General features: G+C 44.9%; 1 protein-coding gene across 1 annotated transcript; it reads right to left on the reverse strand.

Moving 5' to 3' along the window:
* Positions 1-10,803: 10,803 nt before the first annotated feature.
* On the reverse strand, positions 10,804-41,838 carry XPNPEP1 (X-prolyl aminopeptidase 1). Its single transcript, XM_062496043.1, has 21 exons — positions 41,805-41,838; positions 40,110-40,205; positions 37,328-37,458; positions 31,731-31,794; positions 29,917-30,021; positions 29,548-29,640; positions 28,487-28,630; positions 28,029-28,124; positions 25,717-25,798; positions 24,543-24,753; positions 21,773-21,862; positions 20,425-20,475; positions 19,246-19,304; positions 18,490-18,567; positions 17,907-17,978; positions 16,228-16,288; positions 15,325-15,394; positions 13,992-14,165; positions 13,072-13,148; positions 12,307-12,405; positions 10,804-11,258 (listed from the first exon to the last, which is right to left on the reverse strand). The coding sequence occupies exons 3-21, from the start codon at positions 37,442-37,444 to the stop codon at positions 11,130-11,132; spliced, it is 1,872 nt and encodes a 623-aa protein (XP_062352027.1). The 5' UTR covers positions 37,445-37,458; positions 40,110-40,205; positions 41,805-41,838; the 3' UTR covers positions 10,804-11,129.
* Positions 41,839-71,923: the final 30,085 nt, after the last annotated feature.

The raw sequence follows: 71,923 nt of genomic DNA on the forward strand, positions 1-71,923 counted from the left end.
GCAAGTTCAGCACATTGCAGTGTATTGCACAAAGAAGCCATAAGCTCTTTTCTGCAATGCATCCAACCCTGGGACAAAGATCTATTTGATCCATATCCCTTTGAGGTCCACCAAAATTCTCCCATTATTTTGGAAGAGGTTTGAGTTGCACCCAAAGACTAATTCCTAGAGTCACCTAGCTTTTGATAAGGTCTAGCATATAAAGATGTGAGGTATTTGTTCCTGCTTTGCAGATTTAAGATGTGTCTGTTGTATAAATAACAGGGACATCCACACCTGTAATTCCTAACTGCCAGGGGTAGGAGGGAAGGGCTGGAAGGGATGAGAGCAGTGGCTGGATATGTCTCTCCACCCAAATGGCAGACAGCTCACCATCCCCTGGCCCTGCCAACCAGCTAATGAAGCTCTATTTTGGCACCTAGGTAAAGGTCAAACTTTCCAAAATCACTACTGTAGCTCTTGAAGGACAATTTTCCCACACACATGAAGGAAGAGAATATACCTGAAGCAAAATTAGGATATAGACATGTGAAGTGTGAAACTGAAGGCTTATGGTACCATAATGGTGCCTCAAACTCCATTAACAAGTTGATTTCTTTCCCAGAAGGGTTCAGTCCTGTTTCTTACCTAGGGAAAGCAACAGGGGGTGGGAGTTCATAGTACTTAATTCAGACTTCCTTGAGAAACCCCTCTCTTTTTCTCCTGACAGGAAGCGAGGGCAGGCAAGGTCTGCAACTTCTTCTAGCACAGGTGGATAAATTAGTACCCAGGTACAATTATCACAGATATTTGTGAGCTTTGGGACTTAAAAGTGTTAAATTTGACTCTGCCTAATTTTGGTAGACAGTTTGTGTGCAGGGATACACTCATCCTGTCCAGAAAAAAAACAAAGCCAAGAGCACATCAGGACAACCCAGCCTTAGCACAGCCATGGCAGGCAAAATTAGTGGGTGGTGCACAATATTAATTCAGCTCCTTACCCATGTGTGCCAGGATGCTGCCTTTAATTAAATTAGCATAAGCTATCTCCTTGACATTCTGATTTAATGTTATAGACTCAAGGTTTTATCCCAGCAAATGCATAAAATGTGAATGCATCCCAGGGTCATTTTTTTCATGTTTCTCTATACATTCGCTGTTTTTATTTTCTTAATGACCCAGTTTGTCTTTGCCAGCTGGAATGCGTGTGTTACAGAGCAAGACAAGGTTTGTTCCTCAGAAGTGGAGGGCAAATCACTACAGTGGTTTCTTTATTGCAGCCAGGGTGGAGGGGCAGATGGGATGGAGGAGACTTATGGCTGCCACCTTCCCAAAAGTCATCCTGAGCCTGAGGCACAAGCAGCAACTGAGACCAGCTTGTGCTGGGCTTGAATCTACTGCTGCCCCATTCACCAGGGCAGAGCTCACACAGGCCCCTTGACCATTCTCCAGCAAATAATGAGGGCTATGGAAAGGCTCCTCTCCTTGGGCTGTTTCCTCTTTTAAGAGCACTTTGGCACTGTCAAGTCCTGTGAAAATGTCACAGGTAGCTGAGAGTCATGTTCAATCTGCAATATACACAGCAGGGCTAGGTCACTCCTTCCTCCTGCAAGGAGATCCCCACACTCTGTTTGGGTAGGATTTGTTTCAGGCCCCTCGTGCATGAAGTCTCTGGACCACAGTGTCCCACCTGGCCAGGCTTATGTCCAGCTCACTGCCCAGCACCCGCCTGGATGCATTTCTGCCACTCAGGTCCCAATCCAAACCCCATTCTGGATCCCTCTTTGGTATCAGTTCTTTTCTTTCAGGCTGTTCCCTCTCCCTGTGTGCAGGAGGTTTGCTCTGGGGTGGTGAACCCAGGAGAACCAAGGAACTGAACTCTGGTTCGTCAGAACACGATGTGTTGCTTCCACACAGCCTTCACATTTGCATGTTACTGAATTAATCGCTTTAAATTAATGCTTGCTGGTTTCTCATTTCAAGAAATGCACTGAATGCAAAACAGTGTCATCCTAAAAGGGACTATTTCTAGCTCTACAGCAGATTAAAACTAAATTAGATGAAGTTTCAAAACTGGCAAAACCATGTATTTGCTGTGCAATTTGTAATGCTGGCAGACTGTTACTAATGGTGGGATGGCTTATATTAAAAATTCTATGTTTATGAAATACACTTTTAAGTGCTTGGCTGTAGCAGCAGAACATTCCCTTGCTTTGTTCTTTAAGGGTAAAGGGAACCTGCTCTACTCAGGATCATTGCCAGGTAGGTTGTGACTCTGCTGCCTATCTGGTGCCATTGCATGTCTTGATTCAGCAGCTGCAATTTTTCTGAATTTTTACAGTTTTTCCATCCCATGTTGAGAACTCTTTCCTCCTGCTGCAGGTCTGTGTCCCTGATGTTTCACCCTACAAAGAATATCTGAGCTGTGATTGAGTGATGTCCATTTCCACACAGACAACTGGATAAATGGAGCTGGAACACCTTCTAGACAGACCCCTCTGTTCTAGTGTTTGTACTTTTCTCTTGCAGAAAAGCCTCCTACTTTTTCACATTTATCCAAATCTTGCACAACAGCCTGTGGTCACACATGTGGCATGAATAATTTCATGTCTTCAGGCTCAAGATGGGTCTCCCAACCATTCTTAAGATGGCTTGCACTGCCCAGGAGATAAAACACAGGCAGGAGAGTATGGGTGAGCCCTGCCCTGGAGCTTGTCTTCCATCCCAGAACAGGAGCAGCAGGACATAGCAGGCCACGTTGATATAACTGGGAATGCTCCTGGACAAGGCTGTTCCCTGGGGACTGCCCACGTTTGGACAGTGCCAACACCCTTTCCTAGAGCGTTGAATTCACATTAGCTCCACTTTTAGTTAAATGCACTGTGCCATCCTCCCCAAGACAGCAGCAGAGAGCTCAGGGTGCTCAGCTGGTGATTAAAGCGAGATCCATGCGATTCTACAGCTATGCCTGGTAGGATTCAAGGCTTATTTCTACTGAGAGCTGATACTAAAAAGCAACATTAACTTATGGTTGTCAGTTTTTACTGCCAGTTACCATTCCTGCTCTCCACCCTGGTGTCGGGGTTCAGACTGCTCCCTCTTTAATGCTGGCACCTCCCTGGTGCTCAGCTGGGGCTGCTTGCAGAATCCAGAGCTGATAAGATATTACAGCCATTGCTTCAGGAGCAGGAGAGAGCATGCAAAAAAGCTGTCTCTACTGATATTTCACAAAGAAAAATTGAGTCCCACTGAGCCTCCTTGTAGCTGTGCAGCACCTTAAATATAAAATGGGTTTGCAAAGGTGAGCAAAGGTGAGGGAGCTGGGTATCTCTCCATCAGGCTGCTCATGTTCCCACAATGCTTTCAGAGGAGCTTTTGAGGGAGATGTTGTATTGCAGCCTGGCTACATAAGGGGCTAGATGCCTCAAAATAGCCACAGTCTCACTTGTTGCTTCCTGCCCAGGAAGAACTTTGTATTGCTGACTCTACCTATTGTGGGGCAAACACAAGTTCACCCCTCAGGGTGGTATGGAAACACAAGACTTCGTTCCTGTGGTAATAATAAAAGCAGTGCAACTTTCTTTAAAGAGTTCACTTGTGAAGAGGGGCTATTTTGTAATCAATGGCCCAGACACCAGCCTCCCATCACCTCCACTCTGCAGCAGAAGCAAGGCAAACGTCATGGGACATCTCCATCCCATCCCATCCCATCCCATCCCATCCCATCCCATCCCATCCCATCCCATCCCATCCCCTGCACTGCCAGGTGTGCAGGGACCCACAGCCTTCAGCAAGGGAAATGCACAGACACCAATGCCCAGGGTTATTTGTGTTGCCAAGCAGAAACCTTTGGCCTTACTCCCCTGTGCAAAACCCAGACAGTAACAGCACCTGCTGCCTCTGCCCCAGGTGGAGAGCCCTTTTGAAATACCTTACCATAACCTAGGCTATAATCAAGAGGTTTGACAAAACACTGCTGCCATCGCTCAGCTGTGGGCAGCAGAGGTGGGATGCAGTTTGCTCCCAGGTCTGTGCTGGCACATGGTGCTGGCTGCCCACAGATGCCACAGCAGCTCTCACCACCAGCAGGGATCCCCAAACAGCTGCTGGCCACCAGCCCCGTGCAGCCAGCTGCTCACCTGGACAGCTGCACCTTGTGTAAACACCAGGTCACAGCCCAGAGAGGATGAACCCACACTTGGATGTCTGTCCAGCAGTTTTTCAGCAAAATGTTTTACCTCAGGGGATTTCTTTATGCTTTTGTGTTTCTTATCGGAAAAATTCAAGTTCTTCAAAATTCAGCCTGCACAGGAGTTTAGGGCCAGCTTTCATCAGGTTTATGTCAAAAAGTATTTTAACACTCTTTCCAAAAATGCCAGACTGCTTTGTTCCAACAAATTCTAAATGGAAAACCTCTAACTAACATTTTTTCCATTCCTCTGAAAACTAATCCAATCTTTTCAGTTTAGTTAGAATAGCCAGTATTTACAAAACATCTTTATAATAATTAAAATTAAGATATTTGATGGATGTGACTCTTTCAGCTCAATCATTTTTTCCATGGCTTTTTTGTAAGCAAAATTTTCATGATCTTATAATCTCATCCCAGAACAGAATAGACCTACAAAATGTTTTCAAGAGGCAGAAAAAAGGAAGGACTTTTTTCCTTTATCCCTTATTCTGACCAACCCTGAAACTGCTACAGTGTTGAGTTCTCAAAGGCACTCAGCCTCCTGAAGGGAGAAAGAGAATGTGAATTTCATGGTTGGCGTTACTTAATAAAATAAAAACATTTTTGCCCACATACTTTGCAAATAAGGCAGAATTCTTCCCAGACACTTCCCTGACCAAGCAGCACTGGAAACCTGTGATCTGATTATCCTCATTCGAGCAAACTGACTGTCAGGCTTTGTGCCCCAGCAGGAAGTTGAGCTGTTAACAAGTCAGGTATTCACAGCACAGATGTCAACAATTTGGAGTATTTAATCACAGCACACTTCAATGTGTCCTCAGCTCAGACGAGCAGCTCGTGCCAAGGGTGTGTATGGAACTGGTCTGGGTCTAATATCGTTACATCATTACATATATCCCTGGTTTTGTACCAAAAAAAAAAAAAAACATCTCTAACCAACAAGTGCTGGATTAGCCCATCCCCAGCCAAGGCCATCTCCTGTATATCTACTGAGGCTGAGCTCTGTGTGGGCTTAAAAAAGCCCTGGGTGGGGATGAGGAAGATTTGCTTTTTCTGACTAATGGCATGGCATACTTTTACTTGCAAATGGCCTCTCAGATATGAAATTTCACAAATATTATGAAAAGGTCTTTTCTGAGTGCCCAGAGACAGTGCACAAGCCAATGCTGTAGCACTGAGATGATAAAAGCACACCCTGAAGGAATGAATAATTGAAGCCCAGCCCTAAATATTAATAGAATACAAGGAGAAGAGGATACATCCCTCAACTTTGCACTTACCAAGCTGGCTGTTTAGATTTGAAGCACAGATATTCTCACAACCACTCTAAGCTCCTTAAATCCCTTCTTGGAAGACCACAGTGCTCCAAACTAATGCTACCTTTGTCTGAAACTCCCCAGCTCGTTTTGTATTCAGACCTCAAGAGGAATGTGGTAGTGTTTATTGGAAGACGTGTTCCAGAAGCAGATGGAAGCAAAGGACACTGTCTGTTCCCACAGAGGGGAGAGCAATATTTGTGCAGGAGAAAGGATGCACAGAGGTGAGTGGGGACTTCCTCCAGCTCCTGATATGCCCAGCCAGGGGAGCCTGACATGATGCTGGGGTGGCAGTGGGATATCAGAGGCACACGGTAGGCACCTTTCCACTGGGTAATGTTCTGCTTTGGGAGATGTTTACAATGTGTTGTCCCCAGCCTGGTTCCTAAACAGGATCAGCCCAATGCAGGTTTGTGCATGGCAGTCACAAGCTCTGAGTGCTGCAAGAAAGGGCTCACAACCAAGCATGCACATGGGAGGCCACTCACCTTCAGGCTCTGTGGGCAAAACCCTGCCCTGACACCAGGCACAAGAGTGAGCCATCCATCAGCAGGGACATGAAAAATGGATGGAAATGGATTTTTTTTTAATTCAAATGCCATCTGAGCATGGAGGTTGCTGTGCACATGGTGTCTCATGGGAGCAGGGCAACACTGCTCTCCAGCAGCCCATTGCAGTGGGCAGCCCTGATGAACCAATTCCCCTGCAACCTTCACAAGCCCTCAGGCCAGTAAAATACAAGCAATTTAAATTAAAGTTTTAAAAAACATATTTCTCTCTGTCTGTTGAAATGTCTTAGGCTGATGTCTGCTGGCACTAAAATAGCCTTAAGTAGCTTCTGGCTGTAAATCAGAGCCATCTTAGACATCAGAGCAGCCACACTCTCTGACCACCTCACACAAGACTGGAGGGGGAGCTCCCATCCCTGTGGCTTAAACCAGGGGGAAACTCCTAAAAGGTGGTGCAACACAGTGATGGGACAGCCAGGGAACAGGCAGGATAACTTGGCACACCCAGATGTCCAGACTGGATGTGCCAAACCAGCACATCCCCCTACCAGTGTGAAGCTGTCCCAAGGCTGCCAACCCCCTCCTCCTGCAGCAACTCAGAAAAACCCGAAGAAACAGGAGGGGTTTTGTGGGGTCAGGGAGTATTACAGCCCTGCTTCTTTACCATGTGAATCCACATCAGACAGACATGACTCTGCTGCCTCACAGAAGCAAACAAATCTATTGGCATCCACCACTTCCCAAATTTAGAATGATTTTTAACAAGCTGGAAGCAACAAAATAAACAACACTTGATCTGCAAGCTCCCTGCTCTTGACAGCGTCCCCAGAGGTGGTGGAAAGCTGAGGAGATAGCTCCTTGCTTTAATTGGTACATTAAAATTCTTCCAGGCCACTACACAACTGTTAATAGGCAACTTAATTAAGCACTAACACAGTTCATATTTCTACCCTCCAGAGGCTCTTGTTTCATTTTTTTCTCTTATTACATCCAAAGCCATGGGGAGTTTTGTCCTAATCATGTAAAACAAGCTGAGGGCAGTGACACCATGCAAGTTATTTAACTCCTGATCTCCAGACACCATTGCCAGATGTCCAGGCCTGCAGTTTCTTCTCCAAAAACCAAGCCAGAGGACTCCAGGCACAAGGTGTGAATTGCTGCAAGTCAACAAAAATAAATGTTAACAATACTTAGCACCAGCAGCCAAGTGGCCCCATTGAGTGCCAAAAGGAGATGGTGTTGAACAAAGACAGGTCCCCTGCAGGCATCAGGTGACAGCAAGCAGGTGAGGCTTTTATCCATTGCCTGAATGACCAAGGAGCCTGATTCACCACACCATGAATATCTTCCAAAATGCTCCATGCTGTCCTGTGCCTCATAGCACCCAAAGGAGATTCCTGAGGAAGAGAAGTGGCAAAGGAAAGAGACAGCATCTCAGGTTCCCCAGGAGAGTTCTGATATTCAGCTGCTCCCACCACCTGGCTCTCACTGTCACCTGCTGAAGGAAGCACAGGAACAAGTACCAATGCCCCACAACACACCCCAGCCCCTCAGTGTTTCAGGGTAACTATTTCCCTGGGTGCAGCCTGCACATCAGGCTGGTTTGAGGGGTTTGCTGAGGAGGCCATCAGTGACTGTGTCCTCAAAAGGTTTCTTCCTTCCAATGCTGGGCTGGGGTAAATCAAAACTTGCTCCAACAGCTGCTGTGGGAAGTGACCAGTTTACTAGTCATGCAAACAATACTGGGGTTTCCATTACAGGTGAGTTATGAGCCATTTAAGTTCCAAAACAACTGAATTTTACTGCTACCAAATACACTTAAGGTAATACACACAGACTGAGGAAGAAGGGGTGACTGGGGAAGCCAAGCAGTCACCTGGCCTATGGGGGGAAGGAGCACATGGTCCTTGTGATGAATGAATATTAATCCCTTTGTTCAAGGAGAAATGGTTTATTTGCCTCAAAAGCCTTGTAGACCAACAGGCACATTGCCAGTACATGCACCATGATTCCTGATGGAACTGTGAAGCTCAGGTGGCTTTTCCTTCACTGGTAAATAAGGTCTGTCTCCCGCTGTAAGATTTTTAGTCCAAGGGAACAAAGAATTCCAGAGCCCCTAAGGACAGCGGATAGTATAGTTGGAGATTTCCAGTACAAACATTAACAAACAGCTGGGAAGGGGACAGAGAGGGGAGTGCTCTGGTGACATAATGCAGAGTGGCCACATGGACCTTTAGTATGCTTTGCATTTGTTGAAGTCGTGTCCAGGGATAGAAACAGGATCACATGGTGGTTGTGAGGTGCAACCACCAAGCTCCTGGGTTGGTGCAGGGATAGGACTGAATGGGCTGAACCCACAAGCACCCGTGTGAGAGATGCTATCTCACAGCACAGAAATGTGCTTTGCAGCATGATCTAAAGCTACAAGATGCCCACTGGGTTAAAAGTACTGCAAAACAAATTGGTTTGAAAAGACACCATTAAATATGTTGTTGTTGAATATGCCCCTTCCTTCCTTCCTGCTTTCCCACAACAACAAAAGTCTCTATGGATTTTTTTTCAGAATTAAATAATTTTTTTCACTTGAATAACATAATTTTGTGGCTATTTCTGTGGATGGTTCATACAAAAATAAGACCTAAACCTGGCATCGATTTACATTCAATTTTTTCCTTGTTTCTCTCTTCCTAAACTTTTTCCTTTCAGCAGGAAAGGGGAAGGGATAGACCACTCAGGGAAAGCAGGCACTAATGGAATAAATCAAAACCTGAAAAAATAAAAAGAGAGAATCCAAGTTTAATTTTCATCAGAAACCTAAAGCTCAGACAGGACAGGATAAAAAATGTAGTTGTGTTTTCAAGGGGTGAACAAGGAGAGAGATAAACGCCTTAGTTAGGAATGTGTGCCAGCAGCCCTGCCCTACCAAACACCACGTACCCTTGCTGAGGTGCCAAACCCAAGAAAGGGACAAAGACCTCCAAGCTGTGACCTGGTGTCAGATTCCCTGCAATGAAAGCCCATAGGGTTGTGTGGCCTGGGGTGAGCTGGGGAGTGAATGGTGGGAGGGATGTGCTGAGACTCCCAGGACTGGTGCCTAGAGGAGAAGACAAGCATGGATTGCTCCCCCTCTGGCCCTGCGCAGTGGAGGAGACTTTGGGATGGGAATGAGCCACGAATTTCTGTGATCTGTGTGGGAATGGTCCCAGGGTAGCATCTGGCTGTGAGGAGGATATCGAGGTGAAGAAAAGGCCTAAGAACGCTGTTCAAACCTACAGAAATTATTTTGGTGTTGTGCTCCCCCTTCACACCAGTGTCCAAGCCAGCCACACTGGCTTTAGGCTACAGGGATAAAAGCATCCCTGGCTTCTGTGTTTCTCTGGTAGAAATCCTCTGTTGCCTTCCTGCGGGAAACACCTGCTGGGTCAGTGCCAGGAGATCCGGGATGCTAAATCATCCTGGGAACACCTGGGTGAGCAGTGCAGCCCCCCTCCCCCCCCAGAGGCTTGCAGAGACTGCTGGAGCTCCCAGCACTGCCCTGCAGAGCAGCTGCACAGCACTGGGGGAGGCTGCAGTGCTGCATTCCGGGCTCTGCCTCACTGAACACATGCACGGATTCTCCCGGGAAAGACCTGCCTTGGCACAGCACAGTCTGTGTAGAGACCCCTCGCTCGTCCTTTGATCCTGTACCCACAGGGAAAACAGGCTCCTTCGGCAGGAAGCTTGTGCCTGTTCTAAGTGACAGCACATCCTCATGAGACACTTGGGAGGGGTAGAGGTGTGAGCTGGGTTTCTGCAGGCACAGCTGAGCTGAAAGCTGATGCTTCCAGCGGGTGGTGAGAAACCACTTGAATATTTAAATACATGTACCTGTCTGCAGTGGCTGGGGGGTGAAAATGACCTTTTAAAGCACTTACTGCACTTCTGGTTTATCACCTCCTTGGAAAAAAACAGCTAAGAGGCCAGGAACTTTGTTCCTCCTCCCAATCCTTTTTCATTTGACTGCATGATACTGCATCTGGCTTCCAGGACTTGAGAGAAATACTAATTTCATACCATTTAGCAGAGATTAGTATTTCCCTTAGAAATTCGGAGTGGGGAGGTGGGGGGGGGGAAGAGAGGGAAAGAAAATTATGTACGCAAACATTTCCATTTGCTCATAAAATTTCCTTGAAATGTCAGGAACTGGATTTGCTGTTTCCCGATCGCTCCTTTAATACCGGCAGGGGAAGCGCTCGGCCCGCAGTACCGCGCTCGGCCACCAGGTGTCCCTGCGGCCCGGCCGCGCAGTTCGTCCTTTGTCCATTGTGGGCATATTTATTTATTTTAATTTACCAGTTGCTTTGTGTCCAGGAAGAGCTGCAATTCCATGATACTGCCCACGCATCCTGCACTGCCACGGGCTATACAAGCACTCAGTAAGACATAACAATAGACAGAAGTACTGGGCCGGGCATTCTGCACGCACAAACCTCTGCCGAGTTGTCTCTAGCGTCCTGTCTCCAGGTCCTGTCACAAATCAGATCTGACTGCTGCTGCCAGCTCTCTCCATAACCTCTGCCCAGCGCCTGGGACCAGGCAGTCCTAAACATATTTGTTCCCTGTCTGAATTAGATGTACACATAAGGGTGGAAGGATGAGGTTGCTGTCCTTCGTCACGCTGCCAAACCCAACATATCGCTGACGGTAAAAGACAGATGGAGCCAACAGCGGATTGGAATCTTTTATTCAGTAATCAGTCCTGCTGTGTGGGTAACATCTTAGCAACTGGAACCCACGTATGCAAAAATACTGAGTTTTCACAGTGAAAAAACAGACAGTATAAAATATTCCAGTATTGCCTCTTAGAACCATTATTGAAATAAGACCCCTGTTTCAAAGGCAACATGCCTATTTATTTAGTTTGTTTTCTGTGCTCAACCCCTCCCCCCAAAACACTTCTTCAGACAATAACCCTCCTCAGCCCCACATTACCCGCACGTGTTGTGGGGCAAGAAACACTACATGAAATCCTTTCCCCGATTTCCAAATGCTTATTGAAGAACATCCTCCCAGTGGTGCCAAGGTCCAGGAAGACACAGATGGTCAGAACATGGAGCTGTCCTGGTGCTCTACACACCACAGACAGGGGTGGTGCTACTGACCTCGGGCCAGAGGCTCCGTCTCCCGGAGGAGCCACCGAAGAGCTTCGTGCCGGCCTTGCCTCTCCAGCTCTGCTCCAACCACTTCCCTGCACTTCTGATGGTACTCGTTCACCCAGTTACACTGGAGAAAGGGAGGGGTAGGACATTCAGCATTAACACAGAAGAGAGTTCGTGACCTTACAAGTTATGTACAGCCAAAAACATTTGTAGGCCCTTGTGCTCTTTGGGTCTGAGCTATTAGGCTGGGCTGAAATCCTGTCCTGAGTAGACAGATCTCTATTATATGGAAGTGACTTGTGAATTTGATGAGGACAGGAACTGAAGCAATTCGTCCTGGGTTTTCAGAGAAGTCAAGGGTCAATACAGCTGACAAGTAAAGTCTCTGCAAATCACTGCCTCCAGCAAGTCTGAATAGCTACCTTGGCACAGCTTAATAAATAGCTTTGCAAAATTATAACTGGACGATGCACTCCTGAGGCACAAGCTGCCCTATTGATCTGAACAGGAAACCCTAGGGCAGATCTTGGTACCTTTCTCAACCCTATTCAGCAAATGGAAATGCAAAACAGGGTTATTATTTCAAAAATGAGGATGTGCTGAGGTAAAATAAGGAGGATGGTAGAAAAACAGGATAAAATATGTTATGGAGAAGTGGGAGACTTAAACAGAAAGCTCAGAGTATGAAGCTGTCCAGCAAATAAATCCTGCTGAACAGGTATCAGAGAACTCTCCTCAGAGTTAATATGTACTGAGCAATGGAGTGTGCCTGAATGGGACTGGTCACAAGCAGATGCAGACACCAAGACAAGACAGTCATCACTGTAGTCCTTGGGGAGACAGCACAGTAAGACAGACATTTGCCAGAAGCAAATTAAGGCAGGAGTAGGAAAAGAGATGATAGCAGTAAGTATCATATTAAGGGAGCTACCAAAACAACATTAATTGGTGAGATCCTCACTGTCTTCATCGTATAACATAGATAGGAAGGACGTCTGAAAAGTTTGTTTAGCTCACCCCCTCACTTAAAAGTGGGTCAAGCTTAAAAATAAGTCAGAGTCCTCAGGATTGATCTCTGGATCTATGACATGGAACATAGGCCAGTCATTCCTGAAAACAGAAAAGAATAAGCTGGTTCTGCAAAGAAAGTTACACAAACCTGTTTTACTTACCTCCTTTTCTGTCAGCAAATTAACATCAATCATTTTCGTCTGGATTGGAACCAAGGTTAAGGGTTCAAAGGTCAGGCTCCCTCTGTTTTTGAAATTGTACTGCAGCAGAAAGACAAATGGATTGTACAGTTCTAGAAATAACTCCACCCAGATCACACTTACTCCTTGCTTATGTCATCACTACAGAATAACCAAGGTAACATTCAGATGAGAGGGTAGCAACTTAGAGTAGTATTTTTCTTACAGCTCAAGCAAAGAATCTCAATATAAACCTTACTTCTTTCAGTGGTGCCTTTCTAAAGGTTAAAATTGTGCATGACTTCAGCTTGATGACTATATGATCATTTTAAGTCCAGCATTTCTAAAAGCACAACTCAGCCAGACTAGCAACTGTAATGTCAAAACCTGTCTGTAGTTTTGTTTCTACTGCCACTGAGAGCTCCCTACCAGAGAGGAAAATCCCAACTTGAGATCAACCAGCTCAACAGCAATGATTCCAAAGGGCTGGACTGACAGAAAACAATTTAAAACAACTCTCACACATACTTTTCAACCCATGGAAACTCTGCAGAAGCAAAACTGTCTTCTGTGCTCCCATTATCAAGGGAGACTTAAAAACAGTGTTCATCAATAAGGGGTTTTGGAGACCAGGAATCTTGAGTAGGATTTAACTGTCTGCAGCATGGTCCCACCTCAAGTTCCAGTACTTTAAGTTTTATAACCAGCAAGCCATGGAGAAACGTGCATCCTGAGCAGGTCATTCACCTTGGTTTCAGCAGGGATCACGAGGACAACATTTTCTATTCTGATCCCAAAGGACCCATCTTCATAATAGCCAGGCTCTGCAGAAACAGACAGTAATTAACTAAGCCACACTGCTGAACTCTGCAAGTACTTATTCCCCATGGCCAAACTTCCCCTCTATGTCTTTAGTCCACTGAAGTCACTAAGCAATCTTGACATCAGGCAGCCACAGAGGCAAACAAATTTCTGATGCTACTAATTCTACACAGAAGCCCCGAGCAAGGTGATAGCAGAAGTTCTCAAAGAGAGAAGAAACAAGACAGACAGCCCTCAAGCTTCAGAATCTCCTTGGAATTCAAGAGAGAGCACAGAATACTTGTGTTCAAATACCAGAAACTCAGAAAATATTAATGTCTTCATGAAAGGCAGAGGGGTAACCCCTTCCTCAAAACAGTCTTTTTAGAGATTGTTCCCCTGACTTCCTGAGAGGACTTTGCAGCCCTGAAGGAATGTAAGTCTCTCAGCAAACTCCAGCAGGCTGTTAATTTACTACTAAAGAAAAAGGCATGCAAAGATTTAACAGCTGCCTCAAATAGCCCATAGCAAAGACAAGATTAGCTCCTGAAAGCTTGGTGTCCACCTTGTACTGCAGCCAGTTCTTCCACAGTATGCCAGAGCCAGCTGGTCAGCAAAGCTCTTCTGAGTTGAGAGCAGGAAGCAGTCCTGCAGCACCCCACTGCAAAGGTGCTTCGTGGAAGGTGAAATGCTAAAGTGAGGGTCTTCACCTAGAAAGCCTAATGATAACTAAAACAAGCTGAGAAGGCAGACCCAGAACTTTTGATCCAGCCTCTCCTTTACATCACTGTCACATTTATCCCCTCTGCATCCTAACGAGCTTAGTCCCTCCCCAGTGACCAGAGAGAGTGACCAGTGCTAAATACCATCAGAGACAATCATGCCAGCCTCCAAGGGCTCGTCTGCAAAGGTTTTGTAGCTAATGCCACAAGGACCCTCATGTACATTTAGGAAAGAGCCAACTCCATGTCCTGTCCCATGCAGGTAATCCAAGCCACAGTCCCACAAGGCAGAGCGGGCAAAGGAGTCTAGAAGGTGACCTGTAGACATAAAAGGAGAAAGAATTCAACCAAGTCAGGTTCCCTCAGAGACACTGATAATCACACTGAAGGTTCAAATCTGGAACACATGCAAAAAAAAAAAAAAAACCAAGCAAAAAACAAACCTACCACCACCCCCTCAAAAAGCCTCATCACCCACAAAGAAAGCAAGTCATTGGATGGCTAGAAGTTATAGAGCAGATTTGGCAATTCTGACATTCAATCCCTTTCTCAGCTAAAGAGCCCTTCTCTCCTCTATTACACAGGTCTTCAAGGGATGGCTGTAACAGAAACATTGTACTGCTGCTTGCTCTTCTGACATTTTCAGGAAAGAATCTAATAGTTAAAAAGACCCACAGAGAATACAGTACCTGTCTTAAAAGGAGCTGCACTTATTGAATGAAAATAAGAGACCTGCCAATTGTGTTTGGTGGGCTAATCAGCCAGGATTCTTGCCTGGAAGGCCACTCATCTCACAGTTTCAGCCAGAGGGCACAGAATTTCTGTTGCCTGCATGTGAATACCAAACCCGTGTATCCAAGTTCAGATACCCTTCAATTTGTGTTTCTCAAAGCACTGTGCAGTTGCTTTTAACTTGTCTCCCCAAGAATGCAAACTGAGGAAATCTCTAAAAAGAGCTGGTTTTGTGTAAGGTGTGACCAGGTAGAAAATAACTGTAACAAATTTACCAAAGGTGGATGATATGTCACAACTTCTCCTGCACAAAATAAAAACAGCTCCTTTGTGTGTCATTTTCCCATGTATTTTCCCACTGATACAAGAGATTCCACAGTAATTGGAAGAGAATTAGCCAGTCCTTCTGAAGCTGGAAAGTGACCTCCTGCTTTGATAGGGCCATTAGTAAAGAATAAAGACAACCTCCAAGCACAAGTGTTAGAGTACCACTGACTGATGCAAGCTGGTATCACCCTAGAGCCAGAGCACTTCCAACATCCTGCAGATTCCCCCCACTCAGAATTTTCAGCACTGGTTGATGCTGAGTTAGAAGGCATCAGAAATCCAGAGTCCAAACTGTTGTGATGGAAACAGACAGTTACATCAACATCTGCCTGATCTGCCTAGACCCATCACTCATAATGTTGTTCTCAGAAAACAAATGGTTCTTCAGAGATCAAAACACTCCAGCTCACCAACCTACCTTTGGTTCCATTTGGGAAGATGGCAGCACTCACAGCTATATGTCCCTTCAGGACATATGTGAAGCACTCCTGTCAAAGAAATGTGTGCCGTAAGTAAAGAGGGAAAGGAAAAGCTTTGTATTCCCCAAGAAGGGAAAGAAAGGCTGCATCTTGTAGCAAACTGCAGAGGATGTGAAAAAACTTGGTCGTGCTGTCCTGTGGCTGGTAATGCCAAAGTAAACCACGAGCAGGGGGAGTTAAATCACTCTGAAGATCCCTCTCCAGTAATTTTAGAGAGACTACCAGAAACTCAGACTGCAGGTTTAGCAGCAGCACTCACCTGATCTACATGACTGATTTTATTTGTGGCTGTACTTCTACTTCCCGGGCATACCCTACAGCGTATTTTGTCACTAAGCCAACTATAAAAATGAAATTAGTTTTAGCTGAGACTAATAGAAAGATAAAGAAGCAATTTAAAATAAACAAAACTACATTGCTAAATTTCCAACACAGACCTTTTTAGGTAAGTCTGAGACTGATTTTTTATATTGTACACCAGGCACAATCTGACTGGAGCCTTGCATCAAACACCGAGTTTTGTATTAAATTAGACCCCCCGGCTCACTTATTGTACAAACCAGTAATGTTTATCCTCAGTCTGCCAATTTTCTTATTTCTTAGAGGAAACGTGTCATTTTGCAGATGAGAGCTGTGCATTTTAAGATAGAATGGTGTCAATTCTGTAATACAGTTTATAGTTTGGAAGTCTGAAGTACAACAGTCTCCTTTTCAGTCCTTTTCCAAATGCTGCCACATACTGGTAAATAAATGGTAACTCAATAGAGAACTTTGCATAGCAGTAGAGCACATTACTAATTTAAGTATCTAACAATAAGGGTCAGATCACAAACCACACATACCTTCTCATAGGCTGATGGTGTGCCAAAATGCATTGTCCTGGTCACATCTGTTGTACCATCTCTTCAGAGGCAAACAAAGATATAGGAACCAAAGGGATGGGGGAAAAAGATCAAAGTGAGAACGCACCGGAAACCCAGTCATACTGCAGCAAACCAACCAAGCTCATAAATGGATAAAGTCATCTGCTCAGTGCTACACAAGACTGATGATGTAAGCACTCCTAATCTCAAAAATTCCTGAATGAAGTGCCCCAGATGTAGCAATAATGATTTACAATTCAAACTGTTATCTTTCAATCATAAGCATCCCAAAGCTCTTCCCAAATTAGAATCCAAACTGCTCATAATAACGATGCTAATTTGAGGTTTAGCAACAGGTACCTGTCCATTGAGAACATGCCAAATTTAGCCTATCTGTATGGAAGGCAATCCATTAACAGCTTTTAAACACATACTTTTGCAAAATGATAGCTACCAGCTCAGAAAAGGGAAGTGTAAAGGGGAATAGTATCCCTTTCATCCTCAGGATGTCTTGTGCTAAGATTTCTACAAATCATCCTGCATTTGAATAGGGTTAATGCAATACACCAGAAACTGTGTCTAAGTTCCTTCTGCAAACAGCATTTTGAGCCTGCTGTCAAAAACACAATGGCTCTTGAAATAATGAGTTCCCTTTGAAATGCTCACTCCTGTCCCTGTGCTCTTCCCCAGCACACACAGGCAGTGGTCACAAAGAACTCACGGTTTAACTTCTCAGCAGGGACAAGCAAAGCATCCCTGTCACAATGCTGTGCTAAGTGCCATTGATGTCCAGCTTACATTGTATCCAAAGGGCTGCTTTTCATAGTGGCACTAAGGAAATCATCAATTAGGCCATCAGAGGGGAGGAAAAAAGATCTCCTTGTAAAAATCTTATCAAAGGATGTCTGTATGGCTCTTTTTCAAAGCTCTTCCTGCCTGACATAACAAAAAGGCACAGCTCTAAAGACAAAGCTCATCTCAAAGGAACAGCCAGGCTTGTCCTGCATACTCCTGAACAAGCCACTTCTCATCTATTTACACTGGTTAAAAACATCACTTCTTTCATTTTCCATGGAGTCAAGAGTTCCACAGTAAAGGAATTGAAGCCACTGCCTGGCACTATCAAAACAGCACTGAGTGAGTTTTCAGACATGATGCCTTCCCAAAAACATACCCAAGACTCAAGTGGCCACTGGGATGAGGAACCCTGACTCTGAATCTCTCTGAAAAGGCAGAGAGCACCACAGGGCAGTGCTCTGCTGCTTCTTCACCCCACCTTGTTCTGACCTCAGTATCAGTCAAATCTGCCCACAGGGCAGATCCTGGCAGAGTAGGTGCCTCACCCAGCTGTGCAGGCTGCTGAGTAGGCAGCACAAGGCTAAACCAGGGCAGTGAGGCCTGATCCCTGTTCCTGCAACTTAAAACCAAAACCACCAGCTAAAGCACAGCTCCAATCACACCGTGGATGGATGGGACTCAGATGGGAACTGTACTTTGATATCTTGTCCCTGAGCCCAACAAGGCCCTGTCAGCAGCCCTGATCTGCTGTCTACTCAAAACTCCACATTGCCTTGCTTGCCAAGGCAAATGTGAGCTGACCCTGCAGGGGTCATGGGGAAAAAACAAACATGGCAGTTCAGCACCATTCACCCACTCACTTGTACTGTGCTCCTGAGTCCAGGAGGTAGATCTCGTTCACTGACAGCGTTCTGTTGGTCTCAGGAACTGGCCTGTTCAGTTAAATACAGAAGATTTTTGTTCCACAGTTTTAAGGTCTCCAGCCCACATCTGCAGTCCAGAAACCATATTAAGTGCAAGCTTGGATTTGTCAGCACTGATTTCTGGTGGCAGTGATGGAAATCCCACACACTGAGCCAGGGATCATACTGAGGAGAGGATTTGTATACAGCAACTAGCACTACAGAACAGAGCTTTGCTGCTTCCAACAAAACCCTCAACATCTGTTTCTGGATGTATTTCAGAACAGTTGTGGCACTTCATACTCATCCTTCCCAGACTTCCAGCCCTGAAACAGCCCTTTTCTATGGCCCTGAGAAGATCAGCATCATAATACATGCATGCTGCCAGCAGGGAAAGATCTTTACTTAGTAAGTGTGGAGTAAAGAAAGATAGCAAGCAGTATCTCCCTGGAGTACTCTGTTGTGACTCCATGAAGAGGTGAGACAGCTCATTCCAACTATGTTTGCTGAAGGTTGAAAGGAGAAGCTGTGTTTCTCTTACTTGTAGTGAATGATGGCTCCATTTGGACCTGTGCTTGATATGGTAGCAAAACTCAATTCGACAAAGTCTTTCTGCTGACTGAAAGAAAAGATTGTGATCACTACAGCACAAGTGAGAGGAGCACACCAAGCACCTAGGGCCCCTGGGGTGTCCCATCCTCAATTTCACATCACCTCAGCCTTCCCCTTGGCCTTGAAAGCCACCTGGACAAGCAAATTTGGGTAGAAGAAACATACAATTTGAAGCCCTCTGCTCCCAACCATGTGGAAACCTGTTTTCCAGATCTACTCTCTCCTTAGAACTACCCAAATCACCCGTGAAAGGATGTGCTGAACAATTTCTACCTTGTTACTTTTTTACTCAAAGGCATTTTAGAGGTCCTGCTGATGTACATACGAGAGTAATTCCCAAAATAAATGGCGTTCCTTCTCTATCAGAAGAGGATGAAATCTAACTTTTACATACATTTTTCTGTGGTAAGGAACCAACTGTCTTGTATTTAAGTGTCCTAACCTGCAGTACTCCTCATTGCTATCTCAAAAGCAAAGTGGACAGGATCCAGTGGGCTGGGACTTGTATCTCCCAAGAGACCCAATTCTTCCCAACTTTTTGAAGTTTTCAAAGAAATCCATTAATAAAGGTTTGTCCTCAGATAAAATATATCTGCAAGTGAGATGCATTTCTAAAGAAAAAAATAAAAACAATGGATAGAAAATGCCATCCAGAAAACCTCCTCAGAGTAGATTTACTTTTTACCTGCGGAACTCCTCTGCTTTGTCTGCAGCAAGTATTTCTGTTACTGTTCCCTTTGGAACCTGGTGGACAAGGACATGGGTTGAATTAGTGCAGCAACAAGTAAAGAAAATGCTGTATGCTTAAACACTGGGTCTTGTCTGTGCCTTATGAAACCCTGGAAGTGGTTTCTTTCCAGATTTTCTGCCCTCATTCCTCAGTAATGACAAACACAAACCCAGTAACATTGTGTAGGGCATTTGAGAAGATGAAAGTGGAGACAGTCACAGCAGGATTGCTGAACGCTGACCAGGGAGCAGTTAGTGCAGTACTAACTTCACTGAGATGTGCAGAGGCAACATCTCTTCACAGTCAAGTGACACTAAGCTTAAACAGTTCTCTTTAACAGCCCATGCTGGTAGAAATTCTATGCTTTTAACTTAGGAATGGAAGCATTTGCAGGGGGAAAAAAAAAAACAAAAAAAAAAGTGTGTTAAATTTTACTTTAGGCATTTGATAAATTCAAACCTGTGACACAACTTCCCCTGGCCTGGAAAACAGGTGAAGCAGGGCAAGAGCTAGGTTTCATAACCCCTGAGGCTGACTTCCTGAGGTACTCAGACATGCAAAAAGGCACATTCTGGAAGTCATCAAGACTTCTCCATAAATAAAGTCAACAGACTCAGACATGCAGTGGCACAGCTTAGTAAGTTGCTGTGTAACACTTGGCACTCTGCACATCCACTGTGTACTTCTAACCCACTGAATACACAAGTAATTTGTTTTTATCCCATTTTTTACTGCACCTCCCATTCATAAATGCCAAATTTGTTCATACTGGCATCACTGATTATCATAAGAATAATTCCGAAGTATTGTATGAGGCTGAATATTATTTCATTATTTACACTACCAGACCTGCACAGGACAGCATTAACACTACAGTAAGCCTGCTCAGGTCATTTCTCACTTGTTTGAGCTCTGGTCTATGTAAAATGAATGGGAGAATGTTTTCCAAAAAATTAATTCAGCCTTGGATAAAAGCATGTTTGAAATCCTTACAAAAAACCCCAAACCACCAGATAACTCCCAACTGTTTCCCCACTTTTAGTAAAGGCACTATAAAGACTAACAAAAAGTTTATGTCAGTGAAGAATTTTACAGAGAAATAGAACCTCCAAGCTCAAAAAAATTATACAATACCTCCTTTTCCAGCCAGCTAAAGAGCTCACACAGGGCAACAGCATCTTTAATCTGTGTTAAAATAGGCACAAGAAAAGGGAATTGAGAAGGATCAAGACTTATCAAGCCTCAGCATAAACAGGCTTTGATGCAAAAGAATTCCACCTGTAAGTTTCAGAAACACAAACCAAGACACAATCCACGACATATTTTCAGGTTTTGCACCCTGTAATTAATATAAACACTGGAAATGTATCTGCAGAGTTAAATGAATGTTAATAATTACTGCTAGGACATATCTTCCTGTGTGAAGTCTAGCTTTACCCCACACAACACTTACAAGACTATTTTGTTTCAACAGCCAAGATCTTGTATCTCAGATTGCAGAAGGCAACCACACAGCACATCTGGTGATGTGACAGGGGAACATGTCCTTTGGGCACATGGCCACCACACAGTCTCTGTCACACAGCTCCTGGCTCTCTTGTCTTATGACCCCCATTTTTGCTCCTTTTATTTTTTTCTGCATGCTTGCAGAATGTAGAGGCAAGAAGCAGGACATGTGTATAAGAACAAGGCACAGTTTTATCCTCAGGTGGCAGGTGACAAAGTGCCTCTTCTCAGTACAACTATTTTTACTTCCCTTAACTAACAGGGAGAGAAAAGCATTGAAATAGGAAGTAGTGGTTCCCAAGAAGATGTAGAAAATATTTGACTAACCCAAAACTGCCAGCCCTGCTTCAATTGGCACATTTCTCTTATTGTGAAAACTGCTGCTTGAAAACTAACAGGAGATAAACAAGAGAAAAGTTCAGCCCCACCATGAACCTGTTTCACAGGCAGATTCTTTGCTTGAAAATATGAAGCTTCCTGGGAAACCAGCCTCATTTCTAGTGTCATGATGATAAGACTAAGAGAGTGCTTTGAGGACACTGGCTGCTTCTGAACATCTTGGCCTGCATTTTGCACCATGTGTTGAAGAATTTCTGTGTTCTTTAGGCTGTGTTTATTCAAATGATAACAGTTTGAAAACTCCACTGACAAAGACAACAGAACTAGCAAAGGGGAAAGAACATCCCTTCAAGGGCCCACACTGCAAACAACACTTCTCAAGTCTGCATAGTCTTCCCACAGAGCAAGGCTGTTTCTTCACACTATTGCAAATGTTGCTCTTCAAGGGAATGCAAAACAAGCAAAAAACCTGCTTCAGCAGTAGATGTCTGACAGAAGATCTTTTTTATCCTGTCATCCAAAATCTTATTTGCTTTTTATCCAGAACATTAAAACTGAAAGGAAAATGTTATTTCTTTCTCAAAAGGTAAAGCAAACCTGTTGCCATGTGCAAGGAGACACTCAAGGCTTCACTTACATGTGCTCTTCTCATGCCTTCCGTTTCCGCTGCGTTCTTCACAGCTTTTGCAATGCAGATGGGGGTATATGGGGTGAGGTATCGGTAAGCCTGCAGCAGAAGGACAGGGATTACTTGTGGATTAGTCAGACTACACAATCCTACAGATTTAATAACTCGGCCTGGCCACAGTTTGTGCTTTGGCAGCCGCTCACAACCTTCAGCACTGTGAGATGCTGGTTGCCAATAGTCAGCTAAGTGTACTGGGGAATAGAGAGGAGAATCAGTGCCTGACTGAAGGAAAAACAGCCATAGGGAAATCCAAAGAACTAAACAAGACCTTGTCATGAAGCAGAGTGAAGACCTGGATATCCTGAATACCATATATCTATATCAATGTCTGAGCCATAGATTCCTGTTGCTGATGGACACTGAAGGCCCAGAGGCCAATGAGAAACACTAATCCCTGAAGCTGTGGTAGAACTTAGGCTGTGGAAACAGACCTAAAAGCCACCTTGACTTGTTACCTGACAGTCACCCTCAAGTAGCAGGGAGCAAAGGGCATCCAGCACAGGTACCAAGTACTAATCACCACCACTGTTAATGGTCAGCAGTTCTGACAAACACATCAAGGCCTGAGGAAACATGAAAGGCCTTTGCAATGCTCACCTTTACACACTGCCAGTTATATCAGTGGTTTGAGACAAAGCTTTTCTGTGCTTGGATGGAGTTCTCCATTAAGAACTAGTAACTGATCCCTTACTACTGCACACTTCCTCAAACACCAGCTGTCTTTAGATTAGTAGGAATGCTTGGTTGGTTTCAGCACATATTCAGAAATTCACCAGCTGGAGTGACTTGCCCAAATCTCATCACACTCGGCATCAAAAGAAGGAAAAAGAACCAAGTATTTTGCCCAGTTCTCTGCTCTACCCATTATATATCAGGAAATGGGGTAAGCACCTACAGATGCACAGCCCAAGCAACAAGTTGTTTCCTACTTTAAATGCATCAGCATACAAATAAACATAATTTAAATTCAAGGAAAGGCCCAGCAGATCCTCTGCAAAGACTAAATTCACATAAATCTTACAGGCTTATAATTTCCAAATTCTTAAAAACAGCAAAACAATAACACTGCATAAAGCAGAAACTAAATTACAGAAGAAGACACAAGAGAGTCAGAAAAGTCCTTTTATCAGTCAGGATAAATAGATTCTTAGGTTGGCTTGCTCTTTATAGATACTGGTAAGTACTATTAATCTTCTGTGAAAAGTATATTTACATGCAGCTGTAAACAAATCTATAAAGGGTTTGCAGATCTGTGTTTAATAATGGAATGGATTTTTGCCAGTGTCAATATTTGGCTCTGATGGACACAGACAGTAGATGTGACTTCCAGCACTGGTGTTCTTCACACCAGCTGATCAACTGGCCTGGAGTGCTTTGAAGTGGTGGAGAGCCAGGGAGGAACTAGAGAAACTCTGGCTCTTTCAGTGACTCTCTAAGTGGCTTTTAATCAAGACATTTCAGTCCTCCTTGCCTGCTTTCTAATTGCACAGAGCTCCTCGAGGCAGAGACTCTCCCCACTGCACTCAGAGGGCATGCAGCACTGCAATGACTCAGTATCAGCAAAACTTCCAGTGCTCATGGGGTAAATAATGTCACTCCAAGTCATTATATTCCTTTCTCTAGGTCAGACCTTCTCTATTTCTTCATATGGATACTCTACATAAATCAGCTACAGCAATTTCATCTAACTGGGGATAGACCATTGACTACAACTATAGCAAGGGGCTCTCTACTCTGAAGTCAAAACAACAATTTATCCTGAATGCTCCACAGACACTATGCTGTCAGTATTCTGTATTAGGAAGCCTAGAAATAGATTGATGGTGTCTGAAGATTCAGCCCTGGACAGGGACAACAACCTGTATATTTACTCACAGAATCTGTTAGTTACTAGACATCACTGTAAACTAGATGATATTCCAGAGAATGTGATCTCTAGCAAACAAGAGATGTACACAAGATGAATGGAAACCAGCTTATTTGTCCACAGTTGCTGTGTCCTTCCCCATGTATCTTTCACAACTATTAGAACATTAGGTGGACAGTGGGAGTCCCAGACAAGCAAGTTCAAAAGGATAGCAAGATATATAATATGTATGGCTGCACAGAAATTATTCTGATGCTACAACTGTCCCTTGGCACATGCAAGGACAACTAGTGCCTGCAGGTTATCTGTGTCCTCACAAGGTTCCCTTCTAAAACAACTCTGTCATCTTCTCCCTCCTGCCTTCAGTAAAAGACATCACATATTTCCTGATATCCTCAAGCCACTGAACTAAATAAGGGCAACCACCCTCAGACACACAGTTCAAGCCAAATATCCTCCCAGAAGTCCTTCTCAACTTTCCTGCTTCAATTTCTGCAAGTTTCCAGCTCTTGCTGCTCATCCACACGAGGCTGATACTCCACCCATGGGCAGAATGACCTGAGTTCACCCTGCTGCCTCTTCCCTCCCTTCTCTCACTGTACTTGTTTTATCTTAAGCTGACAATTCTTTGGATAAAGCGGCTTAGTGAGTTGGAAGGGCAGCTCCAGCAGGAGCAACCCCAGGATTAACAACCCCTTGATACCTCAGCATGGCTGGATCCCTTCTGCACAAGCTCCAGCCTGCACTGGGCTTTGCAGAAGGGAAACTGAGGCCAGCTGCCCTCATTAATACCCTTCCTAACCACGATGAGCAGAGTAGAGAAAAGCAATTTCCCTTGCTAGGGCCACTGACCTTGGGAATGGCTTCAGTCACAGCATAGCTGGCTTTGTCACTGAGCCACACTTTCTCCTTGGGTGAGAGGCCTGCACCAACAGCCTGCAGCTCTGACAGGATAGATCCATAGGGCACCACCTGGATTTTGAACTCAGGTTCCAGGGTGGAGTCAAGCTGTAAGTGCTCCCTCACAGCTGGGTCCATCATCCGGTCACCATCAATGAAGAGCCTGAGAAACAAATTGGAGAGATCAAACAGGTGAGACCACATCTGACAGTGGCTGGAGCAAAGGAGGGAAGGAAAAACCATTTTGGCAACCTTTCAGGGAGAAAGCAGATAATGAATTGTGCAGTCTACTTTGTCCTTTTTCATTTTAACCACCAGCTTTCACACAATTTAAATTCCAACTTGAAATTAAGATGTGCCACCCCACTGAGAGGAAAGAGCTGATTGCATTTCTATTTGCATGACATTCAAAATAGCTACATCCCATCACTGTGCTTGAAACAGGAAAGTAAGAGAGGCAAATAACAGCTACTCTCTAACTTTTAAGGGCAACATCTGGAAAGAGAAAAGCTACTGTAGTTCTATGTATCACATTGCTCCCACTTTCACTGAGTTGAATAGTTCAGCTCAACCTTCACACACAACCTGTACTCACTCACCCAACCAGGTTTTACCTTAGATGGATCTAGGCAGCAGCTTACAGATGCCCAGATGCCTCCAAAAGAACTGTGCTTGTGGAGGCTCAATATATAGGGCAGTCACAGGAAAGAAGCCTTCTCTTATAAGCCAGCCCTGAAACCTACATGCACAGCCCCTGCAGTTTTGAAGTGACTCAGCAATTAGACTTTTTCCTAAAGTTTGTCATGTCCAGGCCAGCCTTGGCTCTTACCCACACTTCACCCAGAGCTCCAAGGGCCCTACACATTATTTCAGGGTGACAGACAGAGAGCTCAGCCATCGTGCCCAATGTCATCCAGCAAGCAAGCCAAGGTGCTGAAGAGTGCAGCAGAACTCTTGGCTGCCTCTCTAGCTCTGATCAGGGGAGGACAGTGACTAATGTCAGAGACAAAAGAGCTCAGAAAGGTCACTAAAGTACTCAAGCATAGGCGTTTCTGAAAAGACAAATACTTGGCTAGAACAGCTCTTCCCCATCATCTTGGGGAACAGAGGGAGGGATTACAAGCACCTGATTGTGTTCATTCCTATGACGGCGTAGGCAAAAAACACAGGATTGTACTCAACATCAGAGCCTCGAAGGTTGAAAAGCCCTGAAAAATAAGAACACCAAGAATCACAGTCCTGGTTCAACTTCTGCAACATTAGAGAAACCCAAAAATAATCTCACAAAAACACGGGCAAGCAATGAGACGTCATGGGTGCAGGCCATGAGTCCAGATCCCATCCAGCTGTCCCGTGGCCTGCTGCATTCCTGGCAATCCTAAATTTATGCCAGGAGATGGCACCAGAACCACAGCATGAACACTCCCGGGTGCTTAAACTGGTGTTTAACTTCTTTCTAAAGGAGAGCTGGCTTGGAAAAAAGCAGGTACAGACAAGGAAAGATAAAAAGTAGGGTCTAAAAGTATGGTCTGCCCTTTCTGGTCCATGCAATGCAATGAAAGCTCACTTCTTAACAGCCAGAAAACTTCAAAGTCACAAACTATCATTTCATTTCAATCCTTTTGACATTTGAGGTAAGAGGAAGACACAATAGGCAAGACTACAATACCCCAAAGAGGCCTCTCATTCGGGCCCCTCCAATATCTCCGATTCAGACTGTACAGTCTTCACTGTTTTTCACAAAGATTTTGTCCCACACAACTCCAGACAAAGTCAAGAGGGGAAGCTGATCTTCAGCATCTCTAAAATCCTGATTTTAGGGTCAAATAAAAACGCCAGGGTATCCAATTAGCTGAAATTAGTTACTCAGGCCAATAAGGCCAGCCAGCAGGACAGCTGGGAAAAGAACTAACATGTCCTAAATTACAACCCAGCACTGTATTCATCGAACTGTGCAAATTCTGCCATGAAAGTAAAAATGGAGCTTAATTCTCCCCAGGGAAGCAGTAGGTCATTTGAATGCAGGAAAGAGCCACAAAGAACTTTTTACTGCATGGGTACAAACTTCCTCACTCAGCCAACTCCCAACGAAGTAAGAAGACAACAGTCTCCTTTGCGGCTCTTCTTCTGTCCCCAGAAACGTGTCTGGAGTTTAAAACAGTGAACTGAATTAGATAAAATTAAAACAACTTCTCCCCTTCCCCCTTTAAGATAAATAATCAACCAGACACCTGAAAATGAGCTTCTCTCATGACCTTCTCTGGTTCATCTTAACACTCTTGATTCATAACCAAGCTTCACTTTGCTGGAGACATTTAATCTGAAACCACCTCAGGGCACCAATTTATAATTAATTTAATTGGAGATGCACCTGAAAAGGTGAGAGAGACAATCTCTGCTCATGCAGGCCTCCCCAGGGAGGAGTCATATTCACCACTCTCAGAAGTACTTCTTTCACAAAAAATCTCTTTGCTCAGTGTCCCAGATCCAGAACAGCCCACAGATCTCATCGAGTTGGCTTCACCCAGTGCCAGGGACATTGAACTGGCAGTGCTGGAGTAAGAAAAACACCACCTCCATTTCTACCTTTCCAAATCAGACACGGTGCACAGGATGAGCAGCACTCACACCCTGCCAGTGTTACATTTCCTCTACACCAGTGTGTGCACTGGTGATTTCTGTAAAAAGGACACAAAGCACAAGGAACAGCAGTCTTGGGGAAACCACTGCTGTTTCTGGCTATTCTCCCTTTCTACACACTGGGCTGAGAGCCAGGGTGTGGAGACCCAGCTATCCCGGGGCCCCAAACACAGAGGGGACTCTACTGAGACCCTGGGTTGAAATGATCTGGAAAAACAAGTTGAGCCCTGACATACTTGTTTTAACCAAAGCACTGGCTGAACAGTGGAGAGGTAGAGACTGACTTAAGAGTTGTGACAATTAGAAAGATTACTGTGAATGTGGTGTACCCCACCCTTGCTTTATGTATACAAAACCACATGTTGCACTGCTTTGTTTATAGCCCAGACTCCACAGCAGAAAACAGTCTCCATCTTTCCAGTGGGTGAGGCAGCATCAGGGTATTTCACAGCCAAAAAATCTCACAGGTCTTTTTTTTTTTTCCATCATGCTGCCTCAGGCTTTATATGTGACCTTCCTTTCCCTTTGCCTGGGATGTTTTTCAAAAGTGGCGATTTGCTGGATTTCCTGGGCCAAAAATGTACTCAGGAGCTGCACTGCTGTCATGAGGCACTGTGCAGAAATACAGGCTTTCTGTTTGTGACCCATTACCACCACTGCACTTGATGAGAAGTTAACTGATGTCTAACGAACATGCTGTCAATAAGGGCCTCTCACCCTGGCATGGTTCTTCCTTTCCAAAGCAGGAAGAATATCTATTTTGTAGAAAGAACTGAGAAAGGAGATGCAAAGACTTACATGCTACTTCATCCAAGGCCGTTACCACAAACCACATGACTTTCCTCTCAGCCATTTTTGAACGGAGGGCTACAATTTTGTCTCTCCAGCTGACTCCTGCAAAACACAATAGGAACAGGTACAGTCTCTAACTTTGCTAGGTATGATGATGATGTAAACCAACATATTGTGCTTGTTCTCCTTGCTCCTTTCTATTAACTGATAGGTACTATCTCAAATGAGCTGCTCTCTAGATGGCCATGGATTTGCTTTGAAGTCACCCAACTTCTAGAAAATGGTTATTTGAGGTTTTGAGGACAGAGGAGTCATTAGCTAAGGTTTGCTCACCTTCTTGACGTATTCACAGTGACCACACTGTGCTTTGGTACTGTTTTCCTCCCTCCTTTGTAAGAGAAAAGCAAAAGGGGGATATAGGGCAATAGGAATAACCCATGTCTATTGGGTGTTAAGCTTCCCACCTGTGTAACTCAGGTCAAGGGTGATGAGAGGCTTGCAGGGGCGTTGAGGACAATCTGTCCAGATTGTATCAATCAGGTTTTCTTTGACAGGCACAAGGTCATGACCAGCACTTCTCAAGGCTTTGGACATTCTCTTCCACTGGTCTGCCAAAGGGAAGAAAGGGCTTTAAGAAACACACATGTGCTCAACAATAGCTCTGTTCACAAAGGTCAAACTCAAGAAGCAGAGTCTACTCCTTTCCTTCCAGCCTCCTCTTCTTCCTATTCCCTTAAGAAAGACAGGAAAATCTACTGCAGTTACACTACCACAAACACACCACAGTAGCCAGTGGCAGCTATGGAACCTCACAGTCCTGAAGCCTCATGCTTGAGCTGAAGAAGAACTGCTCCAGCGGGGAGACAGAAATCTCTGGAAGAAGCCACAGCAGAAGCTGCCCTAAGGGTGTCCTCTCCCCCAGTGCAGAACCATGTTAGATCTAAGTTAGACAAGATGAGTGTCTCTTCCACACAGCCATAGGGAGACAAGTCCTTAATCCATCTGAACAAGCAAATATCTTCCCTTGCTGCAGTGACCTTTGCATTGTGCCTCATGTTTTGAAGCATGAATAGATGGATATTCTGATATAAATAATACCTCTCCCTGTGCTTCCTGCAGGGAAAGATGCAGAGATCTCAAGACCACCAAGCAGGAGTAGCAGCATGAATTGTGCCTGGGTGTTCTTGCTCACATGCTGACCAATGCATTCAGCACCTTTGTACTCAAGTGCCCATGACAAGACAAAGCACAGATAAAAAGAGGTGATCAGGATTCTGCTTTTCAAGTAAAATCACTGCAAGCCTAGAAAGCAGCTCTCATCCCTTGTGCTTTGTAGTCAATGCACTGCTGTGTAATTCTTGTGATACATGGCTAAACCAAAATCCAACCTTTTTCTGTGTAACATTTTAACCACCGCTGCACCTGAAATATGGTTAGCTGCACACCATGACACAATAGCTCACCCAGAAAAGCAAGAAAGCAAAAACCAGTTGCCCAACTCAGTTATAAATAAAGTAAAACCAACCTGCTGGAATAATGAAAGGGTCCACTCCCACCTTTGAGCCTTCCGGGAGGACACTCACAAGCCAATCCTCCTGAGTAGGTGTATCTTTCAAACCTTCAAGGATTACAAAAAAAAAAAAGTTCAAAGAAGCAGTCACATTGATACATTCCCACACTATGCAGAAAGTCCAAGATAATGCATCAGATATGTCTACTAATGAATGTCTAGACCCACAGGCAAGAGCTGTCAAAGGACACTAAAGCAGAAGCTGTGTATCCAATATGTCCCTAAGTCCCTGTGTGATGGGATATCTCTACAGCTCAAGCTGTACTGGTGTGAAGTGACTGTTCTCTGTTGATCAGTGGGGCAGTGTCCCAGGCTCCTGCATACCCATTTTCATGAGTGTCCAGTTGCTATCCATTTGATGTGCAGCTTGCAGGAAGTAGCGTCCATCAGTCCACATGGCCGCGTGCTGCTCCGTGACTATGGCGGTACCTAGGCAGGGAAGCAGAAAACTGATCAAGGCTAGGCAGCCACCATGCAGAGACACAGACAGCAGAGAGAGTGTTTGAAATTCACTCTAGTTTCCTAAAAAGCACCTCTGATCACTGTTCAAAAGTTATTGCTGTTTCAGTGGAGATGGTCACTGTTTCCCCTGCACTGTGACCTTCCAAATCCTATTGGAAACAGTATGCACAAGGATGCACCTTAATGAATAGGCTCAGATGAACTCAAGCAAATCTCAGCCAACCAGTGGAACAGGGTAAGTGGGGCTTTCCAAACCTTCTGTAACAGAGACTGTGGTCTACACTTGGCTGTTGTCACAGTAACATATACTGTACACCCCTGAACTCCATCCTATCCTCTTCTGGGGAGGAAGCCTTGGCTCTGGCCACGCACGAAACACAGCTGATACCAGGCCTGCAGACATGGGTATCACTCCCAGCTGTCAGCTGCACCCTTTTCTCAAATGTTACGGCTCTAGCAGAGATGGCTGAACAGGAAACATGAACACAAACTTCTGTTGGTTTCATTGTCTGTCTCATTCCACTGACTCCAGATGGAGGGATGCAAGCAGACAGCTGAGGGACACTGACATCCCAGCAAGGCACTCAAGCTGCATTGCCCTTGACAATATAAAATAAAACAAATCATGCCACAAACTGAAACTGAATCTAAGTCTTTGGAGTCTGCATCTTGACCATGCTCTCTGTCACAAAAAACTGATACTCAGATTAGCAGAGCAGATTTTCCAATTATTAACTCATTGTCTTCTACCAAATTCCCCCAACACAAACCCCATTTTAAGTTGCTTCAACCTGAATGAAGATGAATGATGCAAGAAACACAAGGTGAGCCCCTGTGTGAAACCTCACTGATTTGCTGCACATTAGGCTGAGAACAGACCCTCCAAGTACATAACAAGGGCACAAATTAGAGAGGAAAGTTATGAAGAGGTCACGCAGAAGGGACAAAACTAATACAGGATTCATGTTAGCCATTAACAGCAGCCCACACCCCTGGATTTATCACCTTCCAAATGAAGTCCCAGAGCTCATAGGAACTGATGAATAGACCCTCCAAACATAGGTACCAGTATTTATTAAACTAATATATAATTAGAGGGGAAACATCCTTCAGCAGACTAAAGTGACTTTCCAACAACCACAGAGCAGAGTAATTTGCACAGCTTAGGGTACAGCTAGGGTAAAAACTAGGTCTCTTGAAACACAGACCAATCCTACAGCCAAGAAAACATCCTGTCTCGGCAAGATAAGCAAACTTTTCCACAGTGCTCAGTTTCCAAATGCAGAGTTTCTGGCCCTGGCTCTGTTTAAACAGAAAGGCCAGCTAAAGTCCATCCACTATTCACCCAGCCCAAACGGGCAACGTAACAATCTGTTCATACTGGCTGCACATCAAAAGAAATGACTGCAGGTTACAGGCACCACATTAAAGAGTTAACAGGATTTTATTTTATGAGAGGTTCATTTAGGGGTCAAACATTTTCTGAAAACTTGTTATTTTGCTGATATTACATAATTCCAGCGGGTAGCCAAGACATAATTCTGCAGATGCTGAAATTGGAATAAAACAGTCCAAACAAGCTGCATAGATTTTCTTTTCCATTCTGCCTCTATGGCATGAAAGCAACTATTTCTTTAGAGGAGAATTATGCAAGAACCCAAGTTCTGAAGAGGTACCTGCAGAGCCATCAAATCCAGAGATGAACGCCCTTCTGCAATCACAGGGTGCAATGTACTCACTCTAGAAAACAAAAGAGGCAGCAGTTATTAATAGCAGCAGGGGAAAAAAACAATCAACTGATGACAAATACTTTGATAAGCTTTTTCTCCTAAAGGACACCACAGAGAGAACAAAATGAGTTAAAAATTCCTGGGCTCTACTCCACTGTGATTATACTGTATTTATGTTCAACTGGTGGGTTTTTTAAGCTGCAGCACTTTTCTCCCACAAACATCTGTAAACACTGAAGTGCTTCAGAGTTTGCAGACGTTTATTTCATACTCAGCCTCCCCTCTGGGCAACAAACAAATCATGCCTTTGAAGCTGCAAAGTGAAGGGAAGGGAAACCAGAAGCACCCCTTGATCTTGGGGTAATCAGCATATAAATTCTGTAAAATTCACTATCTCCACTGAAGTCTCCTCAATTCCTTTAAGACTTTCTTTCCCTGCAATAGTGACATTGAAAGAAAATCATCAAGGTGGCAAGACTGTAAAAAATTTAACCCTTGGGACCTTTCATAAATAGATACTGATCTTTTCACTTCTTCCTTGCCTACTCAAAATGAGACTACAGCAAAAACCACCAGACCATGGTTTGATGGATGAGAGGGAATCAAAGGCTATTAGTCCATCTTCATCCTAAATCTGTCATAATTTGTGTTTCTGGACACATCTTTTCAGAGATGTAGAAGAGCCTGAGAATGCACAGACACCTGATATTAACAGGAACTGCCAAAATTAAAGAACAACTGAACTTTCACATGGCCCACATGATTTTTTTATGGGATTCCATTCTGGCAAGTTTGTAGGTCAGAACTGCTGAGTAAGCCTGTTAATGAACTAGTGCAAATCAGCAAATCAGCTTAATCCAGGCTGACAGCACTGACGTTTTAGCTGCAAAACCCCTGGATTTGTACCTTACAAATGGTTTGAAATCCAAGCCTGTTTCTCTGCCCCCAGCTGTGCTGGAGCAAAAGAAACACCTTAGGAACTGAGCTAAGAAATCACAACCCAATTCTCAGGTGCTTTTAGTCCCTACTGTGATAGAATCACCTGATTGTTAAAAAATATTCCCTTCAAATCTGTTACTCTTCACTGTTCTGAAGAAGACAGAAGGTTTAAAGCACAAGAGTGAGTGAGCAAGCAGCACAAATTACAGCACCTGGGGCCAACTCTTTATTTCTGCTCCAAATCACACCATGATCAAAGCCCTTCCACAATAGCCACCTCTCTCCCCTCCTGGGAGAAGCCAACCAAACATTCACCACTAACATTTTGAAACTGGACCTTGGGACAGCAAATCTCATGGCCCAAAAGAGGATCTTGTTGAGTGACTTTTGCTCCCAATTGCCAGGAAAGATTCGGCTACATCCAGATTCCAAAGAAATCCTCCATTTTATCCAAACACTAGTGAAAGTTGGCAGAAAGGAGGGGGGTATGGAGACCATGCATAGCCTCCTCTCTGACCCAGTTAGTTTCCTGTGCTTTTTCTTGTCCAACCTCACAGGGCTGTGACATGTTCAGCAGCTACAGGGAGAAGGGAGGTCAGGATACCCACCTTGGGAAAGTATCATTGCCCTCAGCACAGCTCCAGCTGATGGGGTGGATCCCTCAGCCCCACACAACACATTATCACCACTAAGCCCCTTTAAAATGATGGCAAAGGCATCAGCAGACAGAGTGGATGAAGTTGTTGAGGGAACAGAATCAAGTGTTTGTTTCCTCACTGCCTGCCTCAGAGCAGCAGGACAGAACATGAAGGCAGAGTGATGCCAGACCTGAGGATTCCTCATTTCAACACTCCCTAGAGACTATTCAGCCTCTTGACTGCTATGACTCCCCTCTCCTACACTTCCCAGCTCAAAGGTGGGACACTGTCTCCCAGGGTCCAATGCCAGCAGGAGACACTGGAAATTTCCCATCATGGATCACATCACTGAAGTACATCCCAAATAATGTACTTAAGTACAAATGAGAGCAGTGATTTCTTTTCCAGTTCTCTTGACCAACACAGCAGAGACTATGGGCTAGTTTGCTTGTGAAGACAAGCAACTTCATATTCTTAGCAGGGGTTAACACCACAGAACAATGAAATGGAGGAAAACAATTTTAAAAAATACAAAAGGAAAAGTGCATGAGTTTTAGATCTGGTAAAAGCTGACCCAAATAAGCAAAGACCTTGACTGCATGGACGTACCTCATACTATTCCTTTCACAGACAAATCCAGGGAGTGTTTTGAGAGTTTACCATGAGGCAGAAGGGCTTTAAAAGGGAGTATCAGGGATCTGGAGGGAAAGACAGTTCATTCACCTGTCAGTCTGTATTCTTGCACATCCACCTGTTCCATGCAGCAACCCCCACTGTGCAAAGACGAGCCCATGTTTTGCACAAGCTAAAATGACATGGGGAACACCTGTGTGTGCCACACAAAGCACAGACCACAGCACAGTGAGAACAAGGTATTTCCTTGGGGCTTGTCTTGCAGCTCTGATGGCCTTCAACCTGGCCCTGCTCAGTGCTTTCACAACTGCTTCTCACCACACCTGTCAGTCACATGGACAAAACTAGGGGCTACATCACAAAAACCCCTCATCTAAGCCCGGAAGAACCCCCAGAAAATCAGTGCTGCTTATCCCCAGAGCCTGCATGGTTGTGCTGTAAACATGTTGATGCTTGTTCTACTCTAATGTCAACCAAGATCAGCAATGCAAAGTGCATCTGGCTACCCTTAGAGCCACAACACTGGTGTCATTAAAGGACAAACACTGCAGGGTACCTGGAGGGAGGGAGGTATTCACTGCCAAAAACCGAACTGCATTGGTAAGATCTGGAACGCGTCAGAGCAACCTGTGCACAAGCCATCTCTTGCTTTGTAACTCTGCTGATTCCTCAGCTCAGCACAAGTGTGTCAGAGGAGGCAGACCTGAGCAAAGACAGCACCTCTGCCAACCCAAACACAGGGCCCTAAGCTGGGCAGGTGCTTCCTTCATGTGGATGACCAGCCAAATCTGACCACATTTGCTTTGAGTCAAGGCCTGGAGGGTGAAGTCAGCTGCGGTTAAGCTGTGACTGGCCCCAAACCCAAGCTCTAATCCAAACATCATTCCCTCCCATTAAGAAGCAGCTCTGCCAATCTCTGAATAGTCCCATATGGGCAAACTCCAGATTAAATGTAAACACATAATCAACATAAAAATGGATCCTACCTTTACCACTGCAACATCCCAAGATCTCTGACATTTTTAACCAAACCACAAAGGGTTTAGGTGCCTGATTCCTAAAAGCATGGATTTTCATCCCTTCATGATCCTTGGGCACCTGCAGCCACTCAGCATGCATGAAAAGAAGTGGGACTCTTTGGGCCCCTTTCCACTTTTAGCTGGGACTGTCATCCTTTCTCATCAGCCTCTGGACCACCCAGGCCCCAAGGAAAGAGTCTGTTTCTCTGACTTATCACCAGCATCAAAGTTTTCAAAAATAAAAGCAGCCAGCCAACATCCAGGGCTGACTGCAAGAGCCACAAATCCAAGGCAGCCTTGGTTAAGTCTGAGTCAGAGACAGCTGTGTTTGAGAAGCTCGGCAAGTCTTTCAGTTCCTTACACAACTAAACATGGAAAGAAAAGGATACAACTGGTAGCAAGACTCCGGGCAGTATGATCATCTAGGCTGCCTAGCCTTGCAGGAAAACCAATATTAAAGGCATCACAGAAATCGGAGCTCATCAACATTCCCAGTGTTACAAAGACAAATTAGTCAGCAAGTTGCAAAATCGGGGTGTATGGGCATCAATCCAATCCAGGGGTTCCTTTGCAACCCAGAAGGGAATAAAGTTTCCCCCAGCCTAAACCCTGTGGCAACACCACAGGAGGGAAAGCCCTATTTGTTGACAAGTTCTGTGATGCAGATTCCAGGACAGCCTCATGAATAGCTAAGAGAAGCAAGCACAGCAATACATAACTTGTATGGGCTGTGGGGAGGAAATGGCTTAGGCCACCAAACACTTGGGTATCATTAAACCATAGTATTCTGAGTCATGGAGGGAGCTGCCTAAGAGCAAAATCTGACTGCAAGGTTGTAAAGTCATTGTTTGCACAGAGGAAACAAACCCTTGCTTGGAACATGGAGAAGTTTCAAATCACAGGTCATCACAATTTACCTGGAATCAGTAAGGCTGTTCTGGAATCAACAAGTTTCTATCATTGGCAAAAACTGCATCCATTCCCAACCTTACAGAAAAAAAATCCTGCACCAGCTATTCAGGAGGCACCAGAATCAGCAGTTTTTAGTAATCGTTTCTATTCAGATAGATTCCCTCTGCAGAGAAACCTGACCAACTCGCCTGGCAGGAAATAGCAACATGGAGTTCTCTGCTTAACTGCACTCTGTCAAGGAAAAGAAAGCAACAGAAAAAAAACCCAGAAGTCCTGAGGGTCACATTCTTCAACTCACATGACAGCATTTAATGTCTAGTGAAATGAAACCAGAGTTATATATGGACAGAGGCAGCTTGAGGCAGGAATGCAGCAGACAATAGCAGCTGCAGAAAACGCCTTCCCCCTACCTGCCCAAGTTTGGATCTCCCTATGAGGAAACACGATGCTGCACATATGGTCCCAGGGCACAGGCAAGTCAGGACCCAGCTCACCCCAGTGCCAAGTCAAGGGCAAAGGTTCTGATTCAGTTGCATTTTGCTCTTGTGCACCCTGGGGTAAAAGGGAGCTTTGGGTGTGAGCCAGTAAAGCTTCAAGTCTTTTGTTTCCTGAAAATGGATGAGGAGAGAAAAACCTTCAGCAGTTCTTGGGTCTCCTAACAGAGCGAACAGGAGACTGAAACTTGCACATGAGCAAGCAGGGGAGGTAAAAGACAATTCAGCTATTTAAAATTTATGTCACAGACTACAAAATTCTTAACAATGGAAGCAGCACACAACAGTTACTCCCATGGGTTACCACCCTGGGCCCAGACTTGCTTCCTATCTTTAGTGCATAGAATATGATGCAGAGCAGCATGGAAAGGGAAGCATCACTGTGGCCTGTTCCTTCCATACATCTCCTAAGGCCCCTCCACGTGGAATCTTAAGGGCTCTACCATAAGGCAACAAATTACACCAAGAACTGGATATAGCAAAGAGAAAACTCTGCAACTAAACCTTTGCTACCTTGCTTGAGAGTATGTATTGATCAGGAGGTGCTACTAGGGAAAGTAAAGCCCAGATAAGGCCTGTTCCTCCCCCTGCAAACCCATTCTTCCCAACAGCCAGGATGGGCACAGCAAGTGCCCTGGCAAGCTCCTTTTTTGTGTGAGATCCCTGAAAACAATCTGATGAAAAGCTGTTGGTGGAACATCCACTCTGATTTGTTACAAGAACATAAAAACTTCAGTCTCCTGAACAGACCCCAGAAACATTTTCCAAAATAGCATTTCTCAGGTTTCCCAGACTTTTACACTAGAACCATTAAAGTGAGTGAATAAAGGATGATTTTAGTTAGACCTGACTTTTATATTTTTCAGGCAAGGAAAGTATGACCATTCCCATAATGCATCAATCCATACCTGGTGGGCATCTCCAGAGGGCACTATGTAGGCTTGGACAGGCTCCTGTACATATCTGGGATTCTTCATCACCTGTCGCAGTTGCTTCAGCAGCTCTGTTGTAATTTTCGGACCCATCTTCCTACCTGCAACTAAACAAAGCATAAAACTTCAGTGTTTCTCCAGCCATCTCAGGTCACCTACGTGCACAGGCTGGAGGAAGCTGTCTCCACTGAAAACTCCCCTTGAGGACAACTGTGCCAACATCATCCCTCTCAGACCAGAATTTCACCGGTCTTGTCCCTTCATTCATGTTCCTTGAGAAAATCAGGTTAAGGCCAGAGAGTCAAAGCTGTCCTGTCTTGCAACGGATCTTTCCCACCAGGATGGCATACCCTGTGGTGGTACACGTAAACTTAATGCACTGGTCAACCCCTTCTTGCATGTGGACAGCGCCAGGAACAAAGCATCTCAGACATGCCCTAGGAAATCCAGGAAAGGTCTTGGCATAACCTCAGATCAGAACCAGCCCCACCTACAGAGTGCACTAAGAGAAACTTTCAGTCTTTTCATTCTAGGGCTAGGGATGCCATGGCTTATACACCACAGGAGCACAGGCTGCTGGGAGAGGAAGACATGCACATCAGGAACTCAGAAATGGACCAATTATAAATGTAACTTTTAGAAGTTCTACTGTAGCCTAGAGTTTCATGGTGAACTGGTGACTGAATTAACTCAGACAAAAGAAATCTGCTCCCCAGGACATTCAGAGGGATGCATTCACCAGCCACACTGACCTCAGGGCTGCATACTAGTTCACCTAGCAAGAACACAACTTAACAGGAGGGGGAACAGCCCACTGAGCTCTCCCAAGTGACTGCCAGAGAACAACTAAGGATGGTTATGGGAATGTTCTCTAAAGACCTTTGGCAAATGTTCTGCAGATCTCAGCTGGTGTCAGGCAGGGGTGGGGCACAGCCTGGATGGTACACAGCAGATCAGAGGGAAAAACAAGGGTACAGGCCAGTCACCCTCCCTGGCTATGTTTCTGCAATGGATGTGTCTTTGGCATTGCAGTGAACACCAGCCTCTCAATATGCACCCCCAAAACCTCAGCAGCCAGCACCCGCTGTGAGCACCCGGCACAGTGATGCGTCAGGCCCTGCTGCTGTGCTGGCACGAGAGGTGGCTGCAGTGTAGGCACATGCTGGCTGCAGAGGATGACTGGCCAGAAAAACTATGAAAATCAAGTAGCCTGGACCTTTTCAGAGGTTCTCCACCTTTTTCTTCACTCATATCTCCAAAGCGTGCCCAAAGTGGGATAATCCCCTTCCCGGTTTTCTCTCTACTTCTTTCACATTTTTAAGAACTCTTGTAACTTTAATGCTGTCACTTTCCAGGGCAAGGTGGGTTATATGCTGCTTGAAGGCCATGCCATGAAGTATTTTATTCTGATCAGTTAATTTCACAGCTCATTTCACAGCCATGTCTACGAACAGGTCATAGATGGGAGATGCAAACAGCATGCAAGTCTCAAATATTTTTTGCTTATCCAGGCACTTATTCTTTTTACACCTCAGTAGCTACCAGGAGTCCCAGATAACATTACAGTCTTATGGCAGAACACAATAAGGCCCAGTCCCTGCTCTCTGATGTTTGCCACCTAAACAGGAAGGCAGAAAAGCTGCCTCCCTTTCACAAGGTTTGATTTTCTACAAGGTCACACAGCACTGCTGTAACCAAATCACAAACTGAACCAGGATCTGATGCGTTCAGGTGTAGAGAAAACCCAAGACCACCATTCACATGCCTCATCACAGAAAGAGCACACCAGACTTGTGTGAGACTGACTCTGCCCACAGGTACACTGTCTTTTAAAACCCAGACCACAATAAGCAAATCAAGCTGAAAAGGCACCACATGCTATATCCTCAAATTGGTATCTCAACCCTTTGCTGGGGCTTACAACTCAGATTTATTACCAGGACAAAATTTCATTGTTTTAGACAGTGTTTGCAAGCTACACTACACTTTATAATACTGTTCTTGTTTCTGTTTGTCCTCCACAGTGAGCAGCTGTAACATTCTGTAACATTGCTGCTGATTTATGTTCAGATAGAATGAAACACACAGGAGAGAGAGCAATAACATAGCGACTAGCCAGCAGAAAAGAATCTCTTTCTACAAATTCATAAGGACACAGCTTCCTTTCTTGGCCTGTGCTTTGTCTCCAAGAGTCTAGAAGTCTCATATAAATAGGCAAGGCATGACAAGGCTTTGCCTTTTAATAAAGCTCCTTGTTGACAAGCCACGGTTTTCTTAGCAAGACGAGATTCTCTCAAGGACAAAAAAAAATAATTTAAAAAGCACTCTCACTGTTGAAAGATTTGCTTGTGATACAAAAAACACAACTAAGGTAGATTAGCAACAAAACCCATATTAATGGGGACTTAGATTTTGGATAACCCCTACATTATAAGAAGTGGCTTTCAAAACATCCTCCATAAACTTTAAAGTAAAAATTATCTTCTGTTTACAGGGAAATAGAGGCTGTTTTCTCAGAGATAGTTGGTAGCCATTTACTCTTGTTACCCCTATAAGCCTTAACAGGTGACTTTCCTCCCGTGGCCATAATTACAAGCCTCTACAAAGTTAAAACAGCTTCTTTATCATTATTTCTATCACTATTTAATCAGTCCAGTGATTAAAATGAAACACAGCTGAAATTAAGGCAGTGGCTGCAGCAGTGCAAGAACCAGTCCCATTTCCTGCCCTAACTTTTTGAAAGGTACTCCCTTGTTACCTGTCTCTGCAGTTCCCCACGTCTGGATGCCACTTGTCTCTGCTCACACAAAATACCATCCAGCTCTTTGCTCAGCCTTCATAAGCTCCACTGTGCCTGAGAAAGCAAAGGGCAAAACTGAAGTGGTAAGAAACTTTGCCCTCCCATAAAACATTCTCAACCCCCAGCAATGAGCTGAAAATGCACTAACACTATGTTCTTGTGGTAAGATTAGAGATGCACTGAAGGTGAACCATGAGGGAACAGGGAACATCAAGGGTCAGGCACTTGCTTGCCAAGATTTATGATTAAATCTTGCAAGTGTGTGCTGGTTTATGCCAATTTGTTTTCTCAGTCACTCTGTCAGGGGCCACTCCCCGTATTACAGATGGGGAAATTAAGGCAGAGCAGAAGTAAAATGCAAAGTAACCCTGTAGCATGACAAAGAGTCAGAGCTGGATCCCAAAATCTGTCACTGTCTAGATGTACATTATCTACAACTCACTGAGACCGCAGGAGGCAGTTCTCCAAGAGCCAAGACCAGATCCTGCCTGGACAGCATCTCCAGCAGACACATGGGGCAAAGAGCAAGCACGAAAATGCTGCCAGAGGAACCAGACACATCCTTCTGCCTCCCACATGCACACACAGTGATGGGCTGCTGCAAGCCTCAGCACCAGCAATGGCCAGGGCCACCAGGCCACTGTGTCAGGGTGTGTGCCAGTGCCACGGTGGGGAAGGGAGGTGAGGCCAGGAGGTCTGGCTGCAGCTGGGTCTGCCTGTGGCTCCTGTGTTAGACCACCCTGAGTGTTTATGTCACGTTTTCTTCAGATATGCTCGTCCTTGTGACAATTCCCTCTCCGCTTTCTCTTTTACGAATAGTCTTGTTCAAAATAATCACATTGGCTCACACAGTTGGAAGCCAGCAGCACCACCTCAAAGCCAGGACTGGCTGCACACAGGGCAGCCTAAGCATCCACTGCCCAAACAGCCATACACTGAGACACAAGCCCCATTGCTTGTCCCCTCTCCACAGTACCTGCAGCGCCTCTTAACTCACCAAACGAATGGCAGAACTGTTAGGACTGAAAAGGACCTCTGGTTCAGTCCAACCTCCCTGCAAAGGCACGGTCACCTGAAGCAGGTGACACAGGAACACATCCAGGTGGGTTTTGATGTCTCCAGGGAAGGAGACACCAAGGCATCCCTGGGCAGCCTGTTCAGTGTTCTGCTACCCTCAGGGTAAGTTCTTCCTCGTGTTGAGGTGGAACTTCTTGCGTTTTTGTGTACGGCCATTGTTCCTCATCCTGTCGCTGGGCACCACCTCTAAGGGCCTGGTACCCACCTTTAAGCCATTTATATGCATTGATGATATCCCCTCTCAGTCTTCTCCACACGGAACAGGCCCAGCTCCCACCGTATCTCCTCGTTCCTTGCCCACCTGAGCTGAAAGCCTCCCCCAGCCCTCCACAGGACTGACGGAGCCGTCTAGGGCCTGAACACCCCGGCCGGGCCCGGCTGTCAACGCTTGGATCCCCTGCAGGGCCCGGGCGCCCGGGCTGGGCCTGGAGACCCGCCGGGGAGCGGCTGGAGGGAAAAGCCAGGCCCGGACCGGACCAGGCCGAGCCCCCTCGGCCGGGCCCCGAGCACAGGTCCCGCTCTCTGCCATCGGCTCGGGTCACCCACCCGGGGCTGCCCCCGCTCGCCGCGCCTCACCTGCCGCCAGCCCGCCCGCCGCCGCGACGTCAGCGCCCACGTGGCCGCCAGGGCCGCCCCCATGGCGTCACTGCCGATGGGTGTCACGGGGCGCGCGGGCGGGACCGGGGCCGAGACCGGGACCGCGCACCGGGACCGCGCACCGCCGCTGCCCGGCGTGGGTGCCCCGCTGCGCCCTGCGGGGACCTCCCGTCCCGTCCCGTCCCGTCCCGTTCCGCCCCGCGCTGTCCGGACAGGGCGCGGGGCTCCGTGTCCCGGTGAGCGGAAGGCGGTGTGGAGCCCGGGGTACCGGGAGTGGGCTGAAGCCAGCAGGGAGGGACCGGAGCGGAGCGAAGCCCCTGCCCCACGCCTCGGTCTGCGCTCGCCTCCGCGATCCACTTCGCACTTGAACTTCGAAATATCCAGCGCGGAGGAGCGATTGAGGCCGCTGGGCGGGAGCGCCCGGCTGCGCTTCCCCCCGGTCCCGGCCCCGTGTCTGCGAGCCGCGAGCCGGCCAAGGCGGGCGGAGAAGGAGCCGGGGCAGGACCGGAGAGGCGGGGGGGAGGGGGTCACACCTGGTCACACCTGGTCACACCTGCTCCCCCAGCACCACACCGATGGACAGGTTGAAATTACGTATTATGAAGGAATTCTGTGCTGCGGGGTGGTGAGGCAATGAAACAGGTTGTCCAGAGAGGTTGTGGATGCTCCAACGCTGAAAATACTCAAGGCCAGGCTGCGTGAGGCTTTGAGCGACCTGGTTGCCCGTGGTTGACGCTACATGTTCTTTAAGGTCCCTTCCAACCCAAATTATTCTATGATTCTATGAAAAACTGGGATTTGGCATGCATGCTCCCTAATGAAAATACCTTCCATCGCCCTGCTCTGCCCTGGCAGTTTTTCATAGGTGAACAGAAAGTAAATCCTACTGACAGAAACAGGAGGCTGGTACAGAAATGCAGACATGAGAAGATCACCACCAAGAAAGACTACAACGAGAGAAAAACCTCTGCTTTGTGACTGTGTCCAGGCAAGAGGGTTTTGCCTGCAGCAGTGGGCTTTTGGAGGTCTCCAGTCCAACCCTCTGCTAAAACAGGGCTAGCTTCAAAGCTAGAGAAGGTTGTGTAGGGTCTGTCCTGCTGGGTTTTGAGTATCTCCAAGAAAGGATAAGCACAGCCACCTGGCTCCTGCTAGTGCTGACCACCTTGGAGCAAAAAGGTTTATTTCTGATACCCAGGCAGATTTCCCTCATTGCGGCTTGCCCTGTGACCTTTTGCTGTGCACATCTGGAAAAGGTCTGGCTCCTTTTTCTCTCAGACCATGCTCCAGACTCAGCAATTCCAGCTCCCCTGCAGTTAGGCCTGGCCAGCAACTGTGGTGTTCTCCACACTGCAGATGCCTGAAATATAATGTAGGGTACAGCACAGAAATTTGTAATCCAACAGAAGAGAATAAAAGGTCTGTCCTGTTACCAGTATCCCAGCATTGGGAAGGGTCATTGGATGGGGCTGGGATTGCAGACTGTCCCTGAGGAGGGACAGGAGAGAGAAGAGGGAGAGGCTGGTGACCAGGACTGTTATTACAGGAAATTTTCTTTCCTCATTAACCTCTTTGGGTAAAGCTAATTGCTGTTTCCCGATTATTCTCACCTTATCTTCCAGCCTTGCCCACAAGGGATTCCTACAATCCTGACAGTCTGGGCCAAAAAGGCCCATTTAGTTCATCACACATCAGTGTCCCCCTGGAGTAAACTACTGCCGTGTTTTGCATTTGTGTTACAGACCACATTATGCTCGCCCTGCAGAATATTTGCTGAGAAGATTCATTTCTTGGAAAGCAGCCAGAATCCAGCGATACTCATACTAAAGGACTGCAACATTGGCAGGATGATCACGGAGATCATTTGCCAATGGTGAACTCTGCAGCTGAATCCAATCAGGGTTGTGAAATAGTTCTTTCAGCCTACTCTGACTCACAATAACAGTAATAATAATAATTTGGGGTTAGATTTTGAATTTGGCTGTGGCTCTTAATTGAGGGTTGTGGAAAGCTGCACCTGCCAGAGCTGTGCACCAGCCCAGGGAAGGGAGAAGGATCAGTCTGAAACATTTCAAATGTGTCGTGTGGCCTTCCAGCTCTCCAAGTGGGGACGCCTCTTCCTCTCCTGTTCTGCAGCATTTTCAGTTTGCTTGAATTTAGGACAGTGGCTAAACACAAGGTAATCAGCCTGTGCCAGTGAAATCTTTTGTTTGATTATTTTTTGCCAGCAAATCATTATTATATCACTTTGGGCCAGCTGATGGACCGTGGGAGCAGTGGCAATCAAACACAGGGAGGAAAGAAAATACTTCTCCTATGTGGGAGTGTGACTTGGGGAGCGTGCACAGTATGAAATAGTCAAGGTGCTGGCAGATCCCAGTGTACCAGGGGGAGGACAGGAAAGGGGAAAGCTCAGCATTTTCACAGAAGTTGCCCCAGATGCTCCAGGTCTAGAGATGCCATTCTGCCTTGTACAGGCAGTCCAAGGAAAACAACTACAGTATGAAAGCAGGTCTCCCACCCTACAACCCAGCATAAGAGAAGAACAAACCAGGAGGACTGAATTTGATTAACTTTCTCTACTTTGGACCCAGCTTAGGGCAGAAATAACAAGCACCACTGTGGACAGACTATCAATGTGATATTGATGTCTCTATGTAATTTAAAATTAATTAAGCCACCACTCAAAAACACCTTACTGCATTGTCTGGTGGCCAAAATATGCTCCCATTCTGTCTTCCTCATCAAGTTCTTTATTTAATAAAGGTAAAAAAGGTCAGCATTCCCATCTCCTAAAAATGTGCTAAAGGAAGCAGAAAACAGAAGGGAAAATATTGATGTCTGGAAGAGCTTCTAGGTTGTTACTGAACGCCTGGTATTGCAGATCCACATTGTTAAGGTTTCTGTACCCAGAGGTGACTTCTAACTGGTTCTGACTCACTGAACACTAAAATTTAGACTAATTTGCTTTCCTTCCTGATAGAATTAATAATGACAAACTGATGGGTATTCTGCATAGGAACCTCATTCCAGAGGAGTAATGATCTTGTAAGAAAAGAGATATTTTCAGATCACAAAGATGTTTTGAAGACATCTCCTGCCTATGCTGATGACAAGTCCTCTGCAGTGAGCAGCCATGTCACAGGTGGAGGTGAGGCTGTGCCATGTGAGCTGCTGTCCTGTCTGTCTGCAGGGTCCTGGGTCTAAACACTGCAAGCATCCCAATACCACCTGAGCCAGCAGTAAGCAGTGTCAGGCATGGGGGGTTGGTGCATGCCCAGGCTGAATGAGCCAGTGGATTGCTGCTAAAGGCTTTGCCTGGATAAGCAGAGGAGGCAGTGCTATTTATTTCATTTGAATAATATATGACTAATAAGTTAAATAAGAGAAAGTAGAGTGAGCTTTCCGGTTAAGCCAAAATGTTTGATGCTTGTTTCCTGGGCATTTTGAGTCTCTGGAAAGCTTTGAAGTGGTCCTGATGAACTTGCCAATGTAGATAATGTAAAATCTTTAATAATTAATTTATCAGGCAGAGCTGTCTATGATACATGTTCTGAAATGTTTAAAGAGATGAAACTGTCCTTTCTAACTGGTTGTTTGACCTCAAATAAAATGGTGAGAATTCTAATGCAAAGATCTTTTATGGAAGCACTTCAATCTACCTTGCTTTGGATTAAATTTACCTAACTGGGCTATCTTTTATGTCATTATAATGCTGTTTTTGCATCAGATAACAAAAGAGAGGGGTGAGGGAGAAAGACCTGAGGAGTAGCAATCAAAATTCCCAGAGACCAAACTCACCAAATGACAGAGCCATTAACTGTTGTAATCTTGATCTGTATCAAGTGACCAAGGTCAGGAAATGAGCCATAAAAGAGCTTGCTTTAGCTTGTCAACCTTCCTATATCCATTTTACCTTTATTGTGGTTGTAACTTACATTTCCTTCACCTTCTTCTTTTGGGCACTTGTGAAATTTGGACTTGTGCTTTGCAATCTAATGACCAAAAATGACCCCTGCCATCTTGAACGTCCCACAGCCTTTTAATGGCAGATGCTGTTTGGTATCTTGGTGAGATTGTGGTGTCAGAAAGTGACCCAGCAGCCTGTCTGTGACCAGGACATTTATTTTTTTCCCCTCAAAGTAATGCAGATTGTTGTGGGAGAGAGCAATAAAACTGGGGATTTGTAGCAGGGGGTTGAGCATCTACACAGCTCTCACCAAGGACAGTGGTGTCTGCCAGTGGTTTGGGACATCTGGCCACTGGACAGATGAAAAGGTGCTCTCAGCCCCACTTCCCTGACACAGAGGCCAGTGCCACCAGCACCATTGGGCTCTTCCATTGCCATGGCCCCACAGTGCCACAGCTTCAGCGCTGTTTCCAAGCTGGGAAACACAGCAGGAGACACGCAGGGGGTTGGAGCTGAAGTGTGGGATCACTTCCTTCCTGCCAACACGGGTCCAAAACACATTTTTATAAGGTTGCACACATGACTGAACTGTCCCTCCCATCCATGTGTGAGTGCTGGGACTGCCTGGACAATAACCCACCCTCTGTGTTTGTGTTTCCAGGGGCTGTCCTGCAAACTGTCATGTGAAACTTGTTTTACTCACAGCAATCCAAGAGAGTTTGGCCATGCTCACAACTCAGTGCTGGCTGGGCAGGGTCACATCCTCCCAGCCCAGGGCCACACCTGTGTCCATGTGGGGGACAGCAAGTGTTGTAAGTGCAGTTTTCTTCCTATTTCCACCCTAGAAAATTACTTAACAACAATTAACGCCAGTGTTTTGGTAGTATATAACAGCAGTGCTGTAATGTGCCAAGACAAGGAAAGGCTTGAGAACAGGAAAAATTGTTTGTACATTCAGCTCTCAGCTCTGAGTTAAACGAAGGCTTCAAACATGTGGCATGAGTCCTCTTGGATCATGTTTAAAATAAATTTGGTATGTTTGGAAACAGTGAAACTGGAAACTACAACAACAAATGTTGTGTTTGGGGGAAAAGATAGCAGGGAGTGAAGAAACAAGCCTATCTAGAAATCTTATCTTCGTTTTTCTTGGGAGGACACTTTATCTGGCCAACACTGGAAGTTGATCATGGTTGGGTGGTTCCCAGCAGCCGCATTTGGAAAGGAAAGGGAGGCAGCAGTAAGCCAGGTAGATATCTGAGTACTTCCACGTCTGCTCTTTTAAGTTAAATACCAGATGTTCAGGCTTTGGCTGTAAACCTTTAATGACATGGATGAAAACGAAATGTTTGCTGCATTCTCTGCCTGGCTCCATTTCAACACTAAACAGTGCATACACATCCCCCATCACCTGCACTTACCTCTTTGCAAATGGCCCAGATTTGAGTCTTGTGGCTATTTCCAGGATTCCTTAGCTTTCCCTTGTCCATTCTAGCAGGAAAACAGATGGGAAAAGCTAGATGCAATGTATGCAAAAGAGTGGTCACTGGGCCAGCACTGGTGTTAGGTGCTTTAGGAGACCATTTGTTCAGCCTGCATAAAACTCCATTCTGCTAAGGAAGTATATCCTGATGAATTGCATATATTTATGTATATATTCCATATTTAAATTTTAGAATCATGCTTATTGCACAACAGAGACTTTATCCAGTTTCTGTGATGTCATTCTTCCTCAAAGCCTTCACTAGCACAAACATTAACGTGGTGCAGTGACCTGCCTGTGTTTTGGCCTGACACCTGGGAAATATTTTTATTACACATGGTTTCCTTATCTACTCCAGCAATAAAACTAATGGAGCCAGGTGTCTGCTAGGTCCTGTCTGCTTGGGAGGCAAATGAGAGCCCTCCTGTGAGTTCCTGCCATGGCTTGGGATAGTGGCACCTCTTGCAATGTTAACCCCAGTTTAGCATCTGAGATTGCCAGTGGATTTTGTTTCTAATTAATATATGTAGGGTAATAGGCATTTATTTCTACAAATATATGAAATGGCCACATTTTATAAGCCCCAGTTCCCACCCGAAGTCACTGCCTTTGTGAGCAAGGCCCAATCACCTGCTGAAAAATCCCTTGAGCCTGAATGTGTTGAAATAATTTGGTGTCCTGAGCTGTATAATATATTAAATGAATCACAGTACAAGAAACAGATGTTTATTCCAGTGAGTGCAGGAGTCCAGACACAAAGTATTGGGTTACTGTCTGCCTCAGATAACGGTGCAAAGCAGAGAAAAGTTGGGATTAAACATTCTACATGTGTTCAGTGTAGAAACTTTAAGGTTTAAAACTGTAGCCCAGGTTCTGTGCCTGGCCTTATGGGAGCAAAGCTGCAGTTGCCATGGGGATTCCCAGGCTGTGCTCAGCACCTGGGCACAAAGCTGGATTCTGGCACATGTCCTGCACATTACCCCAAACTGTGAGGCTTAGGTGCTTTACTTTGGTGTCTGGCTGCATTCCTTGACTCCCATGCCCAAGGGGTAGTGTCCATAGCCACTATCTGTGAGAGATTTGGGACCGTCTGAGACCCCATCTATCACATTTCAATTCTTTAGACACTGCTGTCCTAAGATCTGACTGTGGAACTGGGCTTTTCAAATCAGCTGTTTTCCTTAAAATAAAGGCTCATTATATTTGATTTGTTGGTTTTGTCTGTTAAATCAAAACTCTAGATTAGGAGTGAGAAAAACTGGGCTGATTTTTTTTTTCCCCAAATGAAACATGAAATATGAAGCATTCCAGAGAAGTCTGGGGGCTGGGGTGTCTCTGTTAGGGTGGTTGCTTGACTCATAGCAACTCCGTACTTACATACTCCAGAATGTTTACTCAAAACTCTGTGCAGGAGAAAGCAGGAACCTGACAAAGCAAATGAGGCAATGAAAAGGATCTCTGTAGAAAGATCATGCATATCCAGGGATGTTCCTTGCCTGCAATTCATGTGCACTGTGCTGATTCTTTTATTATCAGCATTATCCACAGGGGTCCTGCTTGGGGTCATTTCTAAAAGACCTGTGGGTCCAGGCTGTGCTCTGTGCTTGGGGACCCTGAGGGATCTCAGCCTTTGGCCCCACAGAAAGGCAGTCAGTGGAAGGCAGTGTGACCAGATCTCCAGCAGCTCCTGTCACCTGCAAGCACTGCCCTTCAGCTGGCAGCATCTGCAGAAAATGAAAAGCACCATTTTCACATTATAAAATCAGTTTAAACAAACAGACCTTTGCTCAGAGAAAGCTTTGCCTCCTCCCACGTCCCACCAATTACTGTATCACAGGCAGTGCTTCCTGGTTGTAGAACCTGAGCTTCACTCATAAAGGAGGAAAGATCTGCTGCTTCTTTTCTGTTCCTGTTTGAATGCCTCACCATGCTTGAAATTAGCTGTATCCTGAGTTATTCTTATACAAGCCTTCCCATTGTTCACATCGCAGGTTATGAATTCTGTCCCTTTGAAGAAATGTGAGCCATGTTATGGAAAAGTGAGAATGATGTTGAGTCTGCACGAGATAGTCATGGATGTGACATACAGGAAAAGGATGAGTGCTTTGCTCTGTCCTCATGAATGAAGCCACAGGAAGGAGGTGTGACAGGGCACTGGGCAAGCTGCTGAGAAATTTCCATGGTTCCTGATTTTGCACTGGCTCAATTTGTATCTTCACCCGGCATTTTCATTGACTGAAAATGTTCCTCATAAAGGGCTCCTCTAGCAGTAAAAGTCTTTTCTCTGCTAAAAGATTTTTCAAATGCCTAGCACCAGTGATTCAGATTTAATTCATAACATTTGTGTCACAACAACCCGTGCTGATCAGGGCACATGTACCTCAGTACAAACATTACCTGGGATTGAGCAGACCTGGTTACATGTGCATGCTTGGGAAGGAGAGACTGGGGAGCAACCCTACAGGAAGGGATCTGGGTTGATGGCAAATTAAATTTGAGTCAACAGTGCCTGTCAGTCAAAAGGGCCAACCATGTCCTAAGGTGCATCAGGCACAGAATCACCAGCTTGTCAAGGGAGGAGATTGTCCCACTCTGCTCTGCACTGCTGCAGGGTACTCTAGGCAGTTTGGGGCTCCTCAATATAAGAAGGACATTAAACTATTAGAGTTTGTTCAGAGGAGTTCAGCTAAGATGGTGAAAGGCCTCGAGGGCAAGACTGAGAGGAGTGACTGAGATATCTTGGTTTGTTCAGCTTGGAGGAGACTGAAGGGTGCCTTCATTGCAGGCTACAGCTTCTTCACAGCAGCAGGAGATGGGCAGGTGCTGATCTCTCTCGGGTGAGCAGCAATGGCATAGGAGAATTTGGAATGAAGCTTGGTCAGGGAAGTTCAGACTGGACATTAGGAAAAGGTTCTTCACTGAGAGGGTGTTGATCTCTAGAACAGACTCCCTGGGGGTCATTGCACCAACTCTGCCAGAATTCAAGGAGCATCTAGAGGATGCCCTCGGTCATATGGTTTATTTGTAGGTAGTGCTGTGAGGAGCAGGGAATTGGACTCAATGATCCTCCTGGGTCCCTTCCAGCTTGAGATATTATATGATCTCATGACGGTCATTGGTCCTTTGCCCATCTCTCCACACTACACTGTTCCTATATTCTCATCAGTACTGCCTGCTGAGCACTTGCAAGGATGGGAGAAAACCCTTTGTGCTGACAGAGACCAAAAGTGCCTCTCTGATGGTTGCAGTCTCCTCCCCAGTATGCCATTACCAGCCACACAAGGTGTATTTTGGTGGAACAGGGGAAAAAAACAAAACACCACGGCCAAAGGCTTGGTGCAGGCAGGTGCTGAGCATCACCAGTCTGGAGCATGTGGAGTTTGCTGCTGGGGCTCTGTGCCCTGCATTGTCCCTGGGATCACCTGCCACTTTGTTCCCCCAGCCCCAGTCTCAGCACTGGCAGTGCCCTTGCTGAGCTCCTTCCCATGTCTCGGTACCTCGCTCCTGGAGGCTACAATCAGGTGCAAAAAGGAAGGAGAAGGCAAAACAAGCACAGCCAGGAATCACATAATATTGCTGCAGTCCTGCCAGGAAACAGACTGTAGAAGTTCCTGTATTTAAAAGCCAGGAGATGAGTTTTATTGTTAGTAGTTGTTATAGTAACCTGAGGTGCTGGAGAGTAATATATGCTCGGTGCGTTGCAACAGACTCTGACAAGTTCAAGGCTGTTGCCTTGCTGCTAAATCTTGTTGCCAAGGCAATGCAACACAAGGAAAGAGCCTAGAGAAATGAATCCTGCTGACAGCTCATGCCAGCAGGCCTGGGCTGATTAAAAGGGAACTTTTAAAAGTGATGTTAACTTAAGAAGCACAGCAGCAGAAAGGAAAGGGGAGCACAGATGTGGAGAAGAGAATCCAGTGGAGGAGCAATGGGTTAACGTCAACCAACAGGTGAAGGAAAGTATTTGATTAAAAAACAATGTGGCTCTACAGGATGTCTTAGATTATAATGCAAGAATCATGCCACATTTTGGAGGGAGTAAAAAAGAAATCACAAAATCCTCACTTTTTAAATTTGTTTAGCCTGGGCAGTACTGCTGTAATTTGAATGGGAACTTCGGCTTTTTCCCAACAATGTTGAGAGCAAAAATAATTTTCTCAGTAAATTTATTTAGTGGCATGGATATTGTTGCTGTTGTAGTTAAAACCATGAAGTAGCTCAGTCAACTTTCAATTTTATGTTAATTTCCAGCCTTTTAAAAATGCTTCATGGGAAAGGTTAGCTGGAAAACAGATAAATCTGCAAGCTGATTATTCTCTCCTGTCTATGATTCACTGTTAATGCTGACAGTATACACTGAACTGAAGGAAGAATATTACCCCGAGGACCACAGAGTCAAAATAAATGATCAGTACTGAAGAAGTCAGGTAACTGTGTTAATTTCAACTACACATACAACATTTTGACATTGCTATGGGATACTAAAATTAGGATTCTAAAATTCAAGTACTGCAGAAGTACCTCAGATCCACAATGATCTCAGATGAACTTGTTGACTTGTCAATTGACTTGTGAATAAAAGCATAACATTTCTTGGACAATTACCATATCAGTATTCTGATCCACTCCCACTTATGCCCCATGTATGTTACATTTCCATGAATTATCAATAGCTAAAAATGACCTCATGTTTTCCTATTCAATGACTACCCCATCATGTGCAACTTGCAGTACACTAGTACTTTACCTTACCAAATACCCTTTGTGGGAATTTGTTCTTCTGGCACCTGTTGTGGATCATGGAAAAGTCAGGTCTGCAAGTACTTTGTATTATATAAAAATGGGAAAGTAAGACATGGCAAGTGATTTGCCAATTGTGCTGGGATTTTTTTTTTTTCCTGTGCATTCCTTGGCAGAGCCATCTCTCTTGACCTTTGTAAAATCAGGTTTTTTTAATTAGCTGTGGAATATTTTTGTACTATTTTGAAGTTCTTAAACTGTGGGCCAGGAAGCAGGCAGGTGACTGGTCATATGCTTGTAGCTATCATTTGGTTTTCAGCAGCTAAATTATATTCAAAAATGCTAGCAATGTGTTACTTGCACCCTTACTCTGTTACTGGCATTTTCCACAATTGCCATAGCTAGCTGTGAGGTATTATACAATCAGAAAGAAGGGAAAAACTGGTTAAGGCAATTGTGAAGAGAACATGGCATTGCCCCTGAGGATGTTTTTATTTGGAGACTGTCCATTAGATAAAGAAACATGAGAATCTGAGATCTGGGCATTAGCTTTTTTTTTTTTTTTTTTTTTCCCTTAAGAAGGAAGCAAAAAGAAACTCTGTTTTTAGTCTTTGTTTAATTTCTCTGCTGGTGATTCCACACATGGTGTTATTTCTTAATATATTCAGTAGAAGGTTTTGAAGCCCTCCAGAATATCCTTCCTTTTTCTGAAGGGAAGCGTATACAGAAGTCATGCTAGTGAAAAGGCAAAATACAGCAACATCAACATTTAGTTGAACTGCAGGACCCCAAAGCATTTTCAAGACCTGGCTCTCCTGGCTGCAAGTCCCATCTGCCACTAAATCCTGTGACAATAGGATCCTTCTTGGAAGCTTTCTAGACCATGTTTACCACTTCAAACCTGTTGTGTGATGCCTTTTCCAGGACAGATGGGATGAACTGGGGAAGCTCAGACCCCCCAGAAAGAACCACAGTTGAAAAGCACTGCAGCTAAATGCAGCTTGGCACAGCCTCTAAAATATGGATGCACAGCCCAAGGGCATCCCCCTCTGCCTCCTTCTGTCTCCTGTTCCCCTTCCCTGCTGTGCACTTGCTCGAGAGCCACCCCCAGAGAGCTGGGAAGCAATGTGGAGCTGGGACAGTGTGTCATCAAGATAGCTACTGATAGCAGAGCAGACAGAGCTATTTCCAGAATGATTAATACTATTAGCACATGCTGAAGCTTAAGGCTAAGCATAAGCTTTAGAGGAATGGATTTTGATGTAAAAAGTGAATAAATGAGACAACTGTCAGAACAATGAGTGGTGAACCAAGTCAAGATTCTTAGTGTAGGAGATGCAAAGCACTGCCTGCTGGCCTGTTTTCACTGAACCTGCTGGTAAAATTCCCAGTGCACTTCAGGCTGGAGAAATAGCCCAGCAATAGCATGTGGCACAGAGGTAACCCAACCAGCAGGCACCAAGGCTGCTCCCACAACTAATTAGCTGCATGGCATTTGAGCAGAGGCACAGAGATGGTAACACCCCAGGATCCAAGGCAGCGATCCTCCCCCAGCCCAAACCGTGCTCCACTGCTCCTGGAGCCTGTTTGAAGATCTTTGTGCTGCCCTTTACTGTACATACCTTGAGTGCTTGCAAGAGTACCAGTGTGAGGGCTCGTCTGTCACTGAATAAAAAGCACGTCTCAAAGGGGCCATCTGACTTACACTACCTTCTCATAATCCCTGCTCCAGAGGTCTCAAATGCCATAATTGAAAACCTGCTGTTCATCTTCTGAAAGTAAGGTTTACCTTATTGTAAGCAGCTCCCACAAGGACAGTATTTTGCATAATCAGTTACAGGGGATATGTGTAGCATTTTGCTGTTTTTCTTCTCCTGACACTTTCCTCACAGGCGAGCAAACAAATAAAATGTAGGCATAGCTGTGCAATGTCCTCTTCCCCAGTTCTTTTTTTTTTAACCAAATCGTCAAGTTTACTTGTTTTCTTTTGGCTATAGCATTGTACATACAGGTCCTAATTTCCTTTTTGAAAATTTAGCCTTATTTTTCTTACAGAAGACATCTTGAGAATGGATGTCTTGAATGGATTAATCAAAATCAGGTGGGTTTGTTCCTTTATATCTGTGTCTGCACAGAAGTCACATGCTCAGGGTGTTTCTCTGGAGTAGCTAATTCATTTGGGCCCAGCCACATGATCCCCCTTTTGAGTCTTGCCTTATGGCCTCTGAGGAATGTTGCATTGGCTGCGAGGGAATTACTAGGTCTTGGCAAGACATGTTAATATCTTCGCAAAGACTTGTTAGGGACCAAGACTTCAGCCTCCAACTATTTCCTCTGATAAAGCAGAGTATTCACAGCAGCTCATTAGTCTTGAATCGCCAGTTTGACTTTGAGAGAAATGAAAGTTCCCCAGAAACCAGAGGAACTCTGTAAGTAAAGCTGACTGGCATTGCCTGCCTGCTAGCAGGCTTTGAAACAGAAGCACAGTGTTGGATCCAGTTAAACGAATCAGGACACTTTAGTCCAGGGTTGGGAAAATGAACACCCAGGTAGAAGAAAGGTTATGAATTATGGTCATACCTGCTGTAATGGAATTTGAAAGACCATCTGTCAGGACATTTGAAAACTTGGACATGGGCATACAAATTTCATGTTTTCTCCTGAAGATCTGCCTATGTTCATACACCAAGTTTGTAGCAACAACAGAATTACAGTCTTATTTTATTACAGCAGTTGTTTTGTTTTTTTTTTTAAACACTCTGTGGTATCTTTCCATTAGCATCCAACATTACACTGATAATCCTTGAAAGCACTAGAGCATGAGTATATCTGCAGCTGTATCTCTTTGCTAGGAAGCTCGTTACACAGCACGGAAAGAATTTTTGCTATCTCATTTTGAATCATTGATAACAATATCACAAGTGAAGGGAATGTATTGTTCATCCATGAGATGGGAAGGAATCACTCCCACAGTCCCAGCACATTGCTGTCCCAAGCACCCCCTTGCAAGGCAGAGAGGCAACATCTGAGTTACACATTTTGCAAACCAAGAGCAGTTTTCTCATATCATGGGGGGCACAATACTGGTGCAAGGGAGACAGAGGGTGTATCACAAAATGGGTCCCTCCAAGCCAGCTTCCCAAAGCACTTGTATCATTGAGCTGAGCTTCAGAGCACAGCACAAAGAGCATTAAAGGAACCTGAGAGCTGGCCCCTAGCAGCAGCAGCCAGCCCCAGCAGCTGGAGTGCTCCATCTGAGGAAGGGTATCTATCAGTCAGATGCTCAGAAAATCCCAGCTGATTCACGGCCCCATTTCTTGGCTGCATGCTGGCCTCTTTACACTTCTGGTGTTGGAAAAGGAAGCAAAACAGCCGGTTCTCATGTATGCGTTCAGCAGCTTTGAAAAGACCCCAGTTGTAGAAAAGTGCAGCAGAGCTACGAGGTCTGGAGCTGGTTTCCTTTCTGAAAGCCAGGCAGGATGCCGGATCTGTAGCTGCAGTTTGGCTTGACAGAGGGCCAACTCCAACACCGCTGTTCTCATCTGCTTTAGTGTCAGCTGAACATTTGTGTGCCATTTTCCCATCCGGTATCATACAAGCCTAAACCAAAGCCTAAAATTCCCCCAGCTTTCTATAGAGTGGTGTCATGAATTGCTGTCTTGTTCACTGCCATTTTCTGTCACCCAGCTGACATTGGGATCCAAATCAGGGCCCCAGTTCTGTAGCTACTCAGTAACTTGTCCCATTCCAGCCTCCCTTGGCCCGTGCATGTCCCTAGCTAGACACGTTTAAAGAACTCACTGCAGCTATGCTTAAGCCCTGAGAAAAAAGCATCCCAGCAGAAGGGCAGAGGACCAGCTTGATCACCCACTCACAGTGAGGTGTATTCAAGCCAACTAATGGGTAATCCTGACTCTACATACCACAAATACACAAGATAACTCACTGTCCTGCCTGGCAGAAGAGTGTTATTGCCTCTTGGGAAACAAGCCTTCCTGGACAAAGATTATCCTTGCAAAATAAATAACCAAACCAAACTATGTGTGTATATAGATATATATATAGTTCACGTGGATTCATATGACGTGCTGCATATGCTTATGTCAGTCCATCTGATGGAGTAGAAACCCATGGGGAAGTTGTAACTACACTGAAAGAATGGGAATATTCTGGTGAGCCTCAGCATGGCAGAGACTGTTCTCAGAGGTCGTAAAAGACTTTTGCAGCCTGCTAATTATACACTAGCCAAATCTTATTACAAACAAGTAATAAGTATACGCACGTTTGTTGGTTTTGCTAATGACATTAATGTCCTTTTTGATGATTTGCAGACCTCTAGGAGGCCAGAGACTCAATTTGTACTGATGTATCTCTCACTCTGGTGAAGTCTAGGAAAGTCTGGATGTTTGATAGCTTTTCACCATCTATCTTTAGACAATCCAAGGTCTGTTTCATGCACAGTAGTTTGAGCTGCTTCATCTGCTGTATAACACACACATTCAGAGCTCTAATTAGATGGTGGATCTGTGTATTATTTTCTGGTATGTAAGTGATGGTACATAGAATTACACATTATTCTTCTAAAAGGGAATTTGTGCTTTTACTCCTCCACAATTTCCTTATCTCCCTCAGCTGTGACACTGAAATCTGCTCTGTAGATTCATTTCTTTTCCCCCTGTGGAGTCCCAGAGAGTTCAGATATCCCACTTAAAACCCCAGACTTTGCAATTTAGGGTAAATCATCACAGGGTAAGAGACAGACTTGGAGCTGGTTAGTACGCATTCTGAAGAATTACCAGGATTTGCTGGGCCAAAAGAAGGAAGGGTTTTTCTCTTCTCTCTATCCACATACTTCTGTGACTTATTTGTTTTGAGTTTCCAGTGTCTGTTTGCACAGACTTGATCATTGGTCCCGCTGCCCTTCTCCACTTCCTGTCTGAGAACAAATGGAGACAGTCAGCAGCAGCAATCTCACATCCTTTCGTATGAAAACCACTGAACACAATTTGTCCCGCCAGGGAAATCAGTGCTTTAAGTATGTGAGTAATCCACTGACTTCATAGGAATATCTCTGGATGTTTTTTTTCAGCCTGCTCGGATGGCTGCAGTGACAGGAGGACACTGCCCTGAGCACACTCCTGCATGCTGCAGACGGGTGCCAGGAGCTCTCTGTAGGCATTGCTGGCCCATGCTGCAATTTGGGGAACCCTGCTGTGCTGGAGCAGCGAGCTCCTGCCCCCAGCTTTTGATCCAGCCATTCCTAGCATTACGCATCCCTGGGAATACACTCAGAAACTACAGATGAGGTCATTCCCAAGAGTCTGCTTAGGTATTTGGGGCCCTTGACACTGAGAGCAGCTAAAACCTTATACTGTATGAATGGTTTTTAAAGGGAAAGTGGAACTCTTTTTATAGTACATTAGCTGTTTGCTACCTTGAATTGGTAAATTATTAACTCCTCTACAATTTGTTTATCCTTATTGTTAGATACTGCACTAATACACATTCTTCTATCTTACTTGCCTCCTAAGAAGCTTTGGGAGTCACAGTTTCTTATCAAAATCCAAAATAAAACATTATTAATTAATTAATATTGTTTATGTGTATTAACAAATCTGAGGCTGATTTCATTTCTGAGCTGCCCTTTCAAGCAATCCATCAAATATGAAGAACAGCAGTTGGTCCAAACAGCTCTGATTTTGACTTGGTGCTCTAAACTTCAAAACGTTTGTCCAGGAAATTATACTACATGCTCCTCTGTGGGCCCTGAGATAGAACAAAAAGCACAGCGTGCAAAGATACCTCACCACTGGGGATGGGGGATGACTCTGTCCTATATTCAATTTGTCTTGGTGTAATGAAGAAGAAAGTGGAACTCCAGGACAGTTACAGAGAACCTTTTTCAGACGTACTGAGTCAACATGCACATCTACCAGCTCATGACCTTAGACTCCCATACTTCCATGTTCCTTTCCTCCAGGCAGTTGCGCTGGGCTTTCCCAGCTGTTTTGGGTCTGACACCCATATCAGAGAGAGCACCTGAGGTTCAGGTCACCATTAATGTGCTGCCAAAGAATCCCTACCTTGTTGTTCAACCAACATAAACCTTTTGCCTGAGTGAGATGGTGCTGAGCCAGTAAATGGGGGTATCTTGATGCAAAGGGACATGCTGTGCTCCAAATGCATCATCAGAATCACAGATTAGTGGTGTCTTTTAAAAAATGTGCTCCGAATGTGAGCTTTTCCTTCCAAAAATAACTTTTATTTTGTTCATATTAGAAGAGCAGGATGTTCTTTCCTGTCCTGAAGGGATGAGGAGGAAATGAGAACTATGGGGTTCTCATATGGTATGAGCTACTATTCTTCTGGATTAGTCCTGTGAATCTTGATTTTTTTCTCCCCAGGCTTAGCATTTTATTCCCCATGGACCTCATTTTGCATTCATTCATGCCGATGTTACTCCAGTGAAGCTCTCTTTAATATCAAAAGTATTCCTCCATGTTTACAACCTCTCATCCTAAGGTAATAGGCATTAGAAGGGAGGCAACCTACTGAAGACAGTGCATGCTAAATGTCTCAATTCCTTTTTTGAATGAGATAAAGTCAGTTGACAGCCATGAGTGGGGGCAGAAAGCATCCTTTCCTGTACTCTGTGTTCAAGGAAAGAGACAGCAGTTTGGAGGAAATGTGAACGTAATGGACTGTGCATTTGCATCCCGTTGTACCGAGGTTGGACAGGAAACACTTGGGGTTTGATTCAGGAAAAAGTAAATCGTATCCCTTTATAACAGTCTCATAACCCCAGTTATCCTGCAGTATTTGACTACATCCCTGCCTTTAATGTATATATTCTCACAGCTCTTTCCAGAAGACCAGAAGGAAATCTGGTCACTGGGGAGCAGGGGAGGCATGGGAAGAGATTTTACAGTATTTTCCATCCGATGACCCTCCTGAGTGACAGCAAAAGGCCAGCAGCTCTTCACTTTTAAACCAGTGGGACTCTTCAGCAGCTGCCATTATTGACTGCCACCATAAGCAGTTCCTTACATGAGGAAAGCTGCAAATACAAAACTCTGGATAATTTCTGAGCAGCCCCTGCCAAGCCCGTGAGAGCTTTTGTTGCAATTGGCCTTCACTGTGATGTGTAGATGGTTGCAGTGACTTCCCACAGTGTGTGCAGGGCCAGAGACTCCTCAGCAGGCACTGGAGAATCCCTTGGTTAGAGGCTCACCCTGCAGCAACATGGAAAATGTTCCAGTTCTCAGCATTTAGCAACTTAGTTCCTCACACAGCCCACTGAGTTCTGCGGGATCCGTGCTGGTCCCTGGAAATGCCTTTGAACACTCCCAAGGGAGCCTGCCTCCAGAGTGACCATGGTCAGGGAGTTGTTACAGCCCCTTGTCTGTGGGGAACACACAGTACCACCAGTGTTTGGCATTTTGCTGTACGGATCACCAAGCTGCAAAGATTGCAAAAGAGACCAACCCCCCACACGTGACCCAGAAGAGACGGATTGAGGGCATACTGCCCTTGATTGAAAAGGGAGGCACCCAGGAAACCTTGTGGTGTGTATATATATATATATATATTTATTATTTTTTTTAACGAGAGCTAAAGTAATTTGGCATGTGTGTCCCCTGAGCTGCTTCCTAAGCCACAGCTGCATGAGAAATTATCTAGCTCTTAGCTGAAGTTACTTCTCAAGCAAACCCCAAACATGTAGGTCATTAAAGTGCTAATAAAAAAGAAAAGTTGATGAATCTCTGAGCAGTGCTCTGATTATCTCTCTGTGGGGAATGAAGAACTCATTAACATGAGCTCCATGCCACTCCCTCCTCCTTTCTAGGAGTTTGGCATAAAGCAAGGAAACAAATGTTTGTGGTTTGGCCAAGTTTCTAATGGGTAGCTCAGCTAGGTCCACTGATTAGACACATGGCTTTATGGAGGGTGAAAAGGCTGTCCTACCATGTAAAGTGGCAAAGAGTAGTAAAGCATTTCTGCCACATTGGTTTCCCAAAAAGGAAACACTTTACTCCTTGTGTGGATTTTTTAAAATGTATTTAGTGAGAAATGTACACAGAGAGGGTTTCCTTGGCAGAGAAACCATGTGAGGCCCAGAGATAGTAACAAAGATGGATGTATGTCAGAGGACTCGCTCTATAAAACTTGTTGTTGCAGCTTACTATGTGTTTGGTTTCAGTTGTTAAGGGAGGGTTTTTAATGCTAAGATACATCCAACCCCAAAAGAACCAGCCTATCATCTGTCCTCCCTGCTCTGGATGTTACCTGTCCCTCTCCACAGAAGGATGTCTGCACAGCAGCCCCCAGGCACCGCAGGAGCACACAGGCAGAGGTCTCCATTTGCTGCATCACCTGCAGGAGCTGCAGCACAGAGATCTGCCTAACTAGAATGGCACAGGCCACTGACTCTCCAGGAGCACCTGGCAATTGTTCTGAAGGAGGGAACAAAAGCTCCAGAACTAATGGGAGAAGTCTTTTCCATGCAGGAAAGTTTCTCCTTGATCATGCTTTTAAATAATCCATTTATAGCCTGAATCATCAGTACTTGTCAGCTTCATAATCCTTCCAAGACTAAAGTAAAACTCATCTATATGCCCAGGAGAAGAAAACTCACCCTACAATAAACCTGAAAGACATCTTCTGGGATAAGCAACTGCTGCCTCTGAAATTCAAATATCAGGGTGTGTGATCAACGTCATGCAGCACCTCAGCACTCAAATCAACCTCCTGAGACATCAAGTCTGTCCCCTGCTGCTGCAGACAATGCAATGGATAATGACTTTAGTAAACTACAACTCAAAAGCAGTGAGATTTTTCCATTCCAAATACCCCCCTTGGAAAAGGCAGTATTTGATTGCTCTAAGGGTTGACAACTCTCTTCTGGTTTCCAGCTGAAATTTATGTGTGGCCAGTTCCTATTCAATCACTCATGTGCCAGCACTCTCTCTAGCTAAGCAGTTGTCTGGGCCAGAGCTTGGACTTCAAGGCAAAACCCCACCAACTTCATTCCAGTATCACCCTCACTTTCAAAACCACAACTCAAGTTTGTAATTTCATGGCCTTTTCAGGTTCAAAGTTTATTAAAACATGATACAGCTGTATTTTTTTTCCAAAAGGAAATAAAAACAAGGGGATGAATATGGATGGAACAGCTCTATTAATTCCATGAGTGCTAAACTGAATTAATAGGCAAGTTGGAGAAAGCCAATTGCTTCAACCTTCCTAGCACACTCCACATGTAGTTATATATTCTTCCTGTGCCCAAGGTAAGTTTACATTTCCAGCAGCCACCAGATAGTTAAAAGTCCTGTATTAAATAACAGATGCTGTGCCACCTCACCCCCTTATTAGTGGCAGGGAACCTGCAGGTTCCCATGGTGCTGGTGTGTCAGATGGAGCCATCTCTGTGCTGTGTACACATTTGCAGAGTTAAAACATGTTCTGCATCCTGTCCCTATTCAAATCAAGTACCCTGTGGCTGGACAGTTTGGTACCTCAGGCACTTTTTTGTCCAAGAACCTGTCTAGCTCCCAGGGGCCCTTGCTCAGTTTTCTGCGATGGTCTTGTAGCTCCTGCACTGATGTATTGGCAGCAGTTGGCCAGGCTGGAGACTCTCTGGTTACTCCATCAGGGTCTTCATCCTACCTTGCTCCAGCCCTGATGCCTTCCCCGTGACCACAGTCCTTGAGGGGCTCTTCAAAAGCAAGCACTACCCAGAATTAAAAGGTTTTGTCCCCAAACTTACATGGAGTTAGTTAACGTGTGTAATTTTACACCTGTAAGCAGAAATGCTGATTTCCAAGGCACCTTCTAAGACTTTCAAGCATATTTTACACAGTTTCTGCTTGATCCTGCTTGTAATTCACTCCTAGCCTGGATTATGAGGACTTGTTCAACCTGAGGACTTCTGTGTCTTAGAAATTATTAAAAATGTAATTAAAATAGAGAGATTAGGTGGTTTGTTTTTGTTGTTTTTGGTTTTGGGTTTGTTTGTTTGGGGTTTTTTTGGTTTTTTTTTTGCATGAAAAGGAGAACTATCACCCAGTGCTTCTGTAACTTCAAACGTCGGGTCAGAGCGGCTCAGTTGTAACAAAACCGGCCCTGAAACCGAGAAACCGAGTAATTTTGGGTGGGGAGCCAAGACAGGGATGATTTCAGCTGCAAAGCGGAACAGCTACAGAAAGGCAAGAAAACAAAAAAAAACTCGAACCAAAAAAAAACAACAAAAAACAAAAAACAAACATAGAGAAATAAAGGACAGTGTTTGCCAAGATGACTTTAGCATTTTGTGCAGCTTTTTTAGCTAGGGCTGCTCTCGGCAAAAGAGCTTTCTCCGTAGCAGCACAAGCCATCTGGAGAAGCCGTCTGCCGCCTTACAGCCCCAACAACTGTTTAAATGTCTCAGAATTTCACTTCCAGCCCAGGATTTTGTTGTTGTTGTTGTGTGTTTGGAAGGCGTGGGTTCTTTATTCCTTTTTCCCGCATACCCCCGCCGCCCGAGCCGTGCGCTGCCATCGCCGAGTCCCTCCCCAGCGCCGTGGCCCCGCGGGGATCGACGCTCCAGCCCCGCACTGCAGGTACAGCGGGGGCGCGGGGCGGGCGACAACAATGGAGGGCAGCCGGGGCGGGGGACTCTAGCGGTGCCGCCGCCCCTCGGCCAAGTTGGGAGCCGTGGAAGGGCGAGGGAAGGCGGCCGTAATTCCAACTTGGCCGAGGGGCGGCCGGGGAAGGGCGGCGGGCGAGCCCCCGCGCGCTGCCAGATAGTGATCCCGGGCGGGCGGGCGGGCGCGGGAGGAGGAGCCCAGGTGTCCCTTCCTGCCACATAGTGCGCCGCCCCTTTCCCCGCCCGCTCCCGCGGTGGTGCTGGCGCTCCCGCCGCCGGGCGCGGGGATGGACTGCAGCACAAAGGCGCGGGCCCGCTGAGGTAACGCCGGCCGGGCTGCGGGCACCGCCGGGGGCACGGCGGAGGAGCGGGGCCGTCTCCCTTCCCGCCGAACGCGGGGCCGCGGCCGCCCCGAGCCGCGGTCGGGGAAGGGGGGGCGGCGGCGGCGGCGGCGGCCGGAGGCCCCGAGCGCTCCCCGCGCTGCCGCGGCCGCCCCGGGGCTGCGGGGGGAGCGCGGGGCCGCGGCCGAAGGCGGGACGGGGCCGTGCGGGGGGATCGCGGCGCCGGGGGGGAGCTGGCCCGCGGGTCTAGGGCGGCTCTCCGCCGCGGGAGATGCTGCAGCGCTCTCGTTCTGCCTCGGCGCTGGGCTGAGCGGGAGGACGGGGCTTTGAATAATGCGCCTCCGCTCCGAAACTCCGCTAATCAAATAAAACCTCGGGAGTAATTGTCGTAACTACGGACTGTCCTTGCTCCACCGCAAGGCTCCGGACTCTCTACGCGTCTCGCAAAACTTCTTAAAATGTAGATTATTTGGGGGTTTTCTAGCGGCGCTCAGCTCCACCTTCGCCGTGGGTCGCGGTGCGGAGAGTCGGGATTGCGCTTCCCGGTGCGGGCTCAGGCATTCCGGTCACGGCAGCGCGGACCCACCGGCGTGACCAGCATCAGCCCAGCGCCGCTCGCCGCTGCGGGCTCGCCGAGGGCACCCAGCCCCCTGCTCTCTTCGCAGCTCGGAATTATCTCCGTTCTGTGCTTGTCTTAGCGAGGAGGAAATTCAAGATTGCTGCCTTGAACTTTAGGCTCCAGAAATGAGGATTTACGATGGGCCTTTTGGGAGTTTGTTCCTCGGCGTTGGTCAGTTTTCATCTGGCATTAAAAAGCTTATTTAGGAATTCAGAGAGGAGTTAGCAGTCAGTGTTCGCTGCAGACTTCAGGGCAGGCAGTGTCTGCATGGCTGAACGATGGGATTTTTGGCAAGGAAGCCTTGGTGTGGCTCTGTTAGGAGGGTAGAACATGCCTCAAAAAGCAGCAACCCGCTCGTAGAGGTGGGTTGCCTCTGTCTTCTCAGCATCGTTATGTTACAGGCAGGTTGAGCCTGAATCTGCTGCTTTTCATTCACATGTCCTGTACTCGTGTCTGGAGTGTAGTGATGTGATACCAAGCAGAGGGAAAATGTGTAGGCATGTGCCTCGTCTGCGTGGTTCCCCCGTGTGGAGGAGTTAAGTTAAAAAAAAAAGGAAAAAACAAAAACACAACAAATAGATAAAATCAATGGCAATGAATATCTAGGCAAAAAAAAAAAAATAAAAAAAAGAATGGCCAAGGGTTATAAAAGCATGAATGTATGGAATTGCTGAATTGTGTGGGAGAATTTGCTGCTTAAATGAGCTTTGGTACCAGAGGAATGAAGCTGACAAATGTAACCTCAGCCTTTCAAAGAGCGCTTTGGTGTGCCTGGGGCAGCGTCAGGTTGTCTCGCTTACCTTCTGGTCCAGTTGCTGATGACTGGAGTGAAGCACAGGTGTGGCAGAGGTATGGCTGTGTGTGATCTGCTGGGAAGGGGTGGCTTTTGGGGGGAGCACTGCAAGACAGGGCAGGTTCTGCACGTGTCTGCTTTGACAGCGGTTCTGCTGTGAAAGGCTCCCTTTGCCTCCCTGCCAGGGTTTGCCTTGTGCCAGGGAGTTCTCAGGACTGCACACCCGGCCGCTTCAGTGGCCTTGCTGGCTGGAAACTGTGAACAAATTGTACAAACCTCCTTGGTGGCATCCAGTACTTGCAGGGAAAGAAAGTGTTAACCCAGGGAACAGTGTGAGCTCTTTGGGTGTTATCAGACAGGCTCCTCAATGCTGATTTGAGTAAGAAGTGCATGTATTTCTCAACGAAACAAAATGATAATTTTGTGACTAATAGAGTATATCAGTTTTAACTTTTGATGTCCTTGTGTTAACGTTTTTAGTGTTAGTTTCATTATTTCTCAGAAGATACTGTTACTTGAGTTTAATTTTTGCTGGAAGAAGGTTAAGTCCCAGGCATGAATGGGTGGGCTGCTTAGGGGTTGAGTGTTTAATGATAGAGGTTAGAGCATGATGATGATGATGATTAAGCACGTCCTTAATTCCTGACCAATAGTTGGAGCCTGCTATGCTTTAGGATGTATGGGGATTTAATGGTCTCTTGGTTAAATCAGTCATTATCCTTGACTCTTGCCTGAGGATTGAGGCAGCTGACATTATTTAAGGGAAAGGTGATTTTAGGGTGGTGCATTCAAGCTGTCATGTACACCACAATCATCTAACCCAAAGAGAAGGTCCAGGTGATGCCTCTGATGCCCCAGGCTCTTCAGTGCATGTAGGGTGGTTGGAGCGGAGCAATCTGGGGGAATGGGGCAGTTTCACTGCCTGGGCCAGCAAGATGTGTTGCAGCCCTTGTGGTGACCCTTTGCTGATTATGAAATGAGCTGTTGGACAGGGCTGGCTGAACCCAGCTGGGCTCGGTGTAACTGTGCTGGAACAGCCCCTGTTGCATGTGATGTTAGAGGTGACATTGCACGCAGGGGCTGCCTGCTTTTGTTCAGCTCCACTTGTTAGAGGCCAAATGACCTGGCATAAGACTCTGTTTGCAGTGAAAATTGTGAGGAATTAACATGTAAGAGATGAGAAATGAAAACTGTTTTAAGAAAGGCCAGCATTAGTTTGTTTCCTTTTGTAAGGGGAATGTTTTATGGATCAAGAACTGACCTGAAAGAAGGCAAAAGACTGCTAGTTTTTCCCTTGTTAAAATCATCGTTGCCAGTTAAAACTGCAATGCTGTTCTTGCTGCACTGTGGATGGTGCTGGAATGATAATGCTTAAAAAAACCAATTTTCATTTAGGGGAATAACTTGTTTCACTTTGAGATGGTACATAAAATTGCCTTTTTGCTAGCTTTTTATGGACTGTATACTAATTCTAGTTTCTTTAAAAAATGTCCTGTAACTTTAGCAGCCATAGTAACCTCTGGCTATTATTCCCTTCTAAATCAATTTTGCATTTTCATAGTGCTGCTGTTTCAAAAACTGAGTCGGTCATTGTTTTCGTATTGACTTAGAAGAATGCAATCTATATTTTTTAATAACATTGCTTCCCATTACATCACAGGCTTTTCTTCAAGCTGTTTTGAAATGCCTGTTGCCATATGAGAGATGGTAGTAGATGGTGGTGTGGCTTCTGGTAGGATTCTTGGGGGTTAGTTGTCTTTTGTGTAGTGTTTTTTTGGCAGATGAAGATGAATAAAAGCTGTTTGACCCTTAGGGAACAAGCAGTAACTTAGTTATTGTGTGTTAATATTAGTTCTGTTTGCCTGCAGAGTCTACTCTGCTTCTGTACTAACTCTGAGTCACTTGACATGTGGGAAAACACTTTTGTTTCTTTTCTGTATTCAAGATAACACATGTCATTGTACATCATCACAAATAAGGATTTCATTTAAAGATATCCTTTAAAGCAAGTGGATGGCTTTTTTTGCAGATAATTTGTGGTCCAGATTATTAGTTAAGAGAAACAAATTTTAATTGGTCAGATAAAAAAGTACGTTCAGTTATGGCATGCTCTTAATCTGGGCTGGTGGCAGAGGGATGGCAGTTCAAAACTGTAGAGTAAACTGGAAAATGTTGACTACTAAAAAATCGAGATTTTCCACAGATTCATTGAGAAGTTGGATAGTGGGAAACTTGAGAGCATCAGACCTCGGTGGGAGGGTGATGGCTCCCAGTATTTTATTCCCCCCTGGATCTTTACAGTTTGGTGAATGGGATGTAGGTATCTGTTTATTCAGGATGCTGGGAGTGTATTAAACATAGTTTGTGTCTTATGGTAGTAATGTCAATTCTGCTTGACAAGGATGCAATCAGCTGTTACAAAGTGCTAATTAGGGAAATATTCTAGTAGCCTCATTCATCGTTCTTGTCTCTTAAACTGTTGTGGTCCTGGCTAGGAAGAAACTCTTTTCTTGCCTTGTATGGTCTAACGTGTTAAAATCCAAGTGACATGAAAGCAGGAAGCAGTTTTCATGTGAGTCAACATTCTGAGGTGAAGATCTGTAAATCACAGGCTGGTGTGAGAGCTGGGGCTTGCTTTGCAGCATTTCACATTGTGTTTCCTTGACCCACAGCAGCTAAGAGCTGCTAAATCCCTTCTCCCTGAAGTTACTTCTCCAGCTGAAGTACGTGGCAGTCCTGAACAGCACGGAGTTGTCAGCAGTTTAATGCTGTTCCTATTGCTGCTGCACTGCCTGAACAGTACCTGGAGTTACTGGCAGCACTTCAGCCAAGAGCTGACCTGTGCTTGTTGGCCAAACCAAGAGGATTCACTGAATTGCTTTGAAAATATCTGCTTGTTGTCTTCATCTGTACCTGTAATTACTGATTTCAAGTTTTTGTGGGGTTTTTTTTTGTTTGTTTGTTTGGTTGGTTGGTTGGGTTTTTTTACATTAATGTATCTATTCAAGTGTCAAATGATATAGGAGTTTTGTTGCTTTACTTTATTTGCCTTTTTTTCTCTTGTCGAAAACAGTATCCCTCTGCATATCATCCATTGCTATTACACTCAATACAACATAGGTTAGAGGCCAGGTGGACCTGCATATTCTGTTTGCAAATGCACAGTGAATGTCGGTCCTGGAAGGAGGCTGCTTACCACCCAACCTACATGTGTCCTGATGGGAAATAGAGTGCAAAATAGGAAAGCTTACTTGATGGTAAAGCTTGCTTAACTCTTCAATACAGTCAAAACAAGGAAGGAAGAATATAATTTTAAGTACGTTATATCCCCCTATCCCCCCCTACAAATGTAGGCCAGCTTTTTTTTTTTTTTTTTTTTTTTTTTTTTTTTTTTTTTTTTTGACAGCTCTAGAAGTCTTGGCAGAATGCTGTGGGAGCAGTTTGATTCTGAAGTTGTCTTGTGATTCAAATAAATAGTTCCTAGAGCAATACCAATTATAAATTGGTTGGGTTCAGAGAGACTGCTGGCATTAATGTAAGTAATTTCATATAATCCAGTATCCCAGTACTGTCTTAACAAGCCATGTGATGTTTTAGTCTTGATGGACGTATACACAAAAAAACCTCTGTATTTATAAAGAGCATCACTAAGGCCACAAAGTCAAGTATTTGAAAGCTGGGTAGTGCTTTCCAAAGAAAATATCTTCAATTTAAAAATTAAATTACGGCATTTGAAAGTACGCTTAGGAGCCCTGATGTCAGAAAGAGGGAAGTGTTTTGGCTCAGATGCTTCAGATCTAGCAGACACTTTGCAGAGGCAACCTCCAGCCTAACAAATGAAAAATTAGGTGAAATTGAAAATAGAATTTTGGGACGGAAACAGTGGACAATACTAGGCAGTGCATCCAGCTCTGTCTAGAACTGAATACAATAACTCGAAAGTACTGACCTCACAAGTACCTTTGTTTTTCCTGACTCAGATACACAACCATTTTTAGGAGTGTTAATGAATTGTATAACAATTTGTCCAGGCTCCTGGTCAATACTGTAATAGGAGGAAAACACAATTTAAGCAAGCTGCCTTTCAATATTATTTAAATTACTGCTACACATCAGGCAACATACCCTATTTGCTATGTATCCTAAACCACCAAAACCTAACCTAAAATTTTGTTCTTGGAACATACAAGATTTGGAGGTTACCTCCAAAGGTATTTGGAGGTTATCTTGTGGAGGGTCGGATCAGGTGTTCTCAAATGATTGTTTCAACTGTATTGACTACAGTTCTTTGAGGGTGTTGAGATTTAGGGTGCAAGAACTTGTATATAAAAATGATACCTGGCATTCCTATGCTACATTAGCCTGTGTAGCTCTCCTGATACAGCATTACTGCAATAATAAATGAATGCCTAGTTCCATATATATTTCTGTTACTGTGTTTAAATTGTGATAGTACCCACAATAAATCCATCATCCCGTTTCAGATCTGGATTGCACATGTAGCTTTGCACTAAATACCTGGTTAAGGGATAATTGTCTTTGTAGTGTTCACAGTTAATCTGTACAATTTCTGGCATTCAGTTGCAACTGTCTTTAAATGCTGAAATATATCTAATAATACAGGCAAAGGCAAAACTCTCTTGGTAACTCTAATGCCTTTGGACCCAGCCATCAGGGAAGAAGGCAAAGATGTTCATGGTCTTTAATTCACCGACTAAATAGAAGCTTTTCCCCCTTTCCCCCCTGTATTTTCAGGCCAAAATCTGTGTAACTTTCTTATTCCCAAAGTTACTGAGGTTGTAGAAGCATTTGTGGGTATGTGTCAGGCTTTTTTATTTTTTTTCCCCCCATTCCCATTGGTGGGCATAATACTGCATAAAAATGGGATTTTTTACTGATGTGCTGATTGGAATGGCTTGGCTGTGTAGAGCTGTTTGTCTTTGACACGTAGCTGACTTGGCATTCAAAGGACACGTGCATGTTCTGTGTTAAATGGCTTAAGGACTGGAGTGACACAGTTGGAGAGCTTGGCAGATAGCTCTGTGTGTGCATGATTTGGAACAAAAAAACTCCATCTTCTAAGACAAGCTGTCCAAAGTAGATCTCTCAGTCAAATTTTCATGAATACTTTTGTTGCAAAGATTTAATTCTCAGCATCTCAAGAAGAAAAAAGGTCTTGTGATGCATGTTTTAATAATGACTAGTACAATGTTTTGTAAAGCCAAGTATGTCTGTAACCAGCAAAGCCCTCTTCAGGTGTTTGTTTTATTCCTTATCAACCTGATCAAAATCGTGGGTCTGGTATGGAGCAGAAAAAAGAATGCAGAAGAACTTGCAAATATACTTAAATTTATAGTGTTTCAAAAGAAATAAATGAACCCAACACAAAATCAGAAGCCAGACCATGTGGTCTGGCAGTCAGGTTCCTCCTCCATTATTTTACTCTGTGTCAAACTTTGTTTAAATACTTTTGCAGTATGCAGAGAGATTGAATACATCTGTGTAGAGCTAGCATGAGAGAGTCTGTGCTCAAAAACAGGTTAGTTAAAAAAAAAAAAATCTTGAAATGAATCCAGGTAGCTTCCTAGTTAAAACATATCAAATAACATAAAGCATGTGAACTCAAGACAACTCAGCTTAACTATATAAAACATTTAAGCTGTAAAGCATCAGGAGGTTTTTTTTTTTTTATAGGTGCCTGGATAATTTGCCCTGAGGTGGCAGAGGGGCTGATTGGGTTGGTTCCCTTTTTACATCAGATGTTTTCCTGTGAGCCAAGAACTTGGGGAGAAACTGAAATACTGCTTCCTCTTTAAAGGGTTGATGCATATACATTATGCTCCTTGTGTGTGTTTGCTTAAACTTAGATGTTTTTAAAGATGAGTGCCCCTCGTTTTAACATGTTCTAAGACAGCTCCTGGTTAAGTGTTGGATTTCAAAGACTGCTTAGTTCTTCTCAAGCACCACACCATTCAAAATGGAAGCTTTTGCTGTCTGGTCAGCAGAACATGTTCTTTTTCCTTACCATTCCTAACCTGAATGCTTTATTCTATGTCAGTTCTTCTGATCAAATCAAATGGCACTTAATGTATTGCCTGGTGGGATCCTGTGTCCTTCAAAGTATCTTAAGTCTGGAAGTCTCCAATTACCTGAATCATGGCAGTGTCTCTCAAACGACAGAGACCGTTCAGTGTGGTTATTTCTTCTGTACCACAGTGGTGTCATCCAGCAAGGGTGGTCAACATTTCAGTCCAGTGCTTTGGGAAATACTTGCTTAGATGTGGAGATTTCCATCTGTGGAGAGATTTGGCAAACTCACAGAGCAGACCTGGGGCAAAAGGGAGGGAGGGCTCTGAATGGAGACAGGAGGTAGGAGCGCTCTGCTCTGCAGGCAAAGCCCAGCTCATCCAGTGGTTCCAATGGCAGCAGCTTCATCTGCCCGGTCCTTTCCTGGAGCTGGAAGGACAGACAGCCTAGCTCACATGTATGAGCAGAGCAATGTGTGTATGGGTAACCCTTTCCAAGAACCTTGAGTCCTGTGTGGTACTTGCCACCAAATTTGGGTCTGTGAACTGTTTCACAGGAACCCACGAGACAGACAAAAGTATATTAGTCTTATTATCCCAACACTTGTCTCAGGAGATTCCATCTCCCCACTGGAAAAATTATCAGTTTCCTTGTTGAAAAGGGTTTGAATTCTCCCCTTTATGGGAAAAATATTTAAAAATTAAAACAAGCAAACCAAACCCCAGATGTATAATTTCCTTTCCTATTAATATTAGCTAATATATTGCATAAAACTAATGTATGTGCAATGGTGATTAAAAATAATTGGCTAATGGTGAGAGTAAAAATAAGAATTTATTGATAGCCTGGGTTAGCCTTTAACAAGAGAAAATAGCTTGAGGTATACCATGTAACACTAGTGTCTGGCTACTATCAAACATGCTGCAAATACATTGTAACAGATATTGTGTGCAGTAAATTTATCTTTGTAGTAGAAACCTGAAGTTGTTGCTATTCCCAGAGGCTAAGTTGAATTACATTATTACCGAGGCTGAGTTAACAGAGCTTTGCTTATAGTATACATACAGACAAGGCAGTTCTTCACAGAGAGGTGACCTCTGCTGTATTTTGGTTTCAGATTTCACAGGGACCCATTTCAAAGTTTTTAGCTTCAGTCCACACCCTGCTGGTAGCTAGCTATAAAACTCTTTTTGAAGTAAGTTAAAAAAAAAAAAGTCTGTCCTTTATTACTTTAATAAAGTCAGATAAAGGTAATTTGTTTACTCTTTTTGTGATATACACTGTTGCCACTGTTCCTTGTCAATATGAGTGATACTTGAAAGATGGAACTGAAGCTAAAAAAATACTGGTCGCGGTGTGCAAATGCACAGTGTTAAGTAATTATCTTTTTTATGGCTCCTCTGTTTATTAGTTAACTTGGAGAATGTGCATGAGCATATATTTGTGCTAGGGAAGCTATTATGGTTGACATGTTATAATGTAGTGTACTCCCTCCAAGGTTATTCCACCCTTTCTCTAAACTTTTTTTTTTGTTCTCTCTCTCCAAAACCAATTTAAAGAACCGAAT

Source organism: Cinclus cinclus, chromosome 7 (genome assembly GCF_963662255.1).
Source record: "Cinclus cinclus chromosome 7, bCinCin1.1, whole genome shotgun sequence".
NCBI classification, from domain to species: domain Eukaryota; kingdom Metazoa; phylum Chordata; class Aves; order Passeriformes; family Cinclidae; genus Cinclus; species Cinclus cinclus.

Bases quoted from the DNA above. Each gene is read 5' to 3' on its own strand.
- XPNPEP1 (XM_062496043.1), bottom strand. From the start codon at position 37,444: ATGGGTCCGAAAATTACAACAGAGCTGCTGAAGCAACTGCGACAGGTG. The intron at 28,125-28,486 runs GTGGGAAGCTTA...TGTGTTTTGCAG, and splicing joins CCTTGACCTGAGTTACACAG to GAGTCAGCTGGAGAGACAAA. The intron at 12,406-13,071 runs GTGAATGACCTG...TTTCTGCTGCAG, and splicing joins TGATCCCTGCTGAAACCAAG to TACAATTTCAAAAACAGAGG.